This window comes from Rosa rugosa, chromosome 7 (genome assembly GCF_958449725.1).
Source record: "Rosa rugosa chromosome 7, drRosRugo1.1, whole genome shotgun sequence".
Classification (NCBI taxonomy): Eukaryota; Viridiplantae; Streptophyta; class Magnoliopsida; order Rosales; family Rosaceae; genus Rosa; species Rosa rugosa.
Window position 1 is genome coordinate 9,874,867 of NC_084826.1, and position 55,233 is coordinate 9,930,099.

Sequence of the window (55,233 nt, forward strand, 5' to 3'; positions counted from 1 at the left end):
TACTCGAGTCGAGTTTCAAGGGGACACCAATTCCCCTAGCTATCTCGAACAATGTTTGTTGCTCCCAGAAATCAAACCCCAAGTCCCAAAGTCGAACCCAGACTTGGGCGAATGTGTTCTTGTACGTAGAAGGGGAGAAGCAAGGTGACCATTTAATTAGACGGAGGGCCCCCTGTTGCAAACTAATCGATCCCAACGACCAGATTTTTTGCATGTCTTCCAAACTCTGAAACTGAAGCATAAAGAAACCCCTGCCAAGGGGGGAGACGGACCAATTGTTGATAGAAGGCCACAGAGCGCTGAGCTGCCGCTGCAGATCATGTGACTTTAATGGAGATGAGTTTGAGGGCAACACCAAGCGCCCTACTAAATTGGTTTTGCAACGCGCTAGTCCCCGAAGATATGGTTCCTCCGAGATACGGACTGAGAGAAGTCCATTCTCAATAAATGGAGGCTGGAGGTCGTCTATGCAGAAGTCAAGAGGAGGGGATTCAGAGCTGAGGAGAGAGGCAAAAGTGGGTTTCGGGGGTGGCTGGGCCGAGTGTAAGTACGCATGGTTCTGGGAACAGGCAATTCTCTGATTCCTGTCTGCTTCCGCAGTTGGCATGCATGCACCTTCTTTCATCACTTTTGTCACTTTTATGTTAGCACGCGGGAGACAACTTTCCAGAGCAAATTCCACCACTAGACAACTTTTCAGAGCATTAGCTTTCTCCACTAGTTACGTCCACGTTCCAAAGCAATAAGATAATAAAAAATAGGAAAAAACTCTCCCTGAGAATCCACCGGTGGTGATGGGGAAGAAGATCACCACCACCACACCGACTGAGAAAATGAGGAAGAAGACCACCTTAAATGATATCCAACCGAGATGGATATTGCTTACCGGAATATTCACAGAAACAAACCAGATCAGCAGCTGGGTTTCAAATCCAATCAGACTTGATTATGCTTTAGTGAAAAACGAAGAGAACCAAACAAAAACAGAGCAGCAATGCTAACACAATGAACAAGAATCCGTCATCGGATGGCTAGCTTCCCTGCTGAAAGACTCATGAGTATGCGCGGCCATGCATGGAGATTGAGAACTCGTGAACCATTCCAGTCTCGAGCTCAGCAAGAGCTAGTTTCAACTCCCCAGCTTCACAAACCGCCCCCATATTGACATTTGACATATATTTGATTAAAAACTTAGAACCGTTGTTAAGAAGAAAAAGAAAAAAAGAAAGAAAAAAAAAACTTAGAACAACATTAAACCAAAAGAGGCAACATATGCAGACTGTTAAGGGTATAATAGGTATTAGGTAGGTATGGCTATTTTAGAATAGTATAAAAGCCTTCACTCTGTAATTTCATGATCAACTCAGTAACAATGTAGTCCTCTCATTTTTCACGTTTTCTCCCTCTCTCCCTTTCTCTCATCTTCTTCTTCCTTCGTCTCTGATTCATAGCTCAGCTTTCATGGTATCAGGAGCTCAGGTCGATCGGTGACCTAGATGTTCTTGCTTCCTCTATCTTTTGCTTCCGCGTTTATCAGTTTCATTCAATTTTGATTTTCCCCAATTTCAAACCCTAACCCCCAAATTTAGTTTCTCCCTCTGCCATGGATCCTTGCTCGAAGCTTGAGTTTTTCAATGTCGCAGTTGTTCTGTTCTGGAATCCGAAAGTCATCGATATCAAGCTTCCATGGCCTTGCTCAGTGCGACGTCGTTTTCCAATTCGAGTGCGGACAAGCGATTCCCTCCACCGGAATTTGAGTGCGGATTCATCTCCATGATTTGATACAATCACAGAGAGTTTGGTAATCTCTTTCCGATTCACCCATCTCTACTCGTTGTTCATCTGCTCTCTGCAATTGTTGTTGCTCCGCTTCACTATACTGCTGATGTGCTAGTCTATTATAGTATTATGGGATCTTGCCTAAGTCGTTTTTGTTTCATCCGTCTACCTTGCACGTCATTATGATGAAGTATATTGATAGAATATTTGAAGAAGAATTGAATTTTGAAGAAGAAGAACAAGAAGAATTGATTGGATTTTGAAGTAGAAGAATTAGTTGTAAATATTTGTGAAAGAAGAAGTGAGTGAATTTGGAAGATGAGTGAGCAAACCAACTAAGCAAGAGGGAAGGAGAAGGAGAAGGAGAAGAAAAGGTCCACGGAAAAGAAACCTATCAGGATTGAACAATTCAGCAGAAAACAACAAAGTGAGCAAGACAAAGAGAAAGTGAGAAAAATGGCTAGTAATAAACAATCTACGGAAGCCAAAGGAAGCAGGCGAGAAAGCGAAGAGAGAGAGTGGGTTAATATTATTTGGACAAGTTTGTGCGTGTGTTTTGAAGTAGAAGAATTAGTTGTAAATATTTGTGAAAGAAGAAGTGAGTGAATTTTGCAGAAGAAGAATTGGTTGAATTTGAAGAAGTAGATGATTAGTTGTATATAGTTTGAAGAATATTTGAAGAAGAATTGAATTTTGAAGAAGAAGAAGAAGAAGAGTTGAGTTGAATTTTGAAGTATTGATTGAATTTTGAAGAAGTAGATGATTAGTTGTACATAGTCTAAAGAACAATTGAATGAATTTTTGAACAAGAAGAATTAAGTGAATGTTATAGAATAAGATTTAGTTGAATATTGAAGTTTGTTTTTAGTTTGGAACAAGAATTTTTTGAAGAAGAATTAAGTAAATGTTATGGAAGAAGACTAAAGTTGAATATTGAAGTTTGTTTTCTTTTCTGGATGGATGGTTCTGACTTGACAAGTGGGATAGTAGAAGATGTCAGCTCATGGTGTTTTGGATTGTGAGAATGGCTCTAGTGTGAAGGAAGTCTCTGAATTGAAGATTTTGGTTAAATTGCTTCTGAGTTTGTAAGTGATGAGATGCCTAAATCTGGGTTTGTGTTGTGGTAGTGAAGAATTGGATGTGGTAGATAAGGCTGAGATGTATCTCACTAAAAAGAAAAGTCGTATGGAGGCATCTTTTTTTATGGTGATCAATCTGTGATGCAGTAGATCTAATGATGGTGTATTTCTTTCTGACCTAGTGGAGATATCACTATTGGTGAGTTACTTAAAAAGAAAGCAAGTGAAGTTGTCCATGTCTCTGAAAAGGTTAAATGTGGATGAGACAATGCAGCATTATGACATAGGTACCCTACCTGGAATCAGAAGAAGTGCAACTGACCAGTTTCCCACCTCAATAAGTTTTGTGAAACTTGCTGATATGTGAATGGGTTATGTTCCTTGCAAAATTTTGAGTTCATTAAGTTGAACATCCACAAACTCTAGTGCTCATTCTGCTAGTTCACAAGTATCTACCATCAATCCTTAAGAAAATGCAAGAATTTGAGAGACTGATAGAATGAATGACTAAATGATTGAGGTGTTGGTGACGTAAAGGAGTATGCAAAGGTGCTGCAGGTCTTGTGCATATTACTGGAAACTGATTGAAGTGCTGGGTTTTGTTTTTCAATTGGTTTAGTTTTTGCTAGATTAGCTGGGTTCTTCTTTGTTCCAACCATTATGCTTGGTACCCAAGCATATGGTTGAGGGGGGATGTTAAGGGTATAATAGGTATTAGGTAGGTATGGCTATTTTAGAATAGTATAAAAGCCTTCACTCTGTAATTTCATGATCAACTCAGTAACAATGTAGTCCTCTCATTTTTCACGTTTTCTCCCTCTCTCCCTTTCTCTCATCTTCTTCTTCCTTCGTCTCTGATTCATAGCTCAGCTTTCACAGACAAGATATACCATGATAAGATTTGTTGGTACATAATTAAACAGAAGGAGTGCCATTTTAGCTGGTGTTTTCCATGATTCCATTTTGGCTAAAAATTTCTATTAAAGAAATGGACTATTAGCATATATTACTCTCTTTTGCAATTAATTTATACTTGCAGCTCCGGTCCTCTTCATTAGTAGCGGTCAAGTTTAGCGTACACTCCGCTACTGTCAAATTTGACCTATCATTTCTAGCTGGTAGATACGCACTATCCCCAAATTTCTCTCAAGGTTTTTCAAAATGTTACATCTTCTTCATTTTAATTCCTGAATGCGATAGCTTTGGTGTTTTCTTCTGGTACAGTAATTCGTGTACTTTACCATGGTAACAGTATACTTTTATCTTCTACACTATCATATTAATATGTACATCTTCGGCGAAAGACCAACGTACGGACACCTCCAGAACGACGGCTATCACCAGTCAAGTAATTAATATTATACCATAGCCAATTAGTCAACTGCAATGAAATTCTCAACTGAGTAAAAGAGACCAAGGAGGAGAGAAAGTGCCATGGTAATGTTGTAAAAAAATATGTGATGGAATTTCTGTAAAATTAAAACACAAAATAATATAGTAATATGTTGGGAAATTATCATTAATATTGGAAATAAGAAAACAAAATAAAAGTAAGAAAATATAATAATATATAAATTTTATATAGGAAAAAATTACTGTTGATTACAGTTAGGAACCATTGATTGCTAATTGCTTGCAGTATAACATTCCCATGAGCAACAGAAAAGTTGAACACAGAAAATAGACCCCCTCTGCAATTGATTTCTCTATCTTCTGAAAAAAAAAAGAAAAAAAAAAACATTTTTCTGACAATTTCAAGACAACAAATTTATAAATATATTCAGTACAAACACACACATAAATGAATACAATCACAAAATATCAAATCTTTAAAATCAAGTCAAATCTTTAAATACAATGGTAAAAACCGATAATTGAAAAGTGTTAACGTGGTCCAAACTCATGAATTTCTTTTTTGGACTTTTTCGTCAACAAACAATTCTTACCAAGTCTGAGAGCTGATCAGCCGGCCATTTGGATTTTCTCGCGTCCCCAACTTTGACTGTTGATTTGAGTTGCATCAGAATTTGAAATCCCTCCTTTTGTCTTAAAATAAAAAATATAAAAAATATAAAAAAAGAGACAAACATCAGTAGTTCAATACGCTTGATTCGAGCAAGAATGATGTCGAATAATTAAGTGAAGAAGGGGATAAGCGGATAAGGAACTAAATTGATAATTGAAAGCGATGACTTGGTCCCTTCATGCATTTTCTTTGGGATTTTTTCTTCACCGAACCACCGGACTGTTACCAGTCTGAGAGCCGATCAGTCTGCAGTGTACCAAACCATTTGGATTTTGCCTCATGTCCGCTTCTTTGACTATTAATTATTCGATTTGTTTGAATTTTAAATTCCTCTTTGAAATCCCTCATTTTATCTTCAACCTAGCTCGGACCTACTACATAACCCACTCATACTCTTCTTCTTTCAGATTTCCGTCGCTAACACCACAAACAACCAAATCAATCGCAGCATTCTTTTATCATGTCACTGCCACATCTAACTTATCCTAGCTCCATCTCTCCAACAATTACTCTCTTTTATCTTCCACTTGCAATTCAACTCATCCTTCTATATATTGCAAATCATCACGTCTTGTACCAAAGCCTTGTTGGTAAATATGTTGGTCTAATTGCTATATTTATAAGAAAATCAAGAAACATTTATGCAGATAATGTAAGACTAAAATGGACTTTATCATTACTTTACATCGAGTCATCAACAATTACCAATTTACGCAGAATAAGTAATTGGAGAATCTTGAGACTTTAATCCGATATTTTATTTATGGTGTATCCACGTAAATTATGGAGAAATCTAATATGACATGATTATTAAGTTAACCTAAAAAGATATGCAATTACAATAGATATTTGGACTTGAATTGTTTCCTTTATGGGAGGTTACAGAATATCCAATTCTCTATATAAAGCTTGGGTCCCTGCACTCTCTCATATGCTCTCGGTAATACAGTCTCTTGCCCCATACAAAGAATACCAAATATTGAGATGCAGTGCAGAAGACTTAGGCTTGGATTGAGTGGCCATTCAGTTTAAAGGTTCATGATCCATTTCTAATTTATTTCTTGTTCTTATTTTTATACAATTGTATCTGTATTCCTTGTGAAGCGATCTAATAGTTTTTTCTGTTTAAGTTTACATGTGGTATCAGAGCCACCTTCACAAAATATAGATCATTGTCGATATTCATTTTTACAGTAACAAGAAAATGGTTTTTACATGAACCCTAGCCTGGAAACTAACTACAGATCGAGTTTGTCATTATATATATATTCTTTTTAATTTTAATGCATATTTCTTCTTTTGATGCGAGGAAACCAAAAACTGGTTCGACTCTATTTCTGCACAACGAACCAAAGAAGTAGATGATCTAGCCTATAATTGGATATAGAGTTGAACCAGACGAAACCCAATGCTATCCCCGTGGACTGTGACGGAAACAAACTGAAGTCAAGGGGACAGTGTGATCGAAATCTTATGCGGGATCTGACAACGATGATGAGTCGAAACGTCATGCAATCCCAAATTCAGAAAGCTGGAACGAACAGATAAGCAAATTTATATTGCTTTTGTTTTGAAGTCTTATACTCTTTAAAATGCCGATATTGAGATATTCTGCACAGTTTATTATTGTCATGCTTGGTTTTGGATTGTGGTTCCTCAATGAAGGAAAACATGTGTCTGTGCATATAGATTTATTGAATTAACTGATGATCAGGGGTATGAGTCTATCTTTGAGATCAGCAAATGACTATTTCCAATTGGAAAACCATTTGTCCTTGATCAAGAACACAATTGAGAACATGTGTTCTTACGGTTGTTTCTTTGTTTTTTGCATTTGCACATACTAAATGATTTTTTTTAGCATGGAAAGAATGAAATGTGTTTTTAAAAATATGCTACTGATTACTTCACATTATGAATATATATCAGTGAAAGCCTAGATTTTTTTTTTATTCTCCTTATCAGATAATTATTAAGGCTAAGTATCCTAATTTGGTTTCTGTCCGATTGAAAATATTTACATGCTGTGTATTTGATTGTTATTGATGCAATCGTATCTTGCGATTAAAGCAGCTTGTTTAATATAAACATTAGTTTTGTATCAATATTGATATACGGATTGTTGATGCTTTTGATTATTACTGAGAACAGTAGTAATTAATTGGTTGATTGAGATTTTGGCCTAAGTTCAATCCTACATTATTTTGAAGAACGCAGGAGTTATATATGTATCAATCGTACATAAGGCCATGTCCTTGTTTTGGCAAGGCTTATGACTATGGATATTTTAATATAGTATATTCATGCCAATACTCGCATATTTGCATTTTACACTTTCTGACAAACAGTACGAATTGATCATCTTAATCTGGGCAAACAGCCATTGTGTATTTGCAATTGCATAGGGATTGCTTCTTTTACACATGAATATTCTGTTCAGGTATTATATGTTGTTTATAAGCATGATTGCAAATGTGTATGACTGAATAGATGGACTAATCGATAGCTTGGTAACTGAGGAAGTAATGCCTTATCAAGAACGCATTATAAGAAAGACCAAATCTAGGTCCTGTTTTCTTGAAACTGTGGCTGCTGAAATTACTAATTTTTGGAACTTCATTGAATTTTGTCTTGTACATGATTATATCCGGGGTTGGGACATAAATAAATTGTCAATCAAAATTATAAGATCATTGACATGTTCTTACCCACTGCAAATTTGAATTCTTCATGTATTTACCGAGGATCATTGTGGAACTTGCAATCCAACGTACATTTGAATATGCATGAGTAAAATATATATCTTCTGGTTATTTATTCTACTGTTAGAGGTAATTACATGATAAAGTTTGCATGTCAGGCTTCTTTTCTATGATGTAGTTGTAAGGAAACTTGGATCTCTCTTGGTTTCCTTCATAGTGTCTTGAAAAATTGATTGTGGTGGTTCTCCTTGTTGATTAATTGTTATATTACAAAACGAAGAAACCACATTTCCTCAAGACTAATGACGATATTTTTTTTACCATCAAGAGTATGTTTTTAGACATTTAAAAGGATTTCTGAAAATTCTTTTGTGCAATGTTGAGTTCTGCTATACGTGAAACTGCAAATGGCAGTGGATGTACTTTTATAGAGGATGACTGCATAACAGGCACTTGGACTATTTATGATAAATAGTATTACTATTTATGAAGGATTTGCTACCATAAAATGAACATGCCGAATATGTTTCCATGGCAAGCTGTGATGCATATGTATGCATATTCCCCTTATATGTATTGTTTTGTTTTTGGTCAGTCTATGTACGTACGTATTCATATACATACATTCAGGGGTTATATTGCATATGTGTTTTTTTTACTCTTTACATGCTCTCAGCTGAAAATATAACCAAAGTCTGGTTGACGCTTGTCTCTATCTTATACTTAAAAGTTTATAATTTATGACATATTTGGCCAACAAATGGGTAAAAATGCTAGACTCATGAAGTTTATAATATGTCATATGAATGTATCTGTTATTGGATACACATCTGTTATTGTGCGGTGCACAAGTTGGGCTCACGAAGTTCAGATGATTATGCATCAGTTTCCTTCAATGCATATCCTCTGGTTTTTCCTTCTAAGAATTGTTATAAGCTGAAGGATTCATATGACTAATCATGTGAATGAGTTTATTGTCGTGGAATTATATTTTAAGGCTATTTTTGATGTATGATATGAAGTCTTTTTAACGAATTTATATCATGAACTTGGATAAAGATATGTTCTATTCATTTTCCGCTGTGTAATAAATCAAGTTTAGCATAAAAGTGTTAATGTCTGGTTTTGAATTATCTTGCAAAGGAGAACTTGACTACTCTACGTTGTTAGTCAATATTTTCTTAGACTAAGTGATATATTTTGAAAGAAAAGTGTTTTGATAAGTTTTCCTTGAAATTAGACTGTAAAGATTTCTGGATTCTATGAGGGTTATATCTATGCATCTGCTGAACATGATTTGAGACAATTAAGGTATGTTTTCAAGAACTCTTGAAAATTTTTATCATTGATTATCAAGTGATGCTTAAAGTGTATCAGGGATGCACCCTGAATATTTTAAAACTAGGATATATATTCTGTGATGATCATATAATAACTACAGTGAATATGCTATCTCTAGTGCTCTTGTATGATCTGGAATATCTTGCATATGTTGATAATCATTGTGTACAATTTGCTGGTGTAAAATTAAATAACAAGAAAATATCTCCCAAAGTAAGTCTTGTTAAATTTTACCGTAAGCACAGTTGGTGTCTTTCATCAAGCCTTGTGCTCGACGAAACTTCGGGAACCAACTTTGATCTTAGATCTCTGGGGTGTCTTAGTGGTACATGTTGCACACAGCAAACCGCCACTAGGATCTCTCATTGATTTTAAAGGTTATAAGATCAAGAAACTTGTGTTGTGCATTTTAATTTCATGACTGTATCTCCCAAAGAAGGTTCAAACTTTACATGGCTTTAACTTGCACATACAGCACATCACAAAATTGATACAAATGTATTTGGTTTGCCTAGATCTTTTCCTCTTGCCATTAAAGGTGTTGACTGATCTTAGCAAAATAGCATTTTTATCCATTTTGGTTTTGTGAATAAGAAACTTCAGAATGTCATGTCTTATTGCCACACAGGTGTTGCTTGACATTGTCTAAAGGGGCTTACTACGATACATCTTGTTTGATGTGATCACTATATTTATATTGTTTGCTAAGCTGTCTGTTATTTTTCCATTGCCTGTGAGACTAGCAAACTGCAGAAACGTTAAAGTTGGCATGGATGTTGAAATTATCAATATGGTTTAAGTTGAGCATGGCAATTTACAATAGCAAATTTTTCAAGTACTTGGAGTGTGAACCTATTTGTTTGAATCATTCACATGTTTAATGTGATGCTTAGTGGTATTCAATATATCTGGTATATGTTGATTTTTTTTTTTTTTTTTGTCAAGAAAATTGCTGTTATGTTTTGACAAGGTTGTTATGGTATATTTTTCAAGGTATAAACATGGTTTAAGTTCCTTAGTTACTTGATCTAAACGCAAATTGCAATAAGGAGCATGTTTATATTATGATACTTGATTTGGCTATTGACATAAAAATTTCAAATAGCATCACCACCTTTTATCCTAACGAGTATTTGGCTACACAGTTCCCTTATTTATGTGTCTTATTGTCTGTACGAAAGTTTTGTTTTTAGACAACAATTTTTTTTTTTTTTTTCACAGGGGAAAGTATTTGACATATGTGTGTCGTTTACTGTAAAAGAATTGTGTGGCTTATCACTTGATTGCTTAAAATGTACTACTTGGTAATTTATGGTTTCACAGTTTCACCATTTTTCATGGTCATATGGATGCTCGGATTTGATAAGGGACAGTGGGAGTAAGGATTTACTTTCACAAGTTAAGTTTTCATGAGAAAAGATATTCCTGATTCTTTTATCAAAAAAATAAATAAATAAATAAATAAAAATTCCATTAAAGTTTTGACATTATTTAATAGCCTATGAAGTTTTCCCAATCTTATAGATTTTGGACAAGTTAAATTTTCTTATTTAGATATTGCTATTAAGTAAGGATAAATCAAGAAATTGGTGGTCTGTTTTATGATCCATTTTCACTAAATAAAGATTGTTTTCATGTTCTTTAGTGGAAGTTCTAAATTTCCTTGGTTTAGTGGGAGTACTTTCTTTCTTACTGACCTACAGTTCTTCCTTTAGCAACTGTTTTTGTTAAGTTGCCGATTATCTTGAAAGTGCATTCCCATATTTATTGGATTAAGTTTTTCCATGGACTCGAGTTCTTATGCCAGAAGGTTTTGGTTATTATCCACAGATTATGAATATTCAAAGTTTTCCTTGTTCATGCTGTCTTTTAATTTTTAAGGCAACGTTAAGGTTAGAACTCTCTGATGAGATAATTCATAGTCTCAGCTGGAGCTATTAACTTCTTCTTATTGATGATTTTCTTGTTGAGATTTGGTTTGGGATATCTGCTCTATGATGAAGTTTTCTACCAAGGATTTCATGATTAAAATTCCATGGTATTATGTTTATTTCTTGCTGCAGCAGTGTTGTTTTCGGCTAAAGCATTATGTGCTTTGAAATATAAATAGCTATTTGATTTTAGTTGTTCTCGTATTGCAGAGGCAACATATGGAATCTATCAAGATGGTAAGGAACACATACAGCTGAGTTTCATTGGAAACTTGTGTTTCCTTGAGGTTTTATCATTCAAAACCATTAAGAGGACCAAGTATAAGGCATAAAGTTTTGATACATGGAGGAGCCTTTGTACATTACGGATATATCTTTTGTTTGGTAACTCATGTAGATTACAGTTGCAACATTAGTAGTTATGAAGGTCTTGTGTTCTGTTGAACATAAAGCTCCTCCTTGGCTCTATGTTGTGGTTGTTCTTTGACAGAGTTTTGAATTAGATTTTAAAAGATCATGATTCTCTTGTGCGCACTAAAGAATTGATTACTATATCTGATCACAATGGTATTCTTGTTGAGTAAACTTATGATAGTCCAAGTGGGAGAATGTAAGACTAAAATGGACTTTATCATTAGTTTACATCGAGTCATCAACAATTACCAATTTACGCAGAATAAGTAATTGGAGAATCTTGAGACTTTAATCCGATATTTTATTTATGGTGTATCCACGTAAATTATGGAGAAATCTAATATGACATGATTATTAAGTTAACCTAAAAAGATATGCAATTACAATAGATATTTGGACTTGAATTGTTTCCTTTATGGGAGGTTACAGAATATCCAATTCTCTATATAAAGCTTGGGTCCCTGCACTCTCTCATATGCTCTCGGTAATACAGTCTCTTGCCCCATACAAAGAATACCAAATATTGAGATGCAGTGCAGAAGACTTAGGCTTGGATTGAGTGGTCATTCAGTTTAAAGGTTCATGATTCATTTCTAATTTATTTCTTGTTCTTATTTTTATACAATTGTATCTGTATTCCTTGTGAAGCGATCTAATAGTTTTTTCTGTTTAAGTTTACAGATAAATCTAACCAAAATAAAACCGATAAAAGTTAGAAAAACCTTAAGTAATATGGTCGAGTCTAGAACTTGGTTCTATGTCCTTAAGACGAAATTGCCTCCTCATCGGTGCTTAAATTATTTTAATGGCAAACGTCTCCCAGGATACAACGACCTTCTTCTTGTGGTAGTAGCACTCCAAACCTCAAAGAACAGCGAACTTAGATTGTGTATGAACTCTCTCTTGAAAAGACTCACTTGGTTTTCAAGACAATAGGAAATACTCATATGTAGAAGGAGAGGAGGAAAGATGAATTCAAGAAGTTATTTTTCAGAGTAAGGTGTAGTAAGTGTTTTATAGATATAAGGTGACTTTTGGAGGAGATATGACTTTTCACCAAAAGTTATCTTTTGTGATCAGCCATGACTTCTCATTGCATAGTCATTTACGTTTATTTAATTTCACACATTTTCACTAATTATTCATCCACAAATTATGGAAAATAAAATACTTAATATTAAATTTTCCAACAAGCCTCAATTGTAATAGATCATTAAGATAGGATATTAAGTTACCAAAATTCATTTCAAGCTGCTGAGAGTGTGGAGATCCCATTCTCATATCTTTGCTCGCATACTTAGGGCTAAAAATTAAGCTGATCAAGTTGATTAAGTGAGTAATCAAGGTTGAAGAGCAGCAGCTCCAGCAGCTGCAGGTTAGTACAACAGCAAGTATTTTTGAGAAGCACGCATGTAAGACATAGCTAACCAAGGATGTATGGATGCTAATCAAGGCAGTATACTCCGTGCTAAGCAAACAATTAGTAGTTAAATTACGAGAAATTCTACGATACCTACATATATTTCATACGCATATTTACAGATATGACAAGATATTTGTTATCATTGTGGTAATGAGAGTCATTTAATATAAAATTTTAGTTCTATTAGAGGTATAATTACTCTACCTATGACATTTATATGTTTATTAACAATTTGATGTCAATATTGAATTTATATGTAAACAGTGTAAAATAAATCTGGTAATTTATTGTTAATGTTGTAAATTTTGATTCAATTAGATGTAAAATAAATATACAACCCCTTTCAGATTTACAACGGCAAAAGTGGATATCATGTGTTTCATAATTCACTAAATCGTACTGAGAGAGCTTCAACTCCGAAGGAGGTGGAGGGTGGTGTGATGCGCAAGTTGTGGAACGAGGTTTGGAAAGCTAGGGTACCTCCCAAGGTCCGTACATCTGTGTACGTGCCTATGTGGAGGCTACTCAAGAACGTATTGCGAGGGCTGCACTGGCATGGTAAGCAGGAGGGTGCCCGTTACTGACCAAAGTTGTGCGTTACAACGTTTTTGGGTTTGGGCCTTTAGGATCCTTTGAAGCTACAGGCCAGGGAACATTCTGGACGATTCCTAAGTGAGTGGGTCTTTGATTTGATGGGTACGTCGAGCAATGACCAGCTTGATTTATTTGTTGTGCGGATATGGACTGTGGATAGAACGTAACAATTAGGCTTCTTCCAAATCTCAGTTCCAACCTATACACATGATCCAGTGAGCTGTTCCATTTCTAGAAGAGTTCCGAACTTACGATCCAGAGGTTTAACCCAAAGTCTGGGCAGCAGAAAAAGAGGCATCTAACCAAGTGGAAAAATCCTCCTAGGAGGATGCTGAAGATAAATATTGATGGGGCTTTCAAAACTAAAAGTCTAAAACTGGTTGCGGGGGTATTGCTATAGTGGTAAGAGATGGTATGGGTACGGGTATAGTGGCTATTGCTAGACCTTTTCTATACGCACACTCGGCTCTTAATATGGAAGCAGAAATGTGCAAAGCTAGTCTTTTTTTTCGTATACACCAAGGTTGGTAGGAAGTTAATGTTGAAAGCGACTCTGCTCTTCTGATTGCTACATTTCAAAGTGGGGAGAAGAATTTTTCGGAGGTAAGTCGAGTTCTAGATGATTGTAAAGACTATATGACTGTTTTTCAAGCTAGTAGGACTCAACATATTTAACATGAAGTAAATGGTGTTGTTAATAGACTTGCGCACTATATTAGTTTATTTTCCATTAATGATATTTGGTTTTGGGAGACTCCTACTATTATTGAGTATCTCTGCGAGTATTATTGTAATTGTTCTTTTGTTGCACGAGCTTCAGGTTATATGTTCCCTCGTTGTATTTTTCTAATTCAATTAATATAACCGGTTGTGGGTCAGTTAGACTGGATTCCAACCCTTTCAAAAAAATAAAAATAAAACAATCCCCTTCAAAATAAATACTCCTTCTCGTATTTTTTTTTTGAATAAAATTTGATATCATTAGAATCAATAGCCGGCAACAGCCAATAGCTAGAGTCTATCTGCACTTACAACAAGATAGCCGACAAGAAAATCCGGAAACCCTATTCTAAGGAAAGCAAACTCATTATAAGTTGATGATAATTAAGCTCACTATAATTAGCTAGCAAAATTATAAACAAAGAAGCTCCATGTCTTCTAGGGCAAAATCATTCACTAGCCAATCACGCTATTGTGGCACCAACAGAAAATCACTTCCTAGCCAACAAATAAGAGCAACTCCTTATCTATAAGCCGCTTTAAAGTCAGTCTTAGGCCCTATTTGAGATTGCTTTGCTTTAAAAAAAAAAAAATCAGCTTTTGTATAATCTTTTAGATTTTATTGTGTTTTATTTACCAAAAGCAACTTTAATTAAAAATTATAGGTCACTGGCAGCAGATTTTAGAATCAACTCAAATGTTACTTTCAGAAGCTGCTTTCAATAAAATACACTCTGAGGTTCTTTTATGTATGGACAACACTTTTAAAAGTATTATTTACCAAACACAAAATTATTTTAATTCACAACTGATTATTCTCACAACACAGCAACAACAATTTTTTTTTTTTAAAGTCATAACGCGCAATCCCAAATTAGCCCTAATATTCCAGATAATTACCAACTCCCGCAGAAGTCATGATCTCCAAACGATTGGTTATGGACCATATATCCAGGGCCGGTCCTGATATTTTGGAGACCTGAGGCGAATAATCAAAATGAGGCCTCACATACAAAAATCATATAATCGTAACAATTTTATATATATATATATATATATATAAATTGTATGCATCTATTTTTATTCTTTTGAAGGGATCTATTTTGTATTCTTAAATTACGAAGGAAAACATAAATTAAACCCCTACATTAATAGTAATAATAAAAAAACAAGGTGTTCAATTCCAAAATAATTTTTTTCGTAGAAGTTGAAAAAAAAAAAAAGAACAAATTAAGATATTTAATTACAAAAGAAACCAATGAAAAACAAAGTTTTTTTTTTGGACTAAATTCTGCTTACTACCCTGTACTTTCAAGGGTTCATCAGTTCAGTCCCTTCACTTCTAATTTAATCAGAAAAGTCCTTGTACTCTTGTAATAACCTCATCTTCCACTTACTAGTTATTGAATTTTCTGGTTTTATCACAAATTTATAGTGGCAAATACTTTGTTTAAAAAAATTGAGGTGTGCTCTTTGTGTTTCAAGCATTAAGAGAGGTAGTGCGACACTAGTTGTATTTTACTCTACATGTTGATAGATGGTGGTGTACCAGCTCCAGAAGAAAAGAAAGAAAATCTCTCACTCTCTCCCTCTCTGCCGAAACCAGCAACCAAAACAGAGCATTCCTTCTCCAAGCTTGTTCTCGCTCCACAGGCCTTTGAATCGACCCAGACCACGTTCCACAGCTTCGCCTCTTCCTTTCGCAGCTGCCGGTAACAGCCTTTCGCCGTCTCGTGGGCCGTACACGGCGGTGGAGCACGAGGCCGGTTTACCCCCGTTTTGATTTCAAGCTTGATATCTCAAGTTACCATTCACCACTCCTCACCAAACTCCATCCACAAGCTCACCTCAACGTCCTGAAGCTCCCAGAAGTGGCCTTGCACGGCGGCGCTACTCGTGGTGGCGGCTGGAAGCCAGACCCGATCAAATCGAAAACCAAAGCTTCGATCGACATATCTCGCGCTACAGGATGTTGTTTTGAGTGTTTCTTGAACTGGTGAACTCAGAGTGAGGATCTGAACAACTTTCCAGAAGGTATCGAGGCCTGAAGTTGCAGTTTTTACGTCGAACTAGGAGCTCACCGGTTTCTGGGTTTTTTCCGGCCAACCCGACTGGTTTGAGGTAATTTCTATCCCTTCCGGTCATCTTCAGCTTACATGCTAGTTAAGAAAATCATTAGGCATGATGAGACGAAGCGGAGCAGCCTGGCCCCGACACCATTGGCGGTGGTCGGCGGCGGCTCTGTCCCTAACACCGGCGGCCCTTTCCGGCCACCTCCGGGGGTCAAAAATATGGTTTCTGTACATTTTCAGATTCTATATTTCAATACGATCATTTTGATATATTATACGCAATTTTTGGATATCATATGATTAAGTTATGAATTTTTACGTTTCGATCGATTTCGATCGTTTGATTCATGATATGTGAAGTTAGGACCGTCAGATGGACTTGTAGTTTTGATATGATGATCTTATGACTGTCCCAGCGGCTTTGTGTGGTCATGGGCGAAGATCCGACCGTTGGATCTTCGTATAAATGCAAAACAGTGATTAGGAAGGCGATCCGTGAGGATCCGACCGTTGGATCATCATTTAATTTCAATCCGACCGTTGGATTGTCGTTTGATTATGTTTTTGAGTTATTGGCTAAGTTAAGGTCATGTTTGATTAGGTGATCGACAGTTTGATTTGGTGGACGATTCGTGAAAGTGTATTTTGAGCTGTTAAGAAGACGCAGCGGGAATTTAGAGGTGAGTAAACCTCACGTGGTTCATATTACGAACCGAATAAATTTAATTACCTTATTTTGTCGTAATTGTGTGAAAATATTTATGGAATAAATATTTGTTTTAAAATCATATGGACTTGATCAATTACGGTCCATAGGTAAGTAAAATGATTTTAATTATACAAAATGAATTTCACGATTTTCTTGTGTGAACTATAGTTGGTATTAGTGATTATCCCTGAGCGGATAATTACGTATATATATATTTACGTGATTATATGTGAATGGCGTGACATTGAAGAGTGTGAAATTGAGATGATTAAATTATTATAAATTGACATGTGACTTACCATATTTATATGTGATGAACATGATTGATGAGTTCTTGTTAATATTCATGATTTACATTGGAGGATGTATAGAGTCAGAGAATGTAGGGTTCTGAGGATGAGGTGTCCGAAGTTCGACGGTTAAGGATAACCGGAGTGTTTGTGTACTGAGGACGGGGATGTCCAAGGTGCGACGGCTTATTATTAACCGAAGTTGTGTGCTGAGGACGGGGATGTCCAAAGCGCGACGGTTTATTATTAACCGAAGTATATGGTGCTGAGGACGGGGATGTCCAAAGCGCGACGGTTATAGTGTTAACCGAAGTATTTTTGCCGTTGCTTGACCCTAGGCCAAGGTGTCAGAGGTAACGAGGCAGTTAGAGCTCTAACGTGTTATGGGATGGGACCCAAGTGGTGATAGTGTTGTGAGATAGGACCAAAGTGGTGATATTGAATGGGTTTGACGTTTGCGTCGTGGATGTTGAGATTGTTGGTTGTGTTGTTGAGTTATAAGAATTGTAATTTAAAATCAACAGTTCTTTCTTGTTTACTCATACTGGCTGTAAAAAGCTTACCGGGTTTTGTGTTGTTGCAACTCCCGGTACACTATTCAAATTGTGTAGCGGGAAATCCTACAGGTCAGGAGAACCAGGACGGTGATCGGGCTGCTTAGAGTAGTGTTATGTGAATTACAGCATTATATTGTGAGGTTTGTTATGCTCATTTAGAGCTTTGCAATTTTACTTTGTAAGAGTGAATTGTAATAATTAACTCGAGGTTTTCGAGTTTTTGTGTTGAGTGGCGAGTGGTGTGTTTGTTTGTGAGAAAAAAATTCAGAACGTTATTTGTATTAATTGTTTATTCATGTTTCGGATTTGAATTGGTTATTCAAAATTCGGGGCGTGACAGTTTGGTATCAGAGCGTAAGGTGCATATTTGGTGATGTGTCAATACTTTCCGAGTGATGGCCCGTCTGCAGCGGATCCCCATCGTGTGCTCTTCGGTATTGGCTAAGTCATTGGGTATGTGTGAGTGTTAGGAGTCGTTTAGGCCGCTAAGTAGTCTTAGGAACGTGAATACTTTTCTTGTAGTATCGACTTGGTTAATATGGACTAGTATTGACTTATACTATGTTGAGTGTTATACATGTATTAACCAAACATACTATGCTTCCTAGGTAATGGAAATTCCGAGGGGTGGGCCTAGACGTCGTGGTGGGGGTGTAAGAGAAGGTAGAACTGGTGATAGGGACAGGTTCCGTCCCATAGAGGAGCTTTATGATGATGATGTAGAGTCTTCTATCGGTGTACAACCTACTCCGCCCATGGGTGAAATGGCTGACCCTGGTCGTCTGTTGAGATTGGCTAGAGACATTAATCATCTGGGAGCAGCCAAGTTTCATGGAAGCATGGATTACATGGTGGCTGATCAATGGGTCGAGGATATGGAGAATTATTTCGAGATGATGGACTGTAATGAGATCGAAAAGAGGAAGTTAGCCACTTTCATGCTAAAGGGTGAGGCTAGGGTGTGGTGGAATTGTATGCAAAAGACCATTGATGTGACCACCTTGACTTGGGATGGTTTTGTGAGACTATTCCGAGAGAAGTACTTTCCAGCTTCAGTGAGAGAAAAATTGGAACGGGAGTTCCTCTCACTAACACAAGGGAAGATGACGGTGACAGAGTATGAGGCAGAGTTCTCTAGGCTATATAGGTTTGTGAAATCAATGGATGCTGAGGATTTGGCCAAGAAGTTTCAGCGGGGGTTGAATGCTTCCATTGAGCGTGATGTGGCCATTTTGGAACTGAAGGTCATGAAGGAAATTCTAGCAAAGGCTCTGATCATTGAGCAACAGAACTTGATTCATAAGGAGAAGGAAACAGCTGAGAGGGATTTTCAGGGAAAGGGAAAGGCAGTGGCAGGTAACAGTGGATCCAGAGACTTTAGGGGTGGATACTGGAAGAGACAAAAGACTCAGTTCCACCATCAGGCCCCAGCTAGAGTAGCAGCAGCTCCTCTTCCTCCTATTCGGGCCGTACCTGTCAGACAAGTTGCAGCTGCAGCGCCTGTGAGATGTTATAACTGCGATGAGTTGGGTCATCTCTCTAGGGCTTGCACTAAACCCAGGGCTAAGGGATGCTTTCGTTGCGGACAGACTGGACACCTTGCCAAGGACTGTACTCGACCCCGTGTTGGAGGACAGGGTAATCAGCAAAGGCTCTTACCTCCAGTACCAGCTAGAGTCTTTGCAATCGGTCAGAGAGGCACTGGGGTGGAAGGTACTTTATCTGTTTATAACTATCTTGCTAGAGTATTGTTTGATACGGGAGCCTCCCACTCTTTCATATCTAGTTCAGTAGTGGATGTGTTGGGATTGATTGTCATGCCTCTTACTAGATCATTATGTGTTACATCACCTCTGGGTGTGTCTCTTGAGCTGGATATGTTTTGTGATGATTGCCCTATTGGGATAGGTGGTAGAGAGTTCTCTGCATCATTGATTGTGATTCCGGATCACACATATGATGTGATTTTGGGTATGGATTGGTTGAGCCCGAACCATGCATTGATTGATTGCTTTAGGATGATTGTATCCTTCCGTATTCCTGGACAACCGGTGTTTCATTACCGTTGTCTGAGGTCCGACGTTGCCATGAGGGCAGGGATTTTGGCTCATATTGAGTCAGGGAGTAGTATTTCTGAGATTACAGGGATTCCTGTAGTTTCAGAATATGCTGATGTGTTTAAGGAGATACCAGGGTTACCTCCAAAAAGGGTAATGGACTTCTCCATTGATGTGATACCAGGTACTGCCCCTGTATCGAAAGCACCCTATCGGATGGCTCCAGCTGAACTTCAGGAGTTGAAGGTTCAGATTGATGGATTACTGACTCAAGGGTTCATACAGGCTAGTGTATCTCCTTGGGGTGCACCAGTGTTGTTTGTGAAGAAGAAGGATAATTCACTTCGATTATGTGTGGATTATCGGCAGCTGAACAAGGTGACCATCAAGAACAGGTATCCTTTACCTAGGATTGATGACTTGTTCGATCAGCTTAGAGAGGCTACTGTGTTCTCAAAGATTGATTTGAGATCTGGATATCACCAGTTAAGGGTGAAGGATGAGGATATTCCAAAGACGGCGTTCAGAACTAGGTATGGACATTATGAGTTCCTTGTCATGCCTTTTGGTCTAACTAATGCACCAGCAGCATTCATGGACTTGATGAACCGCACGTTCAGTCCCTACTTGGACCAGTTTGTAGTAGTTTTCGTGGACGACATTTTGATTTATTCAAAGTCGTCTGGTGACCATGAGAAGCATTTGCGAATTGTACTACAGACATTAAGAGAAAAGAAATTGTTTGCCAAACTCGAGAAGTGCGATTTTTGGCAGAAGGAAGTCAAGTTCCTTGGTCACGTAGTTTCGAAGGATGGAGTTTCTGTGGACCCTTCGAAGGTTGAAGCGGTGATGAGTTGGAGTCGCCCCACTACTGTTACAGAGATCCGTAGCTTCCTCGGATTAGCAGGTTACTACAGGCGCTTCATTGAGGGGTTTTCTAGTATCGCTTCAGCTTTGACTAAGTTGACACGGAAGGACACTCAGTTTGTATGGACGGATGAGTGTGAGAAGGCTTTCAACGAGCTGAAAACCCGGTTGACTACGGCACCAGTGTTGACTATTCCTACTAGCAGAGGTGGTTTAGTTATCTACAGTGATGCATCTCATCAGGGTTTGGGGTGTGTGTTGATGCAGAATGGTTGTGTTGTTGCTTATGGCTCTAGACAACTGAAGGTTCATGAGCGGAATTACCCCACTCATGATCTAGAGCTAGCTGCAGTGGTGTTTGCCTTGAAAATTTGGAGACACTATCTGTATGGTGAGAAGTTTGAACTCTTTTCAGATCATAAGAGTCTGAAATATCTATTCTCCCAAAAGGAGTTGAACATGAGGCAGAGGAGATGGATGGAGCTCATCAAAGACTATGATTTCACTTTGGAGTATCATCCTGGAAAGGCCAATGTAGTGGCAGATGCTTTGAGTAGGAAGCCCCGAGTAATCATGGCATCGCTTATGGTACAGGAGTGGCTCATGTTGGAAGCTGCATCCGAATTTGATCTTATGCCCACAAGAGGTGGACATGAAATCTTTCTCGGTAGTATGACCTTACAGTCTACCTTGATTTCCAGGATCATTCAGGGGCAGACACTTGATGAGTTTGCCCAGGCGAGGATTGCAGAGATGACTGCTAATCCTGATGTGGAGGGCCCTTCTGAGTGGGCTACTAGAGCAGATGGGGGGTTGAGATTTCGAGGAAGATTGTATGTTCCAAGTGTTGATAACCTCAAGGAGGAGGTCATGCGGGAAGCTCATAGATCTCGATACACGATACATCCAGGTGGTACTAAAATGTATATGGACCTACGAAGACAATTTTGGTGGTATGGAATGAAGAGGGATGTGGCGGAACATGTGTCGAAGTGTCTTACATGTCAGCGAGTGAAGGCAGAACATCAGAGGCCTGCAGGGATGCTACAACCATTACCGATTCCGGTGTGGAAATGGGAAGATATCTCCATGGACTTTGTGACTGGATTGCCTAGGTCCAGGCAAGGTTATGACTCAATTTGGGTGATTGTGGACCGATTGACGAAGTCTGCACACTTCCTTCCTGTGGCAAAAACTTACTCAGGGGATGCGTTGTGTAAGTTGTACGTGAATGAGATAGTAAGGCTGCATGGTGTGCCTGTTACAATTGTTTCTGATCGGGATGCTCGTTTCACTTCAGAATTTTGGCGTAGATTCCATAAGGCATTGGGCACAGCTTTAGCTATGAGCACCGCATTTCATCCACAGACAGATGGGCAAACTGAGAGAGTGAATCAGGTGATGGAGGATATGCTTAGAGCTTGTGTGATGGACTTTAAGGGAAGTTGGGCGGATCACCTACCATTGATAGAGTTTGCCTACAACAACAGTTATCACGCCAGCATCGGCATGGCCCCGTATGAGGCTCTTTATGGTAGGCCATGTAGAACTCCTATCTGTTGGACAGAAGTAGGGGAGAAGGGACTCTTTGGTCCTGCACTTGTTCTGGAGACTACAGAGAAGATCACTACTATTCGGGATAGGATCCAAATAGCACAAAGTAGACAGAAGAGTTATGCAGACTTAAAGAGAAGACCAGTTGAGTTCAAGACGGGTGATTACGTGTTCTTGAAGGTCTCACCTATGAAAGGCGTAATGAGATTTGGCAAGAAGGGAAAACTCGCACCAAGGTATGTTGGACCCTTTGAGATTCTAGAAAGGGTTGGGAAAGTGGCATATCGTCTTGCCTTACCAGTTAGCATGTCTGGTGTACACAATGTCTTTCATGTGTCTATGCTCAGGAAGTACGTCCGAGATGAGTCCCATGTAATTGATCATGGTACGATTGAGGTAAACACGGATGTAACATTTGTGGTTGAACCTGTTCGTATCTTAGATAGGTCTACGAAGAAGCTTCGTAGGAAGGAGGTTAATCTTGTGAAGGTGCTGTGGAGTCATCATGACGAGGGCGATGCATCATGGGAGTTAGAGTCTGACATGAGAGTGAAGTATCCACAGCTCTTTGGGGAGTTGAGTACTTGAATTTCGGGACGAAATTCCTTTAAGGGGGGTAGATTGTAATAACCTCATCTTCCACTTACTAGTTATTGAATTTTCTGGTTTTATCACAAATTTATAGTGGCAAATACTTTGTTTAAAAAAATTGAGGTGTGCTCTTTGTGTTTCAAGCATTAAGAGAGGTAGTGCGACACTAGTTGTATTTTACTCTACATGTTGATAGATGGTGGTGTACCAGCTCCAGAAGAAAAGAAAGAAAATCTCTCACTCTCTCCCTCTCTGCCGAAACCAGCAACCAAAACAGAGCATTCCTTCTCCAAGCTTGTTCTCGCTCCACAGGCCTTTGAATCGACCCAGACCACGTTCCACAGCTTCGCCTCTTCCTTTCGCAGCTGCCGGTAACAGCCTTTCGCCGTCTCGTGGGCCGTACACGGCGGTGGAGCACGAGGCCGGTTTACCCCCGTTTTGATTTCAAGCTTGATATCTCAAGTTACCATTCACCACTCCTCACCAAACTCCATCCACAAGCTCACCTCAACGTCCTGAAGCTCCCAGAAGTGGCCTTGCACGGCGGCGCTACTCGTGGTGGCGGCTGGAAGCCAGACCCGATCAAATCGAAAACCAAAGCTTCGATCGACATATCTCGCGCTACAGGATGTTGTTTTGAGTGTTTCTTGAACTGGTGAACTCAGAGTGAGGATCTGAACAACTTTCCAGAAGGTATCGAGGCCTGAAGTTGCAGTTTTTACGTCGAACTAGGAGCTCACCGGTTTCTGGGTTTTTTCCGGCCAACCCGACTGGTTTGAGGTAATTTCTATCCCTTCCGGTCATCTTCAGCTTACATGCTAGTTAAGAAAATCATTAGGCATGATGAGACGAAGCGGAGCAGCCTGGCCCCGACACCATTGGCGGTGGTCGGCGGCGGCTCTGTCCCTAACACCGGCGGCCCTTTCCGGCCACCTCCGGGGGTCAAAAATATGGTTTCTGTACATTTTCAGATTCTATATTTCAATACGATCATTTTGATATATTATACGCAATTTTTGGATATCATATGATTAAGTTATGAATTTTTACGTTTCGATCGATTTCGATCGTTTGATTCATGATATGTGAAGTTAGGACCGTCAGATGGACTTGTAGTTTTGATATGATGATCTTATGACTGTCCCAGCGGCTTTGTGTGGTCATGGGCGAAGATCCGACCGTTGGATCTTCGTATAAATGCAAAACAGTGATTAGGAAGGCGATCCGTGAGGATCCGACCGTTGGATCATCATTTAATTTCAATCCGACCGTTGGATTGTCGTTTGATTATGTTTTTGAGTTATTGGCTAAGTTAAGGTCATGTTTGATTAGGTGATCGACAGTTTGATTTGGTGGACGATTCGTGAAAGTGTATTTTGAGCTGTTAAGAAGACGCAGCGGGAATTTAGAGGTGAGTAAACCTCACGTGGTTCATATTACGAACCGAATAAATTTAATTACCTTATTTTGTCGTAATTGTGTGAAAATATTTATGGAATAAATATTTGTTTTAAAATCATATGGACTTGATCAATTACGGTCCATAGGTAAGTAAAATGATTTTAATTATACAAAATGAATTTCACGATTTTCTTGTGTGAACTATAGTTGGTATTAGTGATTATCCCTGAGCGGATAATTACGTATATATATATTTACGTGATTATATGTGAATGGCGTGACATTGAAGAGTGTGAAATTGAGATGATTAAATTATTATAAATTGACATGTGACTTACCATATTTATATGTGATGAACATGATTGATGAGTTCTTGTTAATATTCATGATTTACATTGGAGGATGTATAGAGTCAGAGAATGTAGGGTTCTGAGGATGAGGTGTCCGAAGTTCGACGGTTAAGGATAACCGGAGTGTTTGTGTACTGAGGACGGGGATGTCCAAGGTGCGACGGCTTATTATTAACCGAAGTTGTGTGCTGAGGACGGGGATGTCCAAAGCGCGACGGTTTATTATTAACCGAAGTATATGGTGCTGAGGACGGGGATGTCCAAAGCGCGACGGTTATAGTGTTAACCGAAGTATTTTTGCCGTTGCTTGACCCTAGGCCAAGGTGTCAGAGGTAACGAGGCAGTTAGAGCTCTAACGTGTTATGGGATGGGACCCAAGTGGTGATAGTGTTGTGAGATAGGACCAAAGTGGTGATATTGAATGGGTTTGACGTTTGCGTCGTGGATGTTGAGATTGTTGGTTGTGTTGTTGAGTTATAAGAATTGTAATTTAAAATCAACAGTTCTTTCTTGTTTACTCATACTGGCTGTAAAAAGCTTACCGGGTTTTGTGTTGTTGCAACTCCCGGTACACTATTCAAATTGTGTAGCGGGAAATCCTACAGGTCAGGAGAACCAGGACGGTGATCGGGCTGCTTAGAGTAGTGTTATGTGAATTACAGCATTATATTGTGAGGTTTGTTATGCTCATTTAGAGCTTTGCAATTTTACTTTGTAAGAGTGAATTGTAATAATTAACTCGAGGTTTTCGAGTTTTTGTGTTGAGTGGCGAGTGGTGTGTTTGTTTGTGAGAAAAAAATTCAGAACGTTATTTGTATTAATTGTTTATTCATGTTTCGGATTTGAATTGGTTATTCAAAATTCGGGGCGTGACAACTCTCCAATTTCATCAAATCGATCCAATATGTCACCACTCCGTCAATTTTAGGGGAAAATTTTCAAACTACCCATCTGCATTCACAACACTAACGCATCGGCAGGCTGCCTAGCGATGGGTAGTTTGGGAATTTTCCCTGTGAGAATGTTACGTCCCGTACCCTAATTTACCCGTTTACTGGTCATTCGGACGGTAAACGACACTTACTTTCACTTTTAATCTCGTTTCGATACTTTTGGGGGGCCTTACAAGTTGACTTTCTGTTTCGTTCGTTAAATGAGAAAATTTTCTTAACAAAAGTTGTAGAGGACGTTAAACTGAGTTCGTGGACATGCGGCACGCAAGAATCGGAATTCGTATGAATCAGTTACAGTCTATGGAATTTTATTTCTACGTTGAAGTTATCGGAAATTTGCAAAGGGCAAAACTGACTTTTCGCTAAGTCAAGTATATAAAGAAAAAAAAACCCTAGGTTTTCCTTCATTTTTCCCTTTTTCCCCTTCTCTTCCTCCTCAGCCGCACGGACTAATCTCTCTTTCTTTCTTCCTCATCTCTCTGCTCTCACCGAAATCGCCACTTCCGGCCATTACCACACTACACTGCCATCACCATTTGAACTATAACACAAACCCGACCAAGACCCAGTTGTTTCGCCACCGATCAAGACGTTATAGTCACCGCACTCGACCTCCAAACCTGCGATGCCACTGTTCCACGACCTTCACCGGTTTCCAGTCATCCCCTTTACCACACCACCATCACCGCTGCACTCAGCGAGCAATAGAGAAGAAAACCCAGAGGTTCGGTCACCCACCGATGCCAGGAGAGGCCTCACGAACTACTAGCCTTCAAAACCCAGAAGCCTAATGCCACTCAGAACCACCACACGCGCCGCCTCCAGCGCATGGGTCACCGCTCAGGGTCGCCGGATATCTTGGTCGTATGTGTTAGGTAATTTTCGTATATTTCTTTGGTTGAAACCTCTGTTTCGGTGTGGGATAAGAAACCCTAATTTTGTTGATGGATTTGGACTGTGTGAAGGTTATGGTTTATGCGTTCTGAAGTTTTTGGAGAAAGGAATGGACCCAGTTTGATGTATAATGAAGGAAGGTAAGAATCAGGAACTCTATTTCGAGATATATAATTGGTTGAAGATTGTTGTTAAATTTTGTTGTTGTTGCTAGGAGTTCGAATGATTGTTGGTGGTGGATGACTACACTTATTTAGAATTGGTCTTCTGTTTGGAGATGAAGAATCGGTAAGGGACTGGGTTCGGTGACCTTATAATTGCTGTAATTGGTTTGGTCAAATTATTGAATTGATGGAGTTATTGGTTTGCAACTAGAATGGTTTCGAATATATTTTCGATGGTGTTATGCTTATGCAAAGTTTGGAAGTGACGAATTGATTACCATTGTGGAAATGTCTTACTAGAAGTGGTAAGTAGTTTGGCCAAATAATTAAGGTATTGGTGAATATTGAATGGATCGGTTTTGACGAGTTTGGCAAGTAACTGAAAGTTGAAATTGATGTTGAGAGGAAATTGTTAGTGAGAATGACAAATTTTATTTGAGCAAGTTAAATCGATTGTTCGACGAAGATTAATGAAACGAGTTGCCAATTGGAATATTCTAATACTACCATATCCGAGAATTACCGTAAAGACAGAATCATTTGGAAATGGTGATCATGAATCTTACATTTAAGGTTTAAACGCTAAGTAAAAGGTCGAATGGTTAACTTGAATGATAACTTGGAAATAGTGTAATTACCATATTCCGAATGAGTTTACTTTATTAAGTGGATTATTCGGAAATGGTTACCTGTAATTATTAATTCAGAGTAGATTGGTGAATTTAACACGTTTTGGTTATTTAAGGAAGTTTTCATTGTTAATAAGTTACTAATTGGGCTTAATTATTTTATTAAGGACTCGAGCGTGACTACTTGAGATAGAACGAAAGCTCAATATCGAAAATGATTGAACGGAGAAATTTCCGAGCTCTTGACTTGGGATGGATGAGTTGACGGTTATTGCATTTGAATCACTGTGAGTGGACTTTTGTTTTTAAGTACATGATGCATGCATTTATTTTGAAATTATTGGTTTATTTAATTATCGTTTTATTTATCGAGCATGATATTTTGTTTTGGATTATAATTTGACATTGATTTTTCATGAGTTTCGGATATGAACTTATTATGCTCGGATTTGGATTTATGAGTTGTTTTTGAGAATATGAATTGATTTTCAGAAATTGATTATAATTATTATTTGAACTTGAGATTATCTTGGCGTGTGGGACACGTCGTTGGAAATGCATTTGCGAGAGATGGGGAAGCCTTATGTATTTTTGGATTTACTGGATTTTCGGTTATGTTTCCCTGTGCCATACTGAGGGGTGATTTTATCATGCTAGCATTGATTTTCCGCCTTTGTGGCGCGGTGATGGGATCACCGTAGCCCTTCCGCCTTTGTGGCGCAGGTTACTGTCTCTGTGACAGTAATTCTGTAGCCCGGTATCCTATCGCTACACTTAGTGGCGTAAGGGTATATTACGGGAGTTATGGGAGTATTTTAGCCTGGGAGGCTCACTCGTATGGCTATCATCTTCCCCTACTCATTATATTATTTCTGGGCTAGCGGGGTCTAGTCCGATTCTTTTAACCAGCGGGGCTGGTCTTATTTTCTTGAGTAACGAAGTTTCAATCCTTTTTACTTGATGGTTGTGACTAGCGGGGCTAGTCGGTTTTCTTGGGTTGAATTATAGTTGTTTTGTTTCTTTAACTTTTGCATGCATCGGGTTTTTTAAAGGAAATAAATGTGGGAAAGTATAAACTCTATTTCTTTCGTTTTACAAACATTTATTTTTGTCCACTCACGCTAACGTGTTTTTCAATACTTTTCCCCTGAGCCCTTCGGTTTCAAATGCCCAGTTTGCAGGCGAAATTAGTTGAGGTCGGGCGTACATGGAGTCGAGGCATAGCCAACAGCATTGCTTCCGCGTACTCATTCTATTTCTGTTTTCTTTGTTACCTAGTGGATTAGTATTGCTTTGATAATCTATGAGATTAATATTGTTTTTGGGTTGAGACTGATATTTGTGAAATTGGAGTTGTGATTTGGGGAGCAGATGGCTCCAGAAGATTAAGGATGGATGATTTAGAAGTGTAAATGTTTTCCTACAGGTTTTGGGTAGCCTACTTTTAGGGGAAGTTCCGCCAAATTTTTGGTAGAATCTCTTCTAAAGTGGGCCTCGCAGGGCTACTTCGGATTTCAGGGTGAAATCTGGGGCGGGTCCTGTCAGAGAAGGTCCCACGTCAGCATTTTAACAGCGAAAATTGATGGAATAGTGACGGATTGGATCGCTTAGATGAAATTGGAGAGTGCAAGGACTTTTCTGATTAAATTAGAAGTGTAAAGACTAAACTTATGAACCCTTGAAAGTATAAGGTAGTAAGCAGAATTTAATCCTTTTTTTTTTAATCAGATAAACAACTCAAATGCTACAACTAGTCTTTCGTGAGTCAAACTCACAACCTCCTACTTACAAAGGGGAGACTATGTCACTAGACCAAACGGTATTGGGCAAAAAAAACAAAGGTTTTAGTATTCAATTCCAAAAAATTCTTTCCATTGAAGCTAGAAAAAGAAGGAACAAAAATGTTTAATTACAAAGGAACTAAATAAGAAAAAAAAAGAGGTCAGGAGTTCGAGCCCCATCAAGGGTGGTAAGGCTTTGGTCTCATATATAAGAGGTCAGGAGTTCGAGCCCCATCAAGGGTGGGAATGGGGTGGGGTTTTTTTTAAAAAAATAAGAAAAAAAAAGACAAAAAAAGAGGTCGTTGTGTTTTAGACCTTGGTGCTGCAAATCAGCAGTAAAACTATTTTACTGCTGCACTTGCACTAGCGCGGCCACTTCGTAGAATTAGGACGAAACATAAATATATACATTATATAACATATATATGTAAAATTAAAAAATAATTTGGCGGCGGCCTGCTGGAGAGGCAGCAGCCCTCAAGGCCGGCCCTGCATACATCAACCCAACTGCCTAAGAAGATTCACCCTTAGGCCAGGCCCACCCTCATCACAAGTGATAAATGATCGAGGGTGGCAAGGCACCTCCCTACTAGCCCACAACATAGGGCCCAACAACTCAAACATGAGCCTAGGCCGAAGACCCAAGCCCAAACCTGAGTAAAGTGAGCAGAAATCCTAGTATGCTTCTGCCAATCCATCACCGCCATCGCCGTCGCCAAGTTGTACGGCGGCCGACCACTCTAGTACTGCATCACTGTTAAGCTTCGGTTCCGCAACCTTCCTTTTGTAGCCGGTAACAAAACCCAACCGAAATTAGGAACAGAGAACGATCCATCGCCAAGACCAGCCAAAATCCGGTCATGCCGACCCGCCCTGGTAGATGATCGAACTCGCAAATCACCTCTTCTCTTGACATCTTTGAACCGTTGTCACAACTCACAAGCTGACTAATCGGTCCCTGCCGCTCTGCTGCCCGACGTCGATCTGCAACAACCCCCAACAATCTCCCACTTCAATTACTGCCCGACAAGGTGACACCACTGCCAAATCCGATGGAAAGCCGTTATCGGTCTCTCTGCTCAACGCTAGGGTTTGCGTTGCTTACTTTTGAAGCTCTCCCTTTCATTCTCATACTCCTCGTATTTACTGCATCCCCATATGATGTTTGTCCCTCTTATGAAGGCTAATTTTGTTGGTGAAAAGAAAAAAGAGGGAGGAATAATTCCGATTTGAAAGTGTTGACTTGGACTCCAAACTCATGCATTTTGAACCAACCTGACTCATGCTCTCAGCAGTATGCATGGGAGCAGAGTTTGCAGCGTACAAAAACATTTGGCATGGATTTTGCCTCGCGTCCGCATCTTTGACTGCAAATCTTCATTTTGCTTTGAATTTAAAAATCCGTCTTTTTATATCCAATCTATAACTTGAACCCTAGCTCTTTATATCCCCTATCATTCTCTTTCTTTCAGAATTCATACGCAATTGCATCAACCACCTGATTCGTCATGCACATTGTCTCATGAGTCCCAGCTCCATCTAAAACTCTCTAGAGATACTCTCTTTATCTTCAGCTTGATTGGAATCCAATTTAGTTGTGTCTTGAAAATCATGCCTTCTTTGGAAAACCTTAATTATCATAAATCATTAAGCTAGGATATCAAGTTAATAGGAATCGATGTCGTGTAAGCATGGGCTCTATAACTTTCTTTTTCAAGCCTTCAACATGGTGAGGCAGCTGGTCCTTTTATGATACACTTGATACCTGCTCCTCTTCTCCTACGTACCCAGGGGACCTTCCAAGGGTGATCTCTCTTTTCTTTTTTTTTCTTTTTTATTTTTTAAAAGTGGATCAAAGGATTTCACTCCTACCCCCATGGTGACTCGAACCCATAATCTCGATCTTAGGTAGTGGGTGCTCTAACCACTGACCTTCCAAGGGTGATCTCAAACGACTTCATATTCCATTTCTAGTTTGAGTGCCAACTTCCTTTATGCCATTGATGTAAAGCTCTCTTAGTAATATGGTATTCTACTTTCGTATACGAATTTTCTACTAGACAAGTCATAGCAGCTCGATAACCTTTTCCCATTAATCTCCACTCTATACTTTGAATCTTGCAACAAATTCTTCACATTTCAAAATTTGATTGATATTGTATTCAAGTCATGGTATACACCCACTCCATAAAAGACGGCTAATCCACCACGAGTCCAAAAAGAGTGAACTTCTCATTTTTGTTCCCTCCTTCGCGGTTACTCAGTCCTTGCTTAAAACCTTTCGTTCAACATCTATGCATATAGTCCAAGTCTTCAACCAATCCTATAGGAGCTGATTCAAAATGGCTGCTTCGCATGACAGCATGCATGCTCCGCCAACGCTGCCGTTTAACAGCACTAGTCACCGTAGGATGATGATGCCCATAACCTTCTTCTGGGGCGACAACACCGAGGTTCTCTTCTCGGGTTGGCCCGGTCGGGATGATCCTGTGATGTACGTCATGTCATTGGCATTTGTGTTTGTTCTGGCCGTGCTTGCTGAGTGGCTCTCCCACTGCAGTTTTCTCAAGTCTAGCGCAAACAACTTCGAGGGTGGGGATGTGGCGGACTTGTTTGTATATTGGGCGGTCTGGGATGTCGTATTTGGTAATGCTCGCCGTCATGTCGTTTAACGGCGGTGTTTTTCTAGCGGCGGTTGGGGGGCACGTGCTGGGGTTCTTGACTTTCGGAAGTCTGGTGGGTCAGATGATGAGAAACGGTTGGATCTTCCTCCCAGTTCTTGCGGATAAGTTGGATGTTTGTTCTGGTTGTAACATTTGCAACGACTAACAAATTTGTTGATAAAGTTTGAGGATAATTTGAACTTTTGAAGAAAGGATTCTACTTAGTGTTATTATCGAAATTCGGATTGTAATTCTAATTGGGTATTTTTGTTTATCAAATTGTGATTCGTCCATATGATCAATTCATCCATTGAAAACAATTTGACTGAATTTGGTAATTTATTTCACTGGCCGGAAATGTGCCGTTAATTTTATTTTTTACCACAAAAGTATCATGTGACCAGTGACCACCCCACCATTATTGGCAATGGATGGAGTGACTCAAACCTTTATAAGCCCATAAAGAATGTTATATTTTTCCAATGTAGGAGTTATATTTTTCACATTCTCAACACGCCCCCGCACGTGTAGCGATTTCTCAAGCCATACACGTGGCCATAAGCAAAGTTATATTTTTCCAATGTGGGAGTTATATTTATACACATTCTCAACACGCCCCCATCGCCAGCCATACACGTGGACAAGTTATATTAGGTGACAGTGAGCACGTGTGGCCATCGCTGAAACCAAACACGTAGGTAACCTGCTCTAATACCATGATAAAGTAATTTGAGGTTCACATCCAAAACCAATTGGCGATGGATGGAGTGACCCAAACCCTTATAAACCCATTGGCAATGTCTCATTTTTCCCATGTGAGATGTATATATTCTCAACATACACAAAGAAGATCCAGCCTTTTTTTTTTTTCGTTTGTTTTTTTGTTTTCGTGGTTGAATATTCTTTTTTGTTTAGGAAGAGAAAAATACCTCGAAAGATCCAAACTAATATTTGAAAATTAAATTCCATATCAAATGGGCATTGTGTAGCAGCTAGCTAAGCCCTCGTAATCACCTCCAATTCTCCAAACGTAACGTTGCTTCCTTTCAACTCTTGTTCGTTTCTGTTGAGCCGTACTATATGACTATCTACAAGAAAGCCTATCTACGCCTAAACTGAGCTCAACTTTCAGAACAGATCCACAGAAATCAATCATCATGGATATGATGAACATGACGATGAACAGTACGACTATGACTATGCAGATGAGTTTCTACTGGGGCAGAAACGTCACTATCCTCTTCTCTAAGTGGCCTGGAAACGACCAACATAACCCAGGCATGTACATATTGGCTCTCTTCTTTGTGTTTGCTATAGCCTTTGCCATGGAAGCTTTGTCCGTCTGGCCGACTATCAAGCCCAGCAGGAGTTCGGTAGTCGCAGGCCTGGCTCAGGCTTTTCTTTACGTCATTCGCATCAGCTTGGGTTACTTTGTGATGCTTGCCGTTATGTCCTACAACATTGGAGTCTTCATAGCAGCCGTGGCTGGCCACACGGTTGGGTTCTTTGTTGTCAAGGCTAGTGCTCTTTCCATTACCAAGCCTCCGGGGCCCGAACCTTCATTTTGATAATTTGTACTTAGCTATTTGATTGCTTTTGTGAATGAATTGCTTTCGAGAAGTAATTTTTTTACCTCAAATCCTCCGTTTTATTTGTATGTAGACCAGAGCTGCTATATATGTTATAGGTTTTCCCTTTGGTCATACTATGGATGTTACAGATAACAAGTATCATCATGAAAATTATACTCGAGAAATCACGTTTATAGCCTTGTTTACTTCATATCTTTCATAATTTGTTTCGAATGTGGCTTTTGTGAAATTTGTTCATGCCTGAATTTGGTCGGTCAACAAGCAATCGAGCAGACCTAGCGGATGGTTTGGCTCCAGTACACAGGTTGCCTGGAACCAAGTCGTTCTCTACTTGAATTACTGGTCTCAGTTAGCTTTGCCCAGAAGGTAGCTGAGGACTTCATATAAAATAAAAGAGATTACCATTAGGGAGTTTCTATTCATACCTCCAAAATTGGTATTTAGACCTCTCACTAATTTTTCCGAGTAATAGTTGACTTTGTCAACTTATGTCAAATTATCAATAAAGACACAAATAAGGAAAAGAAAAAAAAAATCTCTTCTTATCTCTACGAACAATAATAGTCTTCAACTTGGGAAAAATTTTCTCCTCCAATGTAAACCCTAAAATATATATCGCCAAATGTTATTTAATGTTGAAGTCAAAATTTTCTGAATTTGACTTTGTCTTCGTAAAGTGATAGACTTCCTTGCTCACATAGTTGACAATATACAAGATCTATCACTGCGCTATAAAAAAAAAAAAAATGGGAAATACAAAGACACCTCAGTTGATGAAGCCCTACTCATTCTGAATGCAATCAAATATGTGAACGAGTGGCGACAAAAAGCAGTACTCCAGCACGTCTATATGACAAACGCAGCAATGGGTAGTTGTCCACAAGATCTTCCCGCACATCATCAGTGCAGAGCAATTTTATGTGGAACTATTCTATAGATATGATGAAAAATTCGACCATCTGATATAAATCTATGGAGAATGCACTAGACTCATGGTTGATTATTGTAATTTCCTCCACTATCCCATACATATCTAAAACAAAAGGACCATGCATGTTCATTTCAAGCTGCTATGGAAACAAGTAGGAGAGAATTAGTTTAGGGACAATGGCACCTAAATGCAATGAAAATAATACTTGGAAAACATATTTATACGAGATGATGAGCAAACATGGTATTGTTGCCTACGATAACCAAGAGTCGACAATTCATTGAAAAAATGCTAGCACCTCTGTTACTCGTATATGGAGGATGAACTTCTAAAAAAAAAAAAAAATTGCTGCAATTCCAAATCTTCAAAAACTGAAGGAAATCCAACTACTGATTTTTGAAAGTATGAATAGAATCTAAAAAAAAAAAAAAAAAAGGTCTTTTATTGATTTTATTGGACGATGGGCATTATAGGAAAATTAAAGAGGTGTAGATAGCAAATTGGTTATTTGTAAAAATAAGTTGGAGGTCTATTAAGTAGGGAGGTCCAAATGCCAAATTTAGAGGTATGAATCGAAGCTCCCTTACCATTATGTTATAAAAGCTTTACTTGGTAAAAATATCCCTCACTCGGTGTTGGGAATTAATATCCTTTTACATAAGAAAATGGATCCTTTCTTTATATGCTGTGGAATGGTGCATATTTTAAATTGGACAATACATGTCGGGAAAAATTCATTACATTTTACTAATTAGCAATTTAGCATTCATCACTCATTTTGTCCAGTTGTGATGAAAACAGTGATTTTCTGTTCATTGAACCTCAACCTAGACAAGTACTCATCGATCACTCATTTTATCCATACCCAAAGTTATAATATAACTTCAATAACTAAACCTCTACGTAGTTGTTATTTTCAGAAAGTGTTATGTCTGTGAGTCGACACCAGAACACAGGCATCACTAGCAGCCCCAAACTAAATACGTCTTGATGATATATCATTATTCTTCACATTTCAAAAATTATTTTGCAATAAAGACCAAATATCATGGGTAGTCATCTAAATTGCAATTTTTTTTTTTTTGTTTAACAATGGTTGATTTTATTAATAATCAAGCCATGATAGATAGGCTAGGCCAGAGTCTAACAGAACTTACATAAGAAATTCCGAGACAAACCGGATAGAACATATCTAAGCCACAATTAAACTCATCAAAATCTAAAAGGACGCTCTCTGAACAGCAAGCCTAACCTAAAGAAGGATAATCTCGCCTGCTAAGGAAAAATATTCATCTAGTCTGATCTGTCAAGCACGCAATTATGGTACAAATATAAACTAGAAATGTCCTTTCAAAAAAAAAAAAAACTAGAAACGTCATAGAAAAGCTTATATAAATTACCCCTACCGCAAAGGCTCACGTCCAGAATGTCTTGTTTTGTTGAAACCCTAAGCATGTACCTTCTCCTTCCCCTTGGGGTCGGAGTTAGTACCTGCCTCAGGTTGTTCAGCATCCAACAACCTTGGCATAAGGTTGGTCCTCTTGCTTTCCAACTCTCCATCTTGAGACTTAGACTTGTTCCGACGACTCGTAGGTCGTCCCTTCTTCTTCGGAGTCTTCCCAACAATAACCGGGACCTCCACAAGTTCACCAAGATGAAAATCATGAGGTATCACAGCCAAGCTAGGCTTTAGCCGCTTCTCCAAGCTCCACACACCCTGGCACCATTTGCGCACCCCTAACATCAGGCCCATGTGCACTAGCAGATGCAGGCCCACCAATCTCCACAAGCCCAGCAGGTCCATCACCAGTCCCCACCAGCTCAGTGACTACATTAGCCACCTCAGCTCCAGGAGGCCCAAGTTTTGGGCTCAACATTAAATCCACCCCAGCCCAACATTAAACCCTAATTTCAAATTAGGGTTTCCCGCCAAGAAAATTGGAGCAGCTGCTGTTTCTGGTGGATTTCTCCGGGTACGTCACACAGAATGCTATACCACAGCTAGGTACCGATATAACTCTGAGTCCCTGTATGAGCAGAACACACAATGTTAGAGGAATAAACCGTACCGGACGGTTTATGCCTCTCTAATGCCTGAGTAAGATTATATATATATATATATATATATATATATTGAAAGTAATAGTAAGGGAAAGAAGTTATTATCCTCCTAAAGGTGGTTGACTCTGACGTATATACCTCAATATGGGAAAGGCATTTCCCATGTCTTCGATGTGGGACGTGGTGTACTTATTAATTTGCAGCGTCTGAAGGCTCTGGTGCAATATTTGGTGAGTTATACCGAGCAGGCCGGAAGCCCTTGCTATCAGAGGCGTGGCCCATTGCAGACCTCATCATGGTGGGTAGTGAACCCGGCCCATAAAGTGGTATTTGGGTGTCCGTACGGGGCATGTTTGCATTTATCAATACCTTGTGGTAGTCGAGTTATTGCTAGTATGTACAACTGCATCCTCCAGCCCCGATGCCAACCCGTGCACAGACGCCAACCCAACCACCACAGTCCCTTCTATTCGAGGTTCCGGACTCCGACCGACTGTTGGCTGCAACTCAGAACAGTCGGGCGGTCTGTCTTCAACCTTGTCCGCCACCACAAACACTGCCTCCAAAGCCGAACCCGACGCCATTACCGCCGTCAGTGCACCGTCGCTGCTACCCAGCCCATGATCGAATAACCCACAACTCCAGCAAATTAATGCCATGACACTTCTTGTACCTCAACTCCAACTCCACCGCCACCTCCACTGAAAATGAGCACGTATGACGAGCCCATATCCGGCGGCATACGTCGTGCACAACACGGATCCTTTGCACAGGATCCTTCCTCTGCAGTGCTGCCAGATCATACTGCACAAAGGTCCCCAAAGCGTTCTCAATTAGGGTTAGGCGCGATCATTGCGCATGACCATGCGCAAACCCTTCACCGCCACCCAAACCTCCATGGAAGTCAGTGACACCTCGGCCAAATCATGGATTTCGTCATAATCCTCCAAGAGAGGCATGGAATTGTTATAGAGCCAAGGCTCGCCATTGAGGACGTGATCCTTCGTAACCTACTCCTTGAATTGAAAAACAAAGATCCCCCCTTCCTCCTCAGGGATCAAAACCCGCTCTTTCAATCCCTAAATGCAGGAAATTGTCGTCGAAAACGACTGAAGCAGCACCTCTTTCTGAGAAAGCAACCAGCCACATACATAAAAAAGGATCTTGAATTGCATCCTCACCCCAAACTAGGTGCATGATATATAGCCTCCTCCGCCTCAATCACAATTCAAATCTCAATCAGTTTCCCCGCCAGAGAGAAAATTCTAGCAGAGAGAAAAAGTCGACTTTCTTTTTAGGTGCATGCTAAACGGTCATAATTGTATGTTCTAGGTAATCTTTTGCTAAATATGTATATTGAAATAGTGACTTGGAAAATAACCGTTATACAAATGCATTTCATGATTAGAGAAATTTGATCACGGGTCAGGGATTGGAAGCATATATGGCTAGAAGTGGATTCCTCCATTGTTCTTAATTTTCTTCGCTCGATCTCCTCATTTGGTGCCATGACAACTTAGAGTAGAGAGAATGAATTGTTTGCACCGCATTTCTCAAATGTCTTTCCGATCCTCACATATCTTTCGGGAAGGTAACAAAGTTGCTCATGACATCTTAGCAAATCATGGTACCACGTTAGCAAGTTTAATTTGGTAGGATTTGACTCCTCCGTTCTTTGTTTCGGCTTATAAAATAGTGACTGTTTAGGTCTTCCTCAATTTCGTTTTCGTTAGTTAGTTTTCTTTAATGTGTGATGTATTCTACTATGGAGGGTCTGGCTTCGTCCTCCTCTTATTGTATCTCGTTTTCTTTAATAAATTAGGACGATAAGGAGATTTTTTGCCTCTCTTATCCCTCTTTTTGAGCAAAGAAAAAAAAATTGTTCACAAGAAAACTTAAAAATAAAAAGGGAAAGTACTTAATTTGCGAGGGGCACAGTGCGCATGCAAATTTACAAACCTAGCAATATTCTAAAGTATTTCTTAGACAACATTTGTGTTTTTAGGCTTCTCAACCTCAAATACCGAAAATCCTTTGAATAATTCGCATTCACTTATCTTATAGCTTCAAGAGTTAAAACTTTATTAGTTCCTTGTTCCATTATTCATGTCAATTATATAACCCTGGCCATTCCTTTCATTCACCTTTCTCAACACCAATAAATTAAACCTCCTTATATTATTATCTTTTTCACTCTAAAAGGTACGAAGAAACAAACAAAAACCATATATAAGAATGTCTATATCAGAAGGCCACTCATCTCTAAACCCTCGTCATCAACTACAATGTCGTTGCTTTCCAGCTCCTCCCTCTCCATTATATACACATTTATATCAAAAACCAAACATTACCTTAATTACTTTGTCCAAAGCCACCTGAATGACCTGATCTAGTGATCTTCCTAGTTAATTCTCTCTTTCTCTCTCACTCGCCCAAAACCAGAAATGTCTCACGAGGTACACGATGAAGGTGGTATGCTGATGCCGCCGATGCCACCGATGCCGATGACTCCACCGCCAACAAAGCCTACGGGCGACCTGAGCAACACATCTGATTATTCCATGATCATGAACAACAGCCTCTACTGGGGCAAAAACGTTACCATACTCTTTTCCGGCTGGCCGGGGCATGACCACCTCGGCATGTACGTCTTGTCTCTCTCCTTCCTCTTCCTCCTCGCCGTCGTCGTCGAGATTCTTTCCGTGGGGCCTACCCTGAAGCCGACCGCCACTCCTCTAGTCTCCGGGGTCACTCAGACGGGTATTTATGCACTGCGCACCGTTTTGGCTTACTTGGTCATGCTATCTGTCATGTCCTTCAATGTTGGAATCCTCATAGCCGTGGTGGCTGGGCATGCCCTAGGTTTCTTTGTCGTCAAGGTTCGTGCGCTTAATCAGCTCCCCAGCCAAGCCGACTCGACCGATCCGCTCAAAGTGTGATCGGAGAATCAGTGTGTCTTCTTCTTAATTAAGGGATTGAGTTTTTAATTTGGTATGTTGTGGTTTGTTTGTTACCTTTTGTATCATATTGCCGTGACTCGCCTGGTTTCCATTTATGTTTTTCTGTCGGACTTTTCGTCGTTGTTGCTGTAGCTTTTCCTATAATTTGTGCGTGCTGGTTGTGCTGTAGTGTTTTACTTTTAGCTAGTTTCTCGAGACTAGCTAGCTTATATTGTATAATTAATTTGCATAATTTTATTGAATGTCTTGCTGCAGTGCTTAATAAAGCTATTGTTGGATTCTTCTGCTGGGATCTCTTACGACTTCAACGAGAACCCATTTTATGTTGAAGTTTTATTTACTAGAATGAATGATCACTTTTCAGTTTTTTTTTTTTTTTCACATAAAAAATCCATTGATTAAGAGTTGTGGTTGAAATCGATTTATCTCATAAAACTTGTATGAAAAATATACTTGTATCTATAGAAGTGTTTCATTTCATTTTGCATCCCAAACACAAGAAATGATTAATATTTTTTTTCCCAACACTTCAATTCCGCAAACCAAACGAGACTTGTACTGTCAAAACCAAACATTGTTCTCATCGCTACTCTATAAACTAGAATCTGTACTTGTCTATTTTCTGTAATTTAGTGTTTACAGTGGTAGAATCACCAATACACAGTTGGCCCAGCAGCCTCAGCTAAATGGAAGAAGCACTATTAACTTATATAGTTGGCTGGAGTACGTTACAATCTAAATTGTGATAACACCAATATATCACCATATGGACGGGAGGTAGAAGACGATTGGGTTAGTAGAATAGGATTATCTACCAACCCTCTCACGGTTTTGATCACTCCAAAACAACGTCGTTCTATATCAATCGAGTAATGGAAATCCAAACCAGTCTGACATAGCAACAAAGCCGTAGGCAAAATAAAGTAACAAAGAAACAAGAGGTAGCGTTTTAAGCAAATTGACCCGCGCAATGCTGCATTTTTTTTTTTTTTTCTAAGTTTCATATGTAATAGATTGAATACCTGCAATCTAAAAAACATCAGCGCTACTTAGAATATGATTGGTTTGCCGATTTTTTGCATATCCAGATTGCAACTTCTGATGGTTTAGTCTATAAATCTCAAGGTCGTAAAAATTTTATTGTTGGTAATTATCTTGAGGAAGCTGAGGCTCTACCTATAGTTTTTGCTAGTTTCCCTAGGAAAATTTCAGAGCAATATCTTATTGTACAAGAACAACTAGTTGGTGTAGTACCCTCTTATTTGTTCTACCTTAGCTCTAGGGTCAGGCTCATTCTGGCTTCTGTATGCTCCCCATTGGGATGCCCTCATGAGCGATTTCAATCGCTAATTCAATGAACTTTTCCTTTCCTTTCAAAAAAAAAAAAGAATATGATTTGTTTTGTTGTTAATAATAGATTAGCAACAAATGAGATACAACAAAAAATACATTTTTTCCATGATTTGTAGAAATTTACAAATACAAAATAGAATTGTTCTCCCATAAAAAAAAAATTAAAAAAAAAACCTAAAAGGATATAGCAGAATTGTAAAAAAAAATAATAATAATAATAAAATAAAATAAAAATGTTATTTCATTCAAAAGCCAGGGGTAAAACCGTATTTTCAATGAACAGTGTTATGAATATTGCTCTAGCGGCTTTAGTATATGTATAAATACAATTCGAAACCCCACTTGGAGCTCATAAACGATAGAGTTGTAACTAAATCCCTACAAAGACAGTCATTTATGTTTTAACAAAATTTTATATCCACTGTTTGTGGAGTATAGAATCTAGAAAGAAGTGTGATTTCAGTTGGTAGTTGGATCTCTGTTGTAGTCTACAATATCTCTGTTAGTCTTCCACCATAATCAAAGGAAACCGTCTAATTAAACCCACAGGTTCAGCAAATAGGCCAGAACAAAGACGAATGTGACATTGAAAAGCATGGTGGTCCATCCTACCCGTCCAAGGACTCTAAGTAATCTGGGCCCGAATGTGGTTTGGGGGGCTGATGTTTGAGCTGCATTCCCCGCAACTTCACGAGAGGTTTCCGAAGTATCTTCATCTAAATCCTCCTCCTGATCATCATTCTTCTGATTTACATCCGCAGTCTTATCTCCATCTTCTTCGGTTCCAACCTCGGAAATTTCCCCCGGCTTCTTGTCAAATAGTCCCTTGAATTGTTTCCGTTGCTTCTTCTCAACTTCCTGATATGCCAATGAAAAGACACAGATGATATTGGATGATCAAGAATTCCCACTTCATCTCAAATAATGAATTAAGTTTGTTCATGCTCAACCCACCTGTTCCTGCTGCTTCACTTTTAGAAGAGCAGCTGTTGCATCTGGTTCCGTCGACTTGTCAAGTTGTATCATCTAATAGCATCCGGGATAGAAATCAGAAATGGATGACAACAATATATATTGATTAAACAAATCAAATATCAAGGAGTTTAAGCATTACCTTGTTGAAGTCACTCTTTGCTTCCTCAAAATCTCCAGCAGCCATGAAGGCCATTCCACGGCGGTAGAGAGCCTTAACATGTCCAGGGTTTGCCTCTATAACCTAGAAAGATCAGATACATAACGAATCAAGTTAAACAGATTAACTTGGCACTGCACTATCAACTATTTTGACCTCTTATACTGTTATATGTAATGAAAACATACCTTGTTGCATGTCTCAATGGATTTTCTGCATTCTCCCATTTTAAGGTAGCATGCAGCCACATTCAGATGTAGCAAATTCTTCAAACATCCAGAAACAAGTGCAACTTATCAATCACAAATGTAAAGCTATCAAATATACAGGTTTCGTTGCTAAGTTAGAATAGATGAAGATATTTCAATCAATAATTAAATAATTGGAAAAACATGCAAAGCAAGATGCTTACCCTCGTGTTTGAAAATGTTTTCCCTTCTTCATCATCTTGTGGATTAACGTGATTAAATTCCCGAAGCACCTAATAGCCCAGCAGATTGACAATAAAAGCTCAATGAACACATTTTCAATTATTTCTAATAGTTGGTGGTATTACCTCATCAGATTATCATTAAAAAAAAAATAATCAAGCAAACTGAGCTAATGGCACTTGCATACCAGTAATACAACTCCTCAAAGGATTGACCATGAAATGAAGGTATATTATAAGTTATAACTTCCTACAGCTTATCAGTTAATAACAGGCAGCAGCAACTCAGCAATGGGATCAAACGGACAACTGTTGTAGGAAAATATTCTTATATATGCAATTATGCATCACAAAATACTCATAATCCAAAATGAATCATGCATTGTACCAAAAAAAAAAAAAGGAATCATGCAGAGTACACATACAATACCTTGTCATACTTTGCCTTGGCAAGTTCAAATTTTCCTTCTTTAAATAGCCTGTTCCCCTGAAATGACAATAACGACACAATTCTAAGTTCCCATGATTTAGAGTTTGAGTTCCCCACTCGATTAATGGGATGCACAAATATAAAAAGAATTCAATACAACACTGAAACAACTGGGTATGTTTTGAAAATGACTCTGCATGCACAAAGGGACACATTTGGATAAGATGAGATTCTCCGTTAATACACCCAGTAGCTGCTAGATGATTATTTGTAGCTAACATTGAATGTTAGTAGTACATACTGTATTTCTTATCTTCTCTGCTTCATCTATTATGCTTGTAAAGTCCAAACCAGTCCAATCCTGCAATAGTATGAAAGTAAGGCATTAAACACATGGCTTAGTGCAATTGAAAGCATGGACCTAAGAAATACAGCTCTCAAGAACATGTTCGGATAATCATGTCCAGATAACCATGAATTGAAGATAAGCATTAGCCAGAGTCGCATCGCAATCTAGATCGCCCAGAGCTTTGATAATCAAGTCTACCTCTCTTCAGAACCACTAACGTTAAATGTAGAGGAGAATTATGCAGCCATTCTTAAAGTTACTTTGAGCAAAAAGCTAACTTTAGAAATTAAAGAAAAAATAACTTTAGAAATTACCTTTGGCATTTCAAAACCAAGAAGCTCGATTTCCCATTGAATATGAGCTCCTTCAGGAACATTAGCAGGCCTGGCGATATGGGGGAAAAACCAGTGACACATTTGAACTGGATGAACAAAAGAAATAATGACAAGAGACTTCCATTTTTGGTCTGTGTATTAATTTAGGATATTGTTTACTACAAATCATAATGAATTACAGAAGGTAAGGTAAGCTTGAATTCAAAAGGTAACCTAGCAAACTTGTCGTATGCATAATCAGGAGGACATGTGACCAGAGCTATCTCTCCAGGCAGCATCAAACGAACACACATTTCAAATCCCTCAGGCACCTTCATACACAAATAAAAGTTTCAGTACACTAAATTCCCCACCTAAAATTGTTGATATCAGAAACAAGGTTTCAGAACCTACGCCAATTGCATTGTGCAAATACATATATTGCGCTACCAGAAGAATGAAGATTAAAATCAAGTATAAATATTTCTCCTCAGAGATGGTGAAAAACTCACAAGGCCTTCTCCAGAACAGAACTCCAAAGGCTGACCATTATTGTTAACTCTCGTATCAAAGAAGATTGTCTTTTCCTCATTAAGAATCATGCCCTTGTAATGGACTCGTAGAAGGCTGTCGTGAAGAGGACAATCCATAGGAAACTCACCTAATTATTCCAAAATCCAAAATATAGTAAACACATTACATTTGAATCATTTATGCCTAAATTTAACATATGAACATATTAGATTAAAGGAATATACACAAAAAGTACCACTTAGTATAAATCAGAGTGAATTTGAAAGAGATAACGCTAACCACAATAGCAAAACATGTAGCATTTCATGATCTATGTTTTGTACTAAAATTTAGGTTCTTTGAAAAAGTGGAAATTCTAAAACCACACCTTTTCCATCACGAATACGCCTTTTAATCAGACGCCCATCTCCAAGCATGTCTCGCACCTTTTAATACATAACCATAGAGTTAGAACAGAATCTCAGACTTTTTAACCCACAAAAGAAAACTCCCTGCCAAATTAGCTACACAGTATTATCTGAAGACTATGATTTAGAATTAAGAACTTTGCACACCTGAATAAAGTGGACAAGCTCCACTTCAAAATGAACTTCTTCAACACCTTCTACCACAGGCAGGAAAGGAGATGGAGTCAAATACTGACTGCTGACATATATTACTGCCTTCTCTTGCCGTGACATTGTACCAATTCCCATCTCAAGACCTTTAGGTATCTAGTTTGTATTCAAAACATAATAGTTAGTAAAACAAAGTAGACTTCAAATGCACTTTTCTCCCACTCGGCCTGAAAACTGATGAGGCCTTTTCTCTGACTATTGCAGCGTTTTGAATAACCAAATAGGACCAACAAAGTAACAAAGCTGAGAGTGAAATTTGGACCCATCAGGTATGTCCAGCTAAAAGCAATATTACACAAAATAAAGAAAATTAAAGAAACAAAGTAACAGCCGAAAAATTATTCACCAACCTCAGACTTTCCAAAATTAAAGAAAAACGGTTCTCCTTGAGTACATGGAACAAGCACTTTCCCATCACCAGTCTTTGCAGAAATCCTGAGAACGGTCATATACCCGTCTTTAAGTGTTTAAGCATATTCCAATTTGTAGTACAATAAAGTAGCAGAGAAACTAGTTGGGAAGGAGGGAGAAAGGTTTATACCAGGCTTTTACTTCATAAGGTTCCCTTGGGGATTCCCAACCCTGACCTTCAGTTATTACCTGCCAAGTGTAAATAGGGAGTCCAGTATGAAATAAAAGTTTCAAATATGTGGGAAAGAAGGTACAATAAAATTTATAATTTGTTGTCTAAATCATCACCTACCCAACATCTTCACTTCATAAAATTTTCTTGTTTTTCATAAAATTCCATGTCATTTTCCTTATTAAATGTGATGATTAATCTTATGATTTCTAGACATTCTTCCATCAATACTTTGGCATGATACAAAAGAAATCTACGCTCCTGCAGCAGGGCTAAAATTTTAAGAATGCAGATTATAGTGATAGACGTCAATGACAAGCAAGTATAATTGCTTAATCATTTTAGTTCATCATAACCAAATCAAATAAAATGCAACAATATACGATTTCCAGTACCTTCTTCACAACTCCAAGGTCATCACTAACAACCTGAAAAAGAACCAAACATAAATAAATAGACAAGATTAGATCCACTGCAAGGTCAGGAGGAAACCTACATAGATAAACACAATGTGTTGATCACCATCTAATAGATAGTTGTATAAGCATAAACTACTTTCAACAGAAGCATCATTAATTTTCACATCTAATATTGAGATGAACATTTGCAAGGTGGATTTCTACCATACCGAAAACATTAAGGTTTTAAAATGACGGTTTTTATTCGGAATTCTTACCTTGGCTTTGAAGAAATCTATCATCTCAATCTCAAAATGAAGTTCATCATCCTTTGGAAAGTCACTGGGAGCTGAAAGTGGGCAATCATCCTCACCATAGTGCACTTGAGGTTTCATTTTTAACTGACATTAAACAAAAAATAAATAAAAATTACAATCTTATACAAAATGATCCAAATACACAAGCACAAATAACATTTCATCAGATATGAAAAGGCCTTTATTTATGTTTTTCTCTTCTTCAATATAGAATTTATCACCCTATAAGGTGTTTTCTAATTCTATAGAAAGCACACATGCCAGATACCACAACAACAATACAGAACCAACCAATTCAGGTTCAAATTCACCAATTTCACCTTTTTGCACACACATTCATAGGCAGACAAAACTCATGAAATTATGAAGATATTACCATTGCAATTTCACCCTTGGGCATAGTTGGAAGTCCTTCTAGCAATCCAACTATCATCTTGCTCTTTCCCAAAACACTTCGTATGGGGATTCCCTTGCCTGATGACAAATGAATATTGAATTCAATCAGTGGAATACAACATTTTCACATCAACTTAATCACTAAAAGCGAAGTGAAATGAGATTTCACAAAATAACTCGAAAGTGAATGCAAATTTAATGCAAATAATAACGTTTCCTATATTAATCTCTACAGAATTGTTAAAATATGCTTAGTACCACACAATTCAACTCACCTCCATATTCTGATCTTGAAGATTCAACAATAACTCCATCCAGTGTTCTAACAGTGCAATGATATATAACCTACAAAACAAACAACATAAATTATCTTCCACCATTTGCTTTCATACAAATTCAATTGCTAAATTGGCTTCAATAACCGCAATGTAAGCCCAACCTGATCACCATCTGAAGGTGTTGAATCACCTCCACCGGGTCTGATCACAGCTTTCATCAAGCTTCCGGCCACTATTTTCATCCTCCTATTACCAAACAAAAATCAACGAAATTCGAATAGCATTTCAATTTCCACAGATTCGTTTCTAACTTGCTAAAATTGAAGCTACCTACCTCTTTTCGTCATCGGTTGGTTCTTTCTTCGGCTTCTGTGGCGCGGCGGCTTCAATTACAGCCATCTCCGATCAACGTCGCCGAAAGTTCGAGAACGATGAAATCCCTAGCCGTAGAAGAAGCAAAGAGTTCCTGTTAGTTGAGCCAGTCGGAGTAGGAAGCTCCGTAAACACTCAATTAGCTTCGTAATCACAGAGCTTACCTGAAATTCGGATGGTTGAGGACGAATCCAGACTGATTGACTCGAGAGTCGTCGATTCTGGAAGCTTCAGTTCTCTATTTGATTTCCAATTTCAACGAACAGAGTTAACTAAAATGGAGGTCGGGGCAGTTGAGCACGGGAAAATTACCGCTGGTAATTGGTACCTTTATTTACTATTTTACTTTTCAGGACACTGGGTCGTAGAGATTATACGGTAGGGACACGGGCGGAGGATTAGGTCCGGTTTGGCGCCATATGTCAAGCTTAGGCCGGCTTCCAACTTTTTTTGGAGCTAGTAGTGACAAGTGGCACTACACTATTGAGAGTTTGACAACGTTTATGGTTGTTTACCGGATTATCTACCAAATAATGAAGGGCGGGATTTCGGTTTAAAATCATTAGGGCATCGAATTGTTGTTTACCTACTTTTTACGTCCTCTAGACTTTCTTTCTCTATAATCATCATCTTCGTCTAAGCTCGGTTGGAGAATCAGAGACAAGATCGACTTACGTCGTTGAAATTATGCTAAAGTCACAAATACAGTGTTGGTCTTTGGTTAGAAAAAGAATATTTGCTCGAGCTATGTTTAGGGATAATTAGTTCAAAGATGTGGATTTTGGGTTTATGACAAATGTATGGATGCTCATGCAATGGAGGCAAATCAGTGGTGGTTGCAAGTTGCAACAGAGATTGTGTGGTGGTAAATAATTCTCTTCTATTGAGAATGAGCATAAAAGAAAAGTAAAATGTAGACAAACGAGTTTAACAGTGATGTATTGAATAAACGATAATGCAAATATGAATTGTTTGTTGTATTATAAACGTGATATTAAAAATTGTAAGAGAAATTAAAATAAAAGTATTATTAGTGATTGTGACTTTCAAATTTTTATGCCTATTAAGAAAGTAAAATAATACTTGCTCAATTTCAAATGCAAATATATGTAGGTTGGAGAAAGAACGAATCTAACAGGATTTCACCTCCCAAACAAGTGTATCATTGCTTCTACAATACTTGATCTTACTCACCATTCCACACATTCTCCTAATCTAACAAGTATGACAACCAATTACCCATGAGTCAGTATTGGCAACCCATGTTCTATTCTAGGAGACAAAAACGGCCACAAGATAGAGTTGAAATGCTGGCCGACCTAGGCTGCTCTAGCTACAGGTAGTCTAAACAAGTAGCATCATACTTCACCAGTACTCCACGCTATTCCTATCAGGGATAGATATTTTCTGATACAAACCAGCAACTGGTATCAAGCCTCTCTTATGAGATGTCTATTGATAACTTGATCCGTTTCAAATAGACGGGTCTTGTTTGGGTCAGGACGAGGCGTCGTTGAATTTGAAAACCTTGCATCAAAATAGCAAATAAAACACACCTCGATTCACCTGGCCAATCGTTGGTGCTTTATCAGGTTTTGCCCTGTATATCCAACTAGGCCCACCAAGCGGATGAGACCCAGTCCAGTCCAATATATCAGGTCCGTGTTATAACCAAACAAATGGCAGTATGACTTGATGTATCACTGCTTCCAAACAAATAGCTGATGACAAATCATAAATACGTGTCATGCCTTTATACGCATAGGGCGCCCGTACGCATAACCATGCGCTAAATGCCATGATAAGCAACCACACTGTGAAAATCTTAATACACATTTGGTTCAAAGCTCAGATATTTTAGGTTTGAACTGTCTCTCAAGGAACTTTCATATCTCGAAAGCGAAACATTTAACAGCTAGGATATGTCTATCACGTTTCAAAAATCTTCAAATATCAATTAAAAGATTTTTTTTTTTTTTTTGAAATGAAGAAGAGCAGAGTCCCATCAAATGTTATTATTTATAGGATCTTTTTTTTCTAAACCCCACCCCACTACAACCTTTGATGGGGCTCGAACTCCTGACCTCTCATATGAGAAACCAAAGCCTTACCACCCCACCAAACACACACACCCTTATAGGATCTTTAAAAATGATTCACCTAGCTGAAAGACATTTTCTGCATCTAAATTTCGATAATAACATTATGTTAGTATATGCAAAATAAGAAAATTTTTGAAATCTTCTTCTAGGATCACGTACCGTCATCAAAATTTTTAGCACATTAAAATAGATCGTTATGATCATATGTATAGTTATATTACTTGTATACACTTACATTCTTTGAACAATATTATACATCTCTGGCATACACTAATTATTTTTCTATAAGGCGCAAAATTTAAAATTTAAAATTTACATGCGAGAAGTGCAATTTTTTATTTTTTATTTCTAATTTGTACTAAAATTACTATCGCGATACATTAAAGTAGCGTAGAAGAATTACAACCGGTGAACCATAAATGCGTCCGAATAGTAGAAGCGAAAATTGTAGTTTAATTCAAATAAAGGAGCTTGGCCACTTGGGGAGTGAGAAAAAAAGACGAAGGAATGGAATCACGGAAGAAGCTAGGTCTGACCCAGTCAAACTGACAAACCAGCGAGATGTAACGCACGCATACCCACTCACGCACCTCCTCCACCACTCTGCCAAAGCAATCCCCAGCCGCGTCTCTGGCGCGTGAACCCCCCAAACCTATAGCAGTAGTGCGCGCCATGTGATATTATTGAAACAGCGTTGCATGGCCCCTCGCGACGTGGCTGACACCACGCCACCACCCCATGCCGGCAAAACCGTCCTTTCCCGCCGGACCCCGCCCTGGATCCCACCCTACTCTTCCTTTTTTCATAAAAAAAAAATTTATTGATACGCCGAGTTCCGACAGCAAAAAAAAAATCTCAAAAAAGCGCGCAAATGACTCTCATTGGCTCATGCCACGTGGAAAAGAGCTGGCCACGCGTTGGTCCCACTAACGAACACCTCGCGACGGCTCTATTCGATGGTGGTGGTGCTTCTCTGTTAAGCAAAACCCCACTTTTCCCCTCCAGTTCCGTTTTCCTTAATAGTTTGTTAATTTAGCGACTAATTAAAAGGGATTTAACAACGACCCCGAGACTAAACAATCCAGCTTGCCGGACATCGGGAAAAGCAAAAGTCCTTAGGCAAGCAGCTTCTTCTAGAGCTTTTGGAACTGTCGCAAAGAATTACTATACTAATTAACGTATCCGCTTTCTTAATTAATCTTAATACAAGTTTAGACCAACTACGCAAGAAAAACCATGCCCCCGACACACTCCCCAAAAACATTAACTGCTCGACAAACACAGCGGCCGAAAAAATCTAAAACAAAAATAATACAGAAGAACACAGAATTTGCAAATACATCCTTTTATTATATCATAATAACGCTGCTGGACATGGTGTGTGGACAGATTGGGGAATCAGAAATACACGATTTGAATTTCAGAATTTAAATTCCCAACTGATATTTCTAAAGATCCCAACCTAATATTCCCAAAAACAAAAACCACAGAAGGGACCCACCACCATTTCTTCGATCCTTGAGCCCAGCCAGAAGAGAACAGAGAAGCTTGGCTGCTGTGCCTTACTGCTGCAGCTTAGCACCAAACTAGGCACATTTTATTTTTCACCTAAAAGCCCTAAACCCAGAACACACATTTCCTCCTCCTTCCTTCTTCTTTGTTCCAGCATCGTTTTCCCTGTCCTGTCTTTCTCAAAAACACTATTTTCTTTTGTCCTACACTCCTAATACTATTAACCCTATTACCTTTCCCTTTAATTCTTCCTAAAACCTTGTTCAATTTCCTTTTGTCCCTAAACAACCCCCTAAAAAACCCAAACAAACCCACAGCAGCTAGTAAGTCCACTCCTGGGGAAGCCTAATCTCATGGTTCACTGGTGCCTGAGGCCTCATCATGCTGCGATTCTGCTGAGCTATGGCGATGCTGTTATTCCGAAGCCGAAGAGCAAGTTCTGCAATTCACCATTATAAACCAAATAAGTAAAAACCCACATGGTAAAATTTCGATTAGCAAATAAGTCAAATTAGGAGGATGAGTTTCTTACCATAGTCAGGATTGTTTCTTCCATTGAAACGGTTATGGACTTGAGGCTGTGACTGTACGCCCATTTCTTCAACGTTCAACTTCAATGCATGGACTACTTTAGCTGGGACGAAAACCGTTGGGCAAGCTGTAAAAAAAAAGCACAAGAATAAGTGAATAACAGAATGTAATGAGCCCACCAAAAAATTAAATTACAAACAGTAGTCCACCAGACCAGATCTGAAATTTTCAGAGAAATTTATTAACTTTAGCACATCAGAACCACCCAGGCCATAGAAATCAAAGCTCCCCCCAAAAATCTTAATGATGTTGACCAACTGGCTTCAATGAAGAAGAAAACAAAATTTCCTTGTTGGGTTTTTAATTTTTTTTTTTTTAAATGAAACAAAATTGAGGGTGGGGTATGAGTGTGGACCGACCTTGTTTGGGTTGTTGCTTCTTGCCGCGAGGATATTCAGATGGGGTTCCGATTTGGCGGGGCAAGAACACACCAGTACCAGTAGACTCCTTTTTAGCTCCCATGAGAACACCTTGGAATCCAGGCCCATTGGGCTGAAACTGTTGCCGCTGAGCTTGTTGCAGTGGAGGCCAAGCCGACGGCGAAAGACCCAGAGGTCCATTGTTGCTGTTCCTGACTCGGTTCTGGACCATCGGATGGGACTGAGCCCGCTGGTGTTGGAATCTTCCGTTCGCCTGAGACTGAGCAAGCACCGCCGAGATGTTGTTCTTCAGAATCTGTTGCTGTCTCAACCGCTCAAACTGTAACCGAAAATAGAGGCACAAAATTTAGTAAACCGAAGCGCGTCCTCACAGAAATGGCAAAAGTGCTTTTTCGAGAAGTCGAATTTTTTTTTTACCTGCAAGTGCTTCTGGGAAAGCGACTGCTGTTGGTGCTGGAGGTAGTACCCGAAATCAGGGACAGTGACTGGAGAGGGCTCCCTTGGAGCACCCAAGATGCCTCTGCTTTTTTGGTCGAAACGCAAAGCTTCTTCCTGGATGCGCATCTTAGCCACTTCCCCTGCAGCCGCATGTAGCAGATCCCAAGTGGCCGGCGGCGACTGAGCGTTCGGGCTTCCCCGACTCGAGCCTTGTCCGCCGCAGCCGCAACCATTCCCGGCCGCGCACAGCGTCGATTGCGGTGAACCAGACGACACCCACGGCTGAAAAAAAAAAAGGGAAACAGAATCAGAACCCACATGAAAACGCACCGTTTTAAACTGTATTTGAAAAAAAATTAGCTTCATTTAGCATACCTTTGAGTTGTTCTTGGAGCCAAGAACCGAGTCGTAGCGCTTGTACTCGTCGTCGAGAGTGGACTGAGCCAGTTGGCGAGTCAGCCCAGCGAGATACTCTTCCTCGTCGCTCTCAGTCTCGCTGGACTCCACCGGGGAGCTGAAATCGGAGGAGACACCGAAAGCCCCAAACCCGGAGTAGGGAAAGTCGAAGGGAAACAGAGCAGTCTTGGGGCCAGCGTCCGTGTCAGAGCCAAACGAGCTCATCTTCCGGCTCCCGGAGTCAATCTTGGGACTGATTTCGTCGTCGGAATAGGTGAGAATCTCCTGAGGTAACCAAAACGCGGCGTCGTCGAACTCATCAGCCATCAGTGAAACCCTGGCCTCTTGATATAGCAAAGAGAGTGATGGAGGTTTGCTGCTGGGTGAAGCTATAATAATAGCCTCAGGGTCCCAAAAGGCCAAAGCAAAAGAAAGCACTGTAGGGGAGTGTGGGGGGAGAGACGACTATGGAGAGGATGGTGGTGAGTGAGTAGAGAAGAAAGAAACGAAAGCCCCAAGGGCCTTTTTATCTCTCACACACTCACCCCCTATCTCCTCTCTCTCTCTCTAACAGGTTAATTAATTATTAAGAAACTCCTCTATTACACACTCACGCGGAAGGAGAGGTGCGTGAGAACACGCGGAGTCACCCTGGAGGGGGAACGGTGGGACCCGGGGAGGAGGTGTCACAAACCCACACACCATGTGAGTGGGTGATGTGAAAGAAATTCTGAAACCCGCCCCTCTGCGCTACGTGAAAGCGTGTAGGAGGTGGGGGCCCACAGACAGAGTCCCTTCCCAGAGCGGTTAAAGCATTATTACCTTCCCCCAGAGACGAAACTCATCAGAGGCTGTCCGCAGTAAAAAACAAAATATGAGTACTTTTTACAGTGGCTTAGTAACAGCCGTTTGTGCTCGGCCTAAGTTCCACTTGGCAATTTCCCACATTGTCCTCCATGCAATGCCAAGAACAGGTAATCTCTTTCTTTGGATCCCTCTGCCCGACGAAAATGCCCCTCGGGTTTCCGATAAGGTTTGTACTTCTGGGTTAGTCATTTTCAGCCAAAGCCTGCTGCGAGATGCTATGGCAGAAGGCGATCTTTGCGCAGAGGGAGACCCAATGGGGGAAAACGGAATTTTACAGTGGGTTAAGGTAATAATTGAGGTAAACTGACGAATTTTTTGGGCCTGTGTGAAAATATGTTTGCTATTCTTTTTTTTTTTTCTTTTTTTTTTCTGGGTTAAGGTTAATGAGGAGTTGTCATTTCTTGTTTTGGGTAATAAGTCTGGTAGTTTTGTTCGAATCACGAGCCAAATCTTCGATTGGGTCAGTTGGTAATGATGTTGTTTCAGGATGGGAGTGTAAAATTTAATTACCAAGAACAGTTACGCTCTAATCACATGAATTTGGTGAATGAATACAATGAATTTGGGGTGAATTTGGATGGGTCAGTATTTGGGTGTTTAAAGTGTACAGGTCGCAATGATTGGTGATTAAGGATTCTTTCTACCCGTTTTGTTATTAATCACACACTAATCATACATTACCTTATTTATTTTGCATTACAGCATTAGTCGTAGCATTCAATTACGGTTCAAAAGACATTAGTCATCACATTTAATTACGGTTCAAAAGGCATGAATAGAGACTCATTTTTCTCGTCCCCCTTCCACCAAGAAAACGTTCTTTCCTTGTTAAGATAATTTCACTTCACGAATTTTTTTTTTTCGGAACCATTTTATTTTTTTACATAACATCCCGAAATAATGTAATGTGTTTTTATTACATCTATATATTATATTTTAATATGCACCATTTATTAAGAACTCTACTAAGAGCAACTCCAACAGCCTCCCCATATTTTGATTTTTCTTTATTTTAAGGAAAAATGAGTCTATTTTGCTTAAACAGATTCCCTATAACTATTCCCATTTTAGGGATAATGAGAAAAGAAAAAATAAAATTCTCTAAATTTACAGCAATCTCTAAAAATTTAAGGAATAATTATGGAGATTTTAGAGATTACTGTAAAATATGAAATCTATTGAAGTTGGAGAAGAAAAATAGACTAAAATTTTGACTTTTGCTTCCCTATAATACATAAATAACAGGAAACATGTCGGAGTTGCTCTAACTCTTCCATTTTTGACGTAAAGGTGATATACCAGAAAGATAAGGCTTACGAAAAGCAATAATACAGTTTATCAAATTTTCTCGTTATGTTATGTTGCGACTGAAAATCAAACAGGCATCACTACGTTTCATTATGCTATTAGAAAGTTGCGTCAATTTTATTACGGCTTGCCTCACTATATCAGACAATAAACATAAACTGTGCTAACGGGGACAAACTCCGCTAAATCATTTTGTTTGTCAAACGAATAAAGAGTATAAGTTGTCAAATAATATTTGACTAACCCTTATACCGTATCCATTTACTTAAAATGAATCATTTACCCATTTCTTAGTCCTCAAGTAAAGCTTTAGTCTTTTAGCACATAAACAGTCAACTTATGACAAATCACATACATAACTGGTTTTAATGTGTCATTTACCCTTTTTCTTTTTTACTGCAATACATTATTCAACTCTCCGATGATTGACTTGCTTCTAATCGAAGTTCCCCATCAATTTAATTATATACTCTCAACCATCCGAGTTTAGGTCTTCTTTTTCTTTTGTACTAGAAACCATACGAGTTGAGTTTGCAACACTAGTCTTGGATATTCCCCATGGTATATCAAATCACCTGCGCCTTTTACACTCAAAAGCACACATTTGTGAGTTGGGACGGTGGACATACCCAATCCACGTTCGGTCAAAAAAGTGCCATTTGTTACAAACCTAGGTACCTTTCCAACTGTTCTCACTTATCCTGAATACTAGTGTATGTATGCTACTATCTAGGATTCGTATCGTATCAAAACCCAGAGCTTGAAAACAAGGTGAATAGAAACAGAACCATATCCAGAAAAAGGAATTATGGATTGATGAATGGAATGGAGGTGCAACCATTTGGGTTTTGGAATCAACGTCATAACAAATTAACGGTCCAGCCATGAGCCATGAGATCCCCTAACATGGTATAGGAAATTAGGAATATTGAATTCTGTTTCTCATCTTGTTCTTGATTAACGTTTCTAATATTGATCTTCTTTCTTCAAAGTAGGACTTTTTGCTGATTTTTTTGACTCTAAGTACCGCCATTTATCTTCTTATTTTGCT

At 39.0% G+C, this 55,233-nt stretch overlaps 3 protein-coding genes and 2 long non-coding RNA genes across 6 annotated transcripts; 3 read left to right on the top strand and 2 right to left on the bottom strand.

Annotated features, from left to right (window-relative positions):
• The first annotated feature begins 22,650 nt into the window (after positions 1-22,650).
• LOC133720017 (uncharacterized) lies at positions 22,651-25,326 on the top strand. Its single transcript, XR_009851630.1, has 3 exons — positions 22,651-23,486; positions 24,039-24,117; positions 25,048-25,326. It is a non-coding gene; the product is annotated as an uncharacterized LOC133720017 (long non-coding RNA).
• Positions 25,327-25,816: 490 nt separating this feature from the next.
• Positions 25,817-31,155, top strand: LOC133723920 (uncharacterized). Of its 2 annotated transcripts, none has more exons than XR_009853341.1 (5): positions 25,817-26,285; positions 26,376-26,444; positions 26,519-26,592; positions 27,265-27,384; positions 28,272-31,155. It is a non-coding gene; the product is annotated as an uncharacterized LOC133723920 (long non-coding RNA). The 2 variants fall into 2 exon arrangements; XR_009853342.1 differs by having other exon boundaries at positions 28,524-31,155.
• Positions 31,156-31,220: 65 nt separating this feature from the next.
• On the top strand, positions 31,221-33,109 carry LOC133722797 (copper transporter 2-like). Its single transcript, XM_062149662.1, has 2 exons — positions 31,221-31,524; positions 32,859-33,109. Exons 1-2 carry the CDS (start codon positions 31,221-31,223, stop codon positions 33,107-33,109), a joined length of 555 nt encoding a protein of 184 aa, XP_062005646.1.
• Positions 33,110-40,656: 7,547 nt separating this feature from the next.
• On the bottom strand, positions 40,657-46,910 carry LOC133721251 (peptidyl-prolyl cis-trans isomerase PASTICCINO1). Its single transcript, XM_062147818.1, has 21 exons — positions 46,753-46,910; positions 46,551-46,656; positions 46,378-46,462; positions 46,214-46,283; positions 45,919-46,016; positions 45,504-45,626; positions 45,223-45,255; positions 44,786-44,844; positions 44,595-44,679; positions 44,182-44,340; positions 43,995-44,052; positions 43,606-43,754; positions 43,328-43,425; positions 43,094-43,163; positions 42,732-42,791; positions 42,431-42,487; positions 41,983-42,051; positions 41,759-41,836; positions 41,553-41,654; positions 41,393-41,464; positions 40,657-41,296 (listed from the first exon to the last, which is right to left on the bottom strand). The coding sequence occupies exons 2-21, from the start codon at positions 46,613-46,615 to the stop codon at positions 40,976-40,978; spliced, it is 1,911 nt and encodes a 636-aa protein (XP_062003802.1). The 5' UTR covers positions 46,616-46,656; positions 46,753-46,910; the 3' UTR covers positions 40,657-40,975.
• A 3,109-nt stretch (positions 46,911-50,019) lies between these two features.
• Positions 50,020-52,532, bottom strand: LOC133721317 (uncharacterized). Its single transcript, XM_062147894.1, has 5 exons — positions 51,987-52,532; positions 51,591-51,893; positions 51,153-51,492; positions 50,735-50,860; positions 50,020-50,641 (listed from the first exon to the last, which is right to left on the bottom strand). The coding sequence occupies exons 1-5, from the start codon at positions 52,332-52,334 to the stop codon at positions 50,523-50,525; spliced, it is 1,236 nt and encodes a 411-aa protein (XP_062003878.1). The 5' UTR covers positions 52,335-52,532; the 3' UTR covers positions 50,020-50,522.
• Between the last annotated feature and the right edge of the window lie 2,701 nt (positions 52,533-55,233).

Coding starts and splice junctions, on each gene's coding strand:
- LOC133722797 (XM_062149662.1), top strand. CDS start 31,221: ATGGCTGCTTCGCATGACAGCATGCATGCTCCGCCAACGCTGCCGTTT. Junction 31,525..32,858: donor GGTCTGGGATGTCGTATTTG/GTAATGCTCGCC, acceptor TGTTTGCTATAG/CCTTTGCCATGGAAGCTTTG.
- LOC133721251 (XM_062147818.1), bottom strand. CDS start 46,615: ATGGCTGTAATTGAAGCCGCCGCGCCACAGAAGCCGAAGAAAGAACCA. Junction 43,164..43,327: donor GCATACGACAAGTTTGCTAG/GTTACCTTTTGA, acceptor CCATATCGCCAG/GCCTGCTAATGTTCCTGAAG. Junction 42,052..42,430: donor CCAAGGCAAAGTATGACAAG/GTATTGTATGTG, acceptor CTGGGCTATTAG/GTGCTTCGGGAATTTAATCA.
- LOC133721317 (XM_062147894.1), bottom strand. CDS start 52,334: ATGGCTGATGAGTTCGACGACGCCGCGTTTTGGTTACCTCAGGAGATT. Junction 51,493..51,590: donor TTTCCCAGAAGCACTTGCAG/GTAAAAAAAAAA, acceptor TTTCGGTTACAG/TTTGAGCGGTTGAGACAGCA. Junction 50,861..51,152: donor GAAGCAACAACCCAAACAAG/GTCGGTCCACAC, acceptor TTTTTTTTACAG/CTTGCCCAACGGTTTTCGTC.